Raw genomic sequence first — 72,089 nt, 5'->3', positions numbered from 1 at the left:
GATCGCCGCCATTTTGAGACTCAAAATCGCCGTCCCGCCAATACTCAAAATGGCGCCGATCGCCGTCATAGTGAGGGCAAAGGCGATCGGCGCCATTTTGAGTATTGGCGGGCCGGCGATTTAGAGTCTCAAAATGGCGGCGATCGGCGCCATTTTGAGTATTGGGATCAGACGGACGGCATGAAAGGAGGTCGCTCCCGGACCCCCGCTGGACTTTTGGCAGGTCTTGTGGGGGCAGGAGGCCCCCCAAGCTGGCCAAAAGTTCCGGTTGGGTCCAACGAGGGTCCCGGAGCGACCTCCTGCCACATGACCTGTCACGTGGTAGGAGCACAAGATGGCGCCGGTAACCATGTGACAGGGCTGACCAATGGCACCGGCAGCCCCTGTGACACAGACTATCAGCGCTGTGAGGAAACCGCAAACGAGTGCAGGGTTGTCTTCCTGACTCCCCGCTGGACCACCAGGGAGTTTTGGTAAGTCTTGGGGGGGGGGGGTCAGGAGGGTGGGGGGTTGTAGTTAATTTAGTAGTAACGTATTTACAGATCGACAACTTATTGAATTCGCCATACATTCGCATTGAACGGAATTGACCCCCCACAAATACGTATCGCGTACGCAACGAAAACTTTTTGCCTGCACATCTCTAGGAACTAGTATCTACCCAACATCTTCATTAGTAAACACAGAAGCAAAGAATTCATTTAGTCTTTCTGCAATGGCCTTATCTTCCCTAAGAGCCCCTTTAACCCCTAGGTCATCTAAAGGCCCAACCATTTCTTGCTTCGGATATATTTTAAAAAGTTTTTATTATGAGTTTTTGCCTCTATGGCCAACTTCATTTCAAATTCTCTCTTCACCTGTCTTATCAATGTTTTACACTTAACTTGGCAATGCTTATGTTTTATCTTATTTTCTTCAGATGGATCCTTCTTCCAATTTTTGAAGGATGTTTTTTTGGCTAAAATAGCCTCTTTCACCTCACCTTTTAACCATGACGGTAACCGTTTTGCCTTCCTTCCACCTTTCTTAATGTGTGGAATACATATTGGCTACACCTCTAGGATTGTATTTTTAAACAATGTCCATGCTTGTTGAACACTTTTAACCTTTGTAGCTGCACCTTTAGGTTTTTTTCTAACTATTTTCCTCATTTTATCAAAGTTTCCCTTTTAAAAGTTTAGTGTTAGAGCTGCAGATTTACTTATTGTCCCCCTTCCAGTTATTAGTTTAATTTTGATCATGTTATGATCACTGTTGCCAAGTGGCCCCACCACCGTTACCTTTCTCACCAAATCCTGCGTTCCACTAAGAATTAAATCTAAAATAGCTCCCTCTCTTGTTGGTTCCTGAACCAATTGCTCCATGAAGCAGTCATTTATTACATCCAGGAACTTTATGTCTCTAGCAAGTCCTGATGTTACATGTACCCAGTCAATCATGGGTTAATTGAAATCTCCCATTATTATTGCACTGCCAAATTGGTTCGCTTCCCTGATTTCTCTTAGCATTTCATCATCTGTCTGACCATTTTGTCCAGGTGGACGGTAGTATACTCCTATCATTATACTCTTACCCAACACACATGGGATTTCTACCCATATAGATTCTACTGAGCATTTAGTCTCTTGTATGATCTTTATCTTGTTGGACTCTTTACCCTCCTGGACATAAAGTGCCACACCCCCACCAAGCTGATCCTCCCTATCATTGCAATATAATTTGTACCGTGATATAGCACTTTACCATTGGTTATCCTCCTTCCACCAAGTCTCTGTGATGCCAATTATGTCAATCTCATCATTTGCTGCTATATACTCTAACTCTCCCATCTTACTTCTTAGACTTCTGGCATTGGCATATAGACTTTTCAAAGTGTGTTTTTTGTTTGTATTAACAACCCGCTTTTCAGTTGTTCAGGATAATTCAGAAATCATTAGCTTCTGTGATTTTTTACATATAGGCACAAGGACTATGCTTGCTTTTAATTGGACCTCTCTGTTGGGATGCCCTAACTCTCCTGTTTCATTAGTATATTTCAAGGATACATTTTTCCGAATCATGCACTGCTGAGTGACTGTCGGCTTTCCCCCTTGTTCATGGTAGGGAACCGTCCTCTTTAGTAACAGATTCCTTTTGGCCCATCTGGATCTTTTATAGGCTCTTTTGATAATCCCCATTGGGGATCCTCTTTGGATAAATCACTATTTCATATCCACCAACGTTTTTTGAAACTCCTCTATTGTGGAGCATAACCGTCTCAGATCTAGGAATTGTCCTACGGGGAGGTTATCTCTAATGTGCTTCGGATGGAAGCTAGCATAATGTAATAACGTATTACGGTCTGTTTTCTTCTGATAGATGGTAAATTCACGGCTTCCATTTGTAAGTGAAATTTTGATGTTCAAAATGGACACACTTTCTCTGCTGTAGTTAAAAGAGAATTGCAGATGTGGACTGCAAGTATTCAGGCAGACCATGAAGTATATAAGATCTTCCTCTTTGCCGTGCCATATCATGAAAATGTCATCTATGAATAGGTTGACACAAAAGAGGACAAAACCTTTTATAAATCAAGTGTTTGGACATCGTTTGTGCACTTAGCCAATATGTTTCAGCTCTTTATTAGAGTTCTCATTTCACTTTCCCACCATAACACCCCAAAGTTCTTTCACACTAAAAACCAGAGGTCTGTGTCATCTTACAAAATGAGGTGCTGATCCTCCAAGTCTTGCACTATGCCCAAACTCTGTGCTAAAATTTGTAATTTAACACAAAATGCTTAGAGTCCCATCTTTGAAATACCACTTCTCTATCAAAGGAATGCAACTCTGTAGAGGGACAATTTAAGAAAATGTAACATCTTACCTTACATTGACTACTCTGTACCTTCCATGTACTACTATCCCATCTTCTTCTGCTATGAAGGACCTAAATATGTATAACCTAGAAGAAAGGAAATATTAAATACCTCAAAGGCATACATAAAGCACAGAAGCATTTTTCAGTGGAAAATTCTAGAACAAGCAATCGTGACCTCTGCTTCCTGTTTTTTATCCAGTTACCAAATCACAATAGGACACTGTCTCATATCCCATGACTTTTTAACTTATTTATTTATTTATTTATTTATTTATTTATTTATTTAAAGTCTCTTTTATACCGATGACCGTTCACACATCACATCGGTTTACAATTAAACAGTAACAGATGGGCGGAAACCCTTACATATAACATTGTAAAACAACGTAACTTTTGGGCAGGGCCCTTACATGTAACTGATAAAAAGGAGGCTAAAACTTGGAAGGGTATAGAGCTGACTATACTGGGCAGAGTCCATGTAGTCAAAAAATAGATACAGCATAATCACTATATACATATAAGAACAAAACTATATACAATAGATAATGACATAAATAGCCGATTCAAAGGTACCAAATCGAAGGGCATAAGACAGATTCCACAGGGTCGAATTCCTTAGTCATATAGTAGGATTATTAGTTAAAAAGAGTTTTAGTAGAACAGGGGGGTTTAAGTAATGGCTGGTGAAATCTGGTAAGCTTGCTGGAAGAGCCATGTTTTCAGTTTTTTTTTGAAGGTAGGAGTGTATGTTTCCAGGCGTATATCAGAGGGCAGGGAGTTCCAAATAGATGGGCCGGCGAGAGAGAAAGCTCTGCTTATGGTGGAGGATAATTTAAAAGATTTGATAGGTTGGGCGCGTAGGGTTCCTTGGAGGGCTGTACGTGTTGGTCTATTCGAAGTACGGGGGAGGAGTGGGGGGTTAATCCAGTTAAGGTTAGAGTTCAGCAGACTTTTGTGGATGATAGAAAGGGCTTTATAGCGAATTCGGAAATGTATAGGGAGCCAGTGAAGTTCGATAAGTGTGGGGGTGATGTGATCTCTTTTTTTTTAATTAGTTAGAATCCTAGCGGCAGCATTTTGTAATAGTTGTAAGGGTTTAGTATGAGTAACGGGAATGCCTAGCAAGAGTGCATTACAATAGTCTACCTTAGATAAAATGATAGACTGGAGTACAGTGCGGAAATCAGAAAAGTGTAGCATAGGTCTAAGTTTTTTTATGGTTTGGAGCTTAAAATAGCATTCCTTGATGTCTCTCATGAGAGACTTCCCAAGGAGTCTCTCATGAGAGACTTTGTCAAAAGTCTTCTGAAAACCCAGATATACTATATCAACTAGCTCATCCTTACCCATATAATTACTGACACGTTTAAAATATCTAGTATATTAGTAAGGCAAAATTTCCTTTTGCTAAATCTGTGTTGGCTCTTCCCCTTTAAGCCATGTCTATCCATATGGCCATTAATTTTGTTTTTAAGAATAGATTCTGCAATTTGGCTCAACACCAACATCAGGCTCACCTGGCTACAGTTTTCTGGACCAAACCTGGCCACCTTCCAGGCTTAAGGTACTATGGTTGTTTTTAGTGAAAGGTTACAGATTACTAGTAACAGGTCTATGATTTCATATTTGAGTTCTTTCAGAACTCTGGGATGAATACCATCTGGTCCTAGTGATTTGTTACTCTTTAGTTTGTCAATTTGCTCTCTCATGCCTTCCATGTTCAGAGTGATTTGCTTTAGTTCCTCTGATCATCACAATCAAAGAACTTTATTAGTATGGGTATTTCCCAACATCTTCCTCAGTAAAACTAAACCTGTTCGATGTAAACCAATCCGATATGGTTTTATCTATGAAGGTCGGTATAGAAAAGTGTCAAATAAATAAATAAATAAATAAATAAATAAAGCAAAGAATTAATTTAGTTTTTCTGCTATTGCCTTGTCCTCCTCAAGCACCTCTTTTACCCCTTGATCATCCAGTGGTCCAACTAACTCACTCACAGGCTTCTTGCTTCAGATGTACTTGAAAAAGTTTTTAGATGGGTCCTAGTGAGGTCATCGAGGTAAGAGATCACAGGAAAGAGGAGCACCGACCAGTCCTATAGTAAATTGTGTTTTTAAGTTTCTCAACATGAAAATGTTTTGGTGTTTTTCTGCTATCTACCTGATAATATTGTGGAGGGTGCATTTTTGAGAATTTTTCTCTGATTTGGAGGGAATGACCACAAAAACTCCTCAGATCAGGAGAGATAAAGGCAAGCTAGCTGAACTGAAAATGGCATCTGAAACATAAAAATTGATGATGGATATTGATAGATCAATTTTAAAAGCATTGCTCACACAAAAAAGCCACACATGCATGAATGCAACCCTCATGCAAGCTACATGCATTTTAAGAAGCCGCGAAGTATGTGCGTACATACCCATGCATGTGTCAAGAAGAGATGGGGCATGGGCGTTCTGGGGTGAGGCCAAAACTTATACGCACAAGTACACATTTTAGAAAAGCTGACCATGGCACACGTCAGCTTGTTATCCATGTAACTTTTCTTCTGGTCCTGATGAGTTTTAGGGCATTTAGCATAGCATGAGAGTTCGGGGTTAAGTGGGGGATGGCAGGATGAAGAACCAGAAAGTTTTTGAAGACCTTGATATTAACTGGGCAAACTGGTGGGCTACTTTGAAAAACTGTTTTTTCTCATATGAGCATGTTTTAAAATCCGCCTGCATATGTGCGTAAAAGCCACTAAAGCCCTAGCCAAAATACGCATGGGAGGAGTACTTTAAATGATACGCATATTCTTCTGTGCACAATTTAGAACTGCAGCATCTCTCCGCTTGCACGCCGATATGCGCGCTTATAGGTGCACGCACATTGAGGCGTAACTTGCATGCGCCGCCTCAGCATCCCCCGGCACAGGCCACAGTGCCAGGGGACTCGGGTCCACCCTCCCGGCCCGCCCCCAAACCGTCACCACGCCCCCGGACCCGCCCCGGACCGCCCCCTGACCCCAGACACGCCCATGGACACACCCCCTCCCGCCCCTTTTACGAAGCCCCAAGACACGTGCATCCCGGGGCTTTGCGCGTGCTGGCGGCCTATGCAAAATAGGCGCCCCGGCGCGCGAGTGCCCTGCGCACGTAAATCCAGCAGGATTTACGCGCACAGGGCTTTTAAAATCTAGCCCATTCCTTTTAAAATTACCCTGTTAGGAAATATTAATAAAAGAAATCTTAAAAAATCTCTCAGCAGTTTTGGAAGATAAGCTGAGCAAGTTACAAACAAACACTGAAGAGCTGAAAGAGAGTATAAAAAGACAAACAAATCAAATGGAAATTATTGAGGGCAGTGTAGCAACTCAAAAAATAATGACAGATTGTTTGAAAGTAGAAATAACCATACCTGGGAACTTTACAAATTTGGTTCAGAGACTCAGGAATTCTGCTGAAATTGCTGGGTCTCTGGGCCAACATCCTAAAACTCCAGGCGCTTCTTCCTGTAGAAGCAAGACCTGGAAAATGAGTGCAGGAGCAGCAGGGGTAGGACGTAGGAAACGCGTTAACCCCGTGTGGGTAGGAAGTAGGTGCATCAACCCTGTGCAGGCAGGAAGTAGGAGGCACATCAATCCTGTACTGAGGTTGGTCAGCATCTTTGAGGCCATGGGGTGGGCCATGGTTCACCCAATTAGCCCTCTACAGTGTCCAAAGAAATGGTCCTGTAGCAGGGCTGCCACAAGTCCAGTCCCTTGGCAGCCCAGAATAGGAGGCTTAGCAGCAGGGTTGCCACGGACCTGGTGAGGGGAAAGCTGGGGCCCTATCGGTATCTGTGCAAAAGAAAATGCTTGTGTGTGAGAGCCAGCGAGCATGTGAGGGCGATAACCTGTATGTGCATGAGAAAGAGAAACAGCATGCGACGAGAGCTTGTGTGTAAGTGAGATGCAGACAGAGTAAGAGAGTGAGAGTCTGTCTGTGTTTGAGAGAGAGAAAGATATCATGTGAAAGTGAGAGTGTGTGTGTGTGTGTGTGTGTGTGTGTGTGAGAGAGAGAGAGTGAAAGCCTGTGTGAGTGTTTGAGGGAGAAAGGGAAGACGAAATAAGAAAAATAGACCCTAAAAATAGAATTGGGAAAAGAACAAGAATAGGAAAAATGAGGCCAGGACCAGTCATTAAAAAAAATAAGATCAGACAACAAAGGTAAAAAAAAAAAAACAAAACTAACCCATTTTATTTGGATTTTTTAGTGATTGGCATATGCTGTCTTTGTGAATGTGCATTATATATTTATATTTTGTTCTTTCTTCAGAATTCCATTGTTCAGTCTGGTTTCTCAGCCTTTCCATTTCAGTTTTGTTTGCATGTTTCTGTTTCTAATTTGTAGTCCCTTATTTTGTACTAAGTAAGGGTCAATCTGTATTCTGCATGACTGAGGTGCAGTATTTCTGATAGTGTGTAGCTTCTCTGTGGGGATTTGTAGCAGTATGGCTTGGTGTGTTTCCCTGCAGGTGGTGTATTAGTGTTCTAGAGCCTGTTATAATATTTGCATTGATGCCTTTTCATAGTCAAGGTTGCTACTATTTGAGTCCTGAGATTTAGTGCTGGTATGATAAGGCAAATTTCTAGGTTCCTTTTTTTTTTTTTGTTAATTCACAAAATATTTGGCAGTAGAGGGTGTTTGGTTTGCTGTTATTGAGGTGAGTGTGTATGGAAGAGGGGGAGAATTGAGTAAGTGTGCTTGTGGTGGAAAGTCTGTGGGTGAATAAACAGTACGAGAGTGAGTGTGGATATATGAGAATGAGCTTGTATGTGCTTGTGAAAGACAGTATGAGAGTGAACATGTGAGTGTGTTAATGTGTGAATCTGAGAGAGTTTGTGTGCTTGCAGGTGCCACACCCCTCTCCACTAATCCACCACATTTTCAGGTGACTGGAAATCAAAAGTTCTCAGGTATGGAAATAGCCTTAAAAAATAAAATATTGCTTTGGTGGAGTACATTGGAGGTCAAGAAAACCAGAGATGTAGAAATAATCTTTGTTTGATAGGTGTGCCTGAGAGTGTTAAAGATCAAGAACTTCTTCAATTGTTACAAGTATGGCTGCCTGAGAAACAGAACCAATAGTTGTTGAGCGTGCCCACAGAGTTGGACCACCATCTCAGAATGCACAAAAGCCCAGACCAGTAGTGGTATGTACCTTAAATTTTGCCGATAAAGTAAAAATCCTCGCTGCGTATAAGAAAAAAAATAACACCGGCTCTCTAAAATATAATGATTCCCACATCCTTCTATTCCATGATTTCTCTTTGAAAGTTCCATAGAGAAGAAGGGTTTTCAATCCAATCTGTGCTGAATTATTTTGCAAAATAAAGTTTTCTTTGCAGTTCTCGGTGAAGCTTAAAGAATTCTACAAAGGGAAAGCAATAGTTTTACTTACAAAAGAGCTAGCAACGACATTCTTAGCAAACCTGAATTGATTATTTGAAGGGATCTGAAGACTGAAGCTGTTATAACTGTCTGTAACTAACCCCCTCATTTATCAAAATGCTATTAGGCGTTTTCGCATGCGTTTAAGGCCTTATCGCATGCGAAAAGCGCCGTTAACGCATGCGATAGCACCATATTGTATGGTGCGATGCAAATCCAGAAAAGAGGAGGAGTTAGGCTTACCATTTTGCAAAAAATGGAGAGAGAGAGAGAGAGTAGACATAATGTCCTCACTCTGAGGGTCATCAATCTTCACTAGAGAGAACTGTTCTGTTCATATGTCTCACTATGAATGTCAAAGCCCTTAACCCCTACACTAATACCTAAACCTCACCTCAAGTTACTAGGTGGGCCTCCCATAAGGATATAAATACCTATCTAGTGTGCGGGCATTGCAGTTAGGTGCTCTCTCTCTCAAATCCAGGCCTAAGCTTTCTCTTTGTTTTCTAAGAGAAAGCTTAGGCCTGTATCGATTTGCCATTTTTGTGATGAGCTTGACTTTGTAGAGATAGCAGCCATGTTGGTTCCTGTGATGCAGTAAAGTAACAGAGTCTGCAACTCTTATCAGTTAAAAAGCTTTGCTTGGTCTTTGAAAGAATTAGAAACTAGAAACATCTTAGCAGACTGATGTGGCTAGCATATGGTAAACCTGAAAATAGAGGTAACCTGTATAAAAGCATTATAATTGGTTTTTGTTATCATTATTGGGACTTAGCAAAGATTAATCTACTATACCATATCTAAGATACTGATTTCTCCGACTCTTCTAGTGGGAATGATCTGGCATTGGAACAGAATCGCTAGCATATTTTATTTATATACTTTTATTATTTAAAGTATTTTTTAGGTTTTTTTAGGTATTTTTTCTGCATTTTTGTTTTTTTTCTCATCCCATGTCACTTAATTGGTTCCTTCACAACTTTGGATGAGAACAAGGTTACAGCAATTGCAGCCATATTTGGTTTCCTGTGTCACAGCAAATTAACAATGCCTGCACCTCCATAAGTTCACTTCTTCTGACATTCCCTCTACTGAATCTTTTTCTAAACATTTTACCCTAAAAACTGAAAAACGTCAGCTGAAGTTTTCTAATGTTCCTCCTTGTAACACCTCCATCTTGGTCATCTTTTTACAATACTTCTCAAGTTGAAGTAAAGCGCTTCATTTCTACTGTGAACAATGTCTTTTGCCCTATTATTCAGTGCTCCACTGCTCTATTTAAAGTAGTTAAAGACATAGTTGCTCCATTTCTTACTTCTTTCATCAATCTTTCTTTAGAGCAAGGATATATCCCTGCATCCCTTAAAAAAGCTGTAGTTCACCTGTTATTGAAAAAACCTAAATTTTGACAACTTTGACCTCAATAACTATAGATCAATTTCATCCTTACCCTTTTTATCTAAGATGTTAGAATCGGTAGTTCTACAGCAACTCACCGAGCTCATTGAGGATAAGGATATCCTTGATTCACACCAATTTGGTTTCAGGTGATCCTTGAGCACGGAATTGCTTTTGCTGTCTTTAACCAACACACTTAGGAGAGGTCTTGACTCAGGTTATCGTTACATTCGTTTCTCTCGACATCTCTTCTGCTTTCCACATAGGTGACCATTCTATCCTTTTGCATCACCTACAAGAACATGGGATAGCTGGAGTTGTCCTAGACTGGATTTCTTCTTTTCTAGACAATCTCTCTCAACAGTTTAACATTCAAAATCTATATTCTCATTGATCTATTTTGAAAATGGGTGTTTCATAGGGTTCTGTCCTGTCTGCCACACTATTTAACATTTATCTAGCACCAATTTGTAAATTTTTGTTCAGTCTTGTGGCGGGTACAAAATTTACATGGATGATATTCAATTTTTTATCTGGCTTCATCCCATTTGGCAGGACACTGTCGAACACATTCAAATTTGTAATTCATCCATTGAACAATGGTTACTACAGAATAAATTAGCACTCAATAAGAAAAAGACAGAATTTCTTCTCATACATAGAACATACTCCATGCTACAATATTCATCCATCACGCTTGATGGTTCTATTTTCAATTTACTTCAAAGCATTAAGAGCCTAGGTGTTTGGATCAACCCCCATATTTCTTTTCACGCACACATCAAATCAGTTATCAGATCAAGTATTTTCAGACTCCTCATGCTGGCTGGGCTTAAATGACTACTGCATGATTCTGAATTCCAAACTGTTGTTCAAGCTTCTATCTTTTCTTTAATTGATTACTGCAATAGCCTCTATCTAGGTCTTCCAATGACCATGTTACACTCTCTTCAACTCCTTCTCAATGGCTCAGCCAAATTGGTCTCTGGGGTTAAGCGTTTCTTGCATATTATCTCCACACTCATTGACCTTCACTGGCTACCTATACAACAGTGCATTGAGTATAAAATTGTTCTTACTGTTTTCAAACTTATACATTCAGACTCTTGTTCCTGGTGAAATGCCCTCCTTAAACTATACCAGTCCTCATGACAACTTAGATCATCTCAGCAAGGTCTATTAGATGTTCCATCTATCAAAAATGCTCGCCTCTTCATAACACAACAATCTGCCTTCTCGGTAGCAGCTCCTATTACATGGAATTCCTTCCCTGATGAAATGCGTCTGTGTATGTCTTTTAGAGGTCTTCTCAAAACCTTCCTTTTTAAGAAGACTTATTATTGATTAATTTTGGTCTGTTTTCTCCCCCTGCTGAACAAGGCATGGTTGCAGGTCTGCTCAGTATTTATATTTTTCTTTTGAATTTGCTCTGTTTGTCTATCATGTTTAGCAGATAATGTTTATTGTATTGGTTAAGTTTTTGTAATGTTTTATTTTGTGTGTCACTTAGGCTTTGATTGTGTTAGGTGACTAGTAAATTCTAATAAATATAAATGACTGTTCACTCCTAGACTAACTTATTGTGAACCCAAAATTAAGGGTAACCTGTAGAAAAACATCTATCTGTTTTTGTTATCACTATTGGGATTTAGAAGAGATAACTTTACTATATTATGCTTATGACAATGATCTCTCAGATCTTTCTGGTGATCCTAGTTCAGAGTCTATATGGAATCGCTGGATTTTATACTCATTAGAATGCTTTCTTTTTCGGGTTTCTTTTAGTCTTTCTTTTCCCTTCTCACTCAAGAATTATTTTATGACTTTGGAAGGGGAATCAAGCTACTTTACTGCGATTTTCTGAGACACTGTCATTGTCGACATTGAGTATGGTCTTTTTTGGATTTCCGTCCTACTTAGATATTTCTATCTTGAAGAAAAGAAGTTCATTTCCATGGTTTAACTCTAGATGGACAGTGGATATCTAGGTCACAAGTGTTGAGAAGCATTATTATAGGTTTGGCCTGGAGGGTGCTTTTTCTAAATTCTACGTTTTTTAATTTCTTTCTGTTTACACTTATTTTATTCAGTTATGTAAACCGTCTTGATTAAACATTGTTTGTAAAAACGGTATACAAATACTTTTAAATAAATAAATAAATAAATGAAGAATTGTGGAAGTTGCAGTCCCTTGGAGCAATGGGTTTCTTGTTACTAATTGTTTACTGTTCCTCTAGTTCTATTTTGTTGTTGATGTGTGATGCAAGTGTGAATGAAGCTATGTATTTGAATACCAAATAGTTAGAAATTTTACAATTTGATACTTCCAAGAGGTATTTTTGATATATGGTATGTATGATTGGAAAGTTGATTAGCAATGAGGGACAAGAGTGTATATGGAATGAATGGATACTTGCTGAAGTTTGGAGATGGTCTAAGCTATTTACACATATATGTTGTAGCTGGGATGTTATGTTGGTAAACATCGTATATAGTTTCTAATAATTGTATTAAAATATCTTATTTTTGGTACAAGGCATATGGCTGATTTAAAAATAATCTCACTTAATGTTAATGGGATTCATTCTCCTATTAAAAGAAAGAAAATTCTCACTTCATTTAAAAAAGCTAATGCAAATAAGTCTGTTAACTTTCAAACTGACTCAGATATGCACATTTTATAACATACGCACACATATGTGCGTATGTTATAAAATAGCCTGGCCACGCACATAGGTGCACCAAATTTTAAGTGGGCACATGCCTGTGTGCACAAATCCCACTTCTACCATGTAAATTGGGGAATTGTAAAAGAGGCATCCACAGACACTATTCCCAGCTTTTGTAGTTCATTTCCAGTTCACCCAGTTAAGAGATAGATCCTCCAACTTTATTCATATAGGGTTAGATTTTCAAAACGTACGCACACACGTCCATGTGCGTGCTACCCAGCGCGCATACATGGATGCTCATTTTTATAACATGCGTGCGGTGACGCATTGGGACCTTCCCCAGTTCCCTCCCAGTCCACTCCAATTAAGAAGCGGACTGGAAGGGAACTTCCCAACCCCCTAGCCTAACCTCCCTTCCACTTCCCCTTTCCTACCCTCCCCCTATCCCTATCCTAACTACCCCAATTTTTTTGTTTTACCTTTTGCTCCTAACAAGGAGCAGAAGCAAGTTGTGCGTGCTGGCACCCTGCCAGCGCGTTATCCCCCGGCACAGCGGCAAATGGCTGCTCAGCTGGGCACCTCTAGCCCCGCCCCACCCCAGGACCGCCCCGTTCCCCAGATCACTCCCTTTTAAAGCCCCGGCACTTACACACGTCCTGGGGTTTATGCGCATGGTCGGGCCCATTTGAAAATTGGCCCAGTGCACATAAGGCCTGGCCACGCACGTAAACCCTGGGATTTACATGCACTGGAGTTTTAAAATCTACCCCATAGTGATCTGAACAACTTAATAAAAATAATAGTTTCAACTTACAATATAAGAAAATCAGTTCGACAAAGTTTCATGCTAGTAATGTATGATAATCAAGAAAAGTTACAGAATTTTCAAATCACTAATATGTATATTTTTTTTTATAAGGCATATTCAGCAAACGAGATATCACATCCATTCTTGCATTCATACCAACAAGTACTTATCCTTGCCGAATAAAACAAATTTTGCAAAATCAGAAGCCATGCCCACATCAGATCAAATTAAGCAACATTGGAAAGAGGACTTTCTGCTTCAACGGACAGCAGGATATTTTAAATATTTGGGTACTTGGGTACCCCATGGCCTTTCACAATTGTACAAACTTAATATCACAAGTACAATAAATTTAATGTGAGACCAACTTTTAGCTTAGATAAAACTTCCACTTTCTTTGGGTCAGATTCATTAAGGCTTTTCTCCCATTTTGTATCTATGGTAAAAACCCTTAGTGAATTAAGTCTTTTGTTTGGATAATGTGCACTACTCAAATTATTATATAAATTACAGATGTTGCCGATATGGGTAACTAAATCAGATATTGACCAATTGAGCTCTTTTAAGTGAATTTTAAAGCCCTACACGTGCCAAAGCCAGGAGGTACATGCTTGTCTCAACTAGACACGCGCCGCACCGATTTTAAGAAGCACCAGAATACGCGCATATCTCCTGGTATGTGCACAAATCAAAACATTTAAAAAGGGGTGAGGCGAAGTGTGGGCGTGATCTGGTTAGAGCATTGGCAGGATATGGGAGTTCCAGGAAAGTGACTTGAAATGTGCACATAAGTATGCACACAAGCACGTGTCGGGGTCCCCTACCGCTTAACTTTACTTCTGCTATGGATGGCGTGTAAGTTTTAAAATAAAATCAGAGCTAGTCAGTGGGTTTGAAGGATATGGGCTAATAGAGTAAAAGGAAGGAAGGTTAATTAGTGGGCTTAGGATGTCAGGAGCCTTTACTTGGGCAAACAGGGAACAGACTGGGGAAACTGGTAATTGCATTGGCAGACGTATCGAATAAAATCCCCCACTTATGCAGCAGAGCTGGTATTTGCATGCATATGCATGCGTCCATACAAAGTTTCAAGCACACGTACACGCTTACAGCCAATTTTACATCATGTGCACATATATGCGTGTATGCTATAAATTGGACATGTCCATTCATGCGAGCTGCCATACACGTGTACATGTACGCCCATGTGGCTATTTGAAAGTTATCATCTTTGGTAATACCATTTATATGGAGAAAGAAAGTGTCTAGAGTCAGTTATTATACTCTTATGAGGTCAAAGAAATATGGTGGTTTGAAGCTCAATGCCAGATAACTTTAGACCTGCACCCAGGCAGGTCTAAAATTATCTGGCCAATGTTTAGCTGGATAACTCAACTTCTTCCCAGAATGCCCCTGAAACGCCCTTTTTTTATCCGGATAAATTATAGCCAGTTAAGTAATTATCCAGCTATAATTTAGCCGGATAAGTGGCTGAATATGTCGCTTTTGAATATTGACCTCTTATCTCTCTAGTATATTATTACAGACATCAGGGATTTTTGTAACAGAATCAGTACCAAACATAATTGTTCAGATTAAATGGTTTAAAATTACTTTATCATTATTGTATAATCTTCACTTTAGCCAAGAATCTGCAGACATAGGTTCTTCTACTGCAGAGTTTTGGTCAACATTCCTGGGAAAACCTGTAAAGGTAAATCAAGGAGTTAACTATTTTGATATAGCATTTAAAGTGGATGTTGATTGTTGACACAAAACCACAGGAAATGCAATCCAATCTGATAGACCATTCCGTTCTTGAAACTGTTAAAGCTAGCCAAATAAAAATTGTAAACTCAGACTTATGTATAAAATCTCATATAGAAAAAGGTACCTCCTGAATAATTTTGTATTATGTCCTGCATTCTTCCCCTTTTGGGAAATTCTGTTAAACCCCATTGAGAAGATTGTTTTTCAAAAACCACCTTTCTCTCGGGAATTTTTCCTATTAGTATCTTTACAATGAGCACCAAAATTTTCAAAAAGCCAAACAAGGTTTGTTTGTATTGTTATTTTGTTGGCTAAGCTTTGTATACTATATATTTGGATGAAAATCAGATAATCCTTCTCCTACACAATAGTTTCAGAGATTGGTGGACTGGATGCAAATTCAAATGCTAGATGTTTCTTTTATTGTTTTATTGTTATGTATGTATATATTGTAAGCAACTGTGAACTGGCACTTGGAATACGGGGGTTATAAGAATTTTATAAATAAATAAATATATACAGAGAGAAGTTCCAGATACCTATATAATTGTTGCCAAATATGTATACAATCTTACCTTCCAAGATTCATCAATCACTCACTAGTAGCAGTTATTCCTCTCATTGGCAGTAATTCTGGGAGTTTCTTTTTATCGACTTTTAATTTTTCAGCAAGGATGAGTACTTGGAATGAATACAAGTGTGGACATGATGTCTCGTGTTGCTGAATATGTCTTATTAAAAAAAAACTATACATATCAGTGATTCGAAAATTCTGTAACTTTTCTTGATTATCGTACATTTCTAGCATGACACATTGTCAAACTGATTTTCTCATATTGTAAGTTGAAACTGCTATTTGTATTAAGTTGTTCAGATCACTATATGAATAAACATTTAAAAAAAAGGTTTTTATTATTACTTTTTCTTTCAGTGTCAAGCTTCTTTTCAAATTCTTTCTTGGCCTGCCTTATTCCTCTTTTACATCTAACTTGCCAGAGCTTATGCTCTTTTCTATTTTCCTCATTTGGATCTGCTTGCAAGATATGTGGAGTTTGTCACCAGCTCTTTTGAAACAGCAGGTACAAATGCATGTATTTCTATGAGGCAGTAAATACGTTTTGGCTGTAAATTTTTCCAATCCCATGGAGAGTGTTAATCAAGTCAGAAATACTGCTTGCTTTGATTAAAGGAAGGGTTTTAACTTGTGAATCAGGGAGCAGCTTTCGCCTCCAGATGTTGATTTTTAATTTGAGTAGGAATGGTGTCCATGTTGCAAGACCAGAGGAAAGTTTATGCCCCAGAGGGAAGTCAGGTCAAAAGTTATTTGCATTCTTGCTGCCAGTTTAGGTCTAATGCCCCTAAACATTTAGTCAATGAACCTGACATTTCTGGGCCTTTAGCTAGTAGAGACTTAATCCTTCATTTTGCTCTGTTTGCATATAGGTTTAGTGTAATTCCATGCCTACATCATTTGTCACTGTCCATGCCTGTAAAGTCAGTTTAATCCTGTGTACAGATTCAACTCTGGGGTGTGCAGCACCCTGGGCAGGAATTGCCAATGGCATCATGCCCTATTCCCTAGCCTAACTGGTCCTAGTGATGGATTAATAGGGAGTAGGGTGAATATAGGCTTTCTGTGCCCTACCCACCAAATTGATATGGGGTATGGGGGGACAATTGTCTTTTGCAGGCTCTGATGTGGGTTTTTGCATCCCAACTCCTTCCTTCCTCACTTCTGTCCTCCACAGCTCCTCACCTTTTGCTGTCCTGGTAGGAAAGTTGTCTGGATGGAGAAGGATTGGACCCATACCCAGCTCAGGGGTTCTGCACAGCAGTACCACTGCTGCCAGGCCTATACCAACCATACATCTCCTTCAGCTCTCATGGCAGGGGGGATCTAACTTCCTTTCCAGGCAGAGGGCAGAGTTTTCTCCCCTAGAGTTGGATCCAGGTCCATGGGCTTCTGCTTTGGGGAGGGAGGCAGAAGTGACTTCTTCTGGATCTGTTTGACACTCTCAGCATCTATTTCTGCCTTCTGGCACCAGGCTGGTGCTTGTCTTGCTGGGAAGTGGCTGCAATATCTGTGGGAGCTGGGAGAGGAGGCTCCCTGTCACATGTGTGTGGCTCAGTGGAAATTGTGGCCTCTGGCCAGTGGTGCCCCTCATCATATGGCACTCTGGGCAACCGTCCTGCTTGCCCTTCTTTAAAACCAGCAGTGCTTCCATGGACATGTAAATCCCAGTCTATATGTTATGCATGTGGCCCTCACTTGGTCTCGACTATGAATTATCCCTATGCTTGGGATGGGGAGAACCACATGAAAAATTATATTTACTAATATGATTTATTATCTTCGGGTTCGTAGCCTGAGTGGGGGATGACAGAGGGTCCCAGTCACCTTGATACCACAATTCTGTGCCCTTCCCAAGCAACCTCTCACTTGTGGCACCACAGACAGATAAAATCATCACACTAGAATAAAACAGTAATTAACCCTGTTTTCCAAACAGGCAGTTGACATCTTACCAGAGCACCACCCCTTTGATTGTTCCATCAATCTGATTCCAGGAACCACCCCACCCCATGGAAGGGTCTATTCTCTCTCCCTGCTAGAGACCAAGGCTATAGCTCAATACGTCAAAGAAAACCTTCACAAGAGATTCATCCAGCCTTCTACTTCCCCTGTGGGTGCAGGGTTCTTCTTTGTAACCAAAAAAGACGGAACCAAATTGTATGCTCCCCGCAGGTCCAATTTGGTAAATATCAAGACGGGAGATGAGTGGAAGACTGCATTTAATACGCGAGATGGACATTATGAGTATCTGGTCATGCCCTTCGGCCTGTGTAATGCTCCGGCAGTGTTCCAAGGTATGATGAATGAAATCTTCACAGATCTCTTGTACACCAGTGTGGTGGTTTATCTGGACGACATCCTCGTCTTTTCCAAAGATCTAGTTTCACATCATCGAGACATTACCCAAGTACTTCAAAGGCTTCCAGCCCACAAACTCTATGCTAAATTGGAGAAATGCCTCTTCGAAAGAGAAAATTTACCCTTCCTAGAATTTATAATCTCCAGTCAAGGGTTTTGCATGTACCCTGAAAAGGTGAAATGCATCCTAAATTGGCCTCAACCTTCCGGCCTTCAACCACTTCAAAGATTCCTAGGATTTGCCAATTTTTATCACCATTTTATCCCCAACTACTCACAGAAGGTGGTCCCTCGCACCACGTTCACTTGGAAGAGGGCCAACACCAAGAACTGGCCGCTTTGGGCAGTTGCGGCTTTCTCTAACCTGAAACAAGCCTTCCTTGAAGAATCCTGTCTTCGTCACCCGATCCCACATGCCCCTTCGTTGTCGAGGTTGATGCCTCATTGGAGGGAGTAGGAGCTGTATTGATTCAACTCTTGATAAGGGAAGCCTCCGACCCTGTTCGTTTTTTTCGAAAAGATTCTCTCCGGCAGAACAAACTTACGGGATCAGGGATAAAGAACTGTTAGCCATAAAAATGACCTTCGAAGAATGGCGGCAATGGTTAGAGGGGCAACAACATCGGATTATGGTGCATATGGACCATAAAAACCTAGAACATTTTTGGAATGCACAATGATTAAATGCCCACCAGGCTTGGTGGCCATTATTTTTCCCCCGCTTCGACTTTGAGGTGAAATATAGACCAGCTCACAAGAATGCCCGGGCGGATGCCCTCTCCCAGTCATTTGAAGTGGAGGACACTCTGGAACCCCTCAGCCATATAATTGATCCTGCCCAAATTCTCCTGGCTACTTCCATACCCGTTCCTCCGGGGAAGATGGTAGTTCCCTGCTGACTCTGTCAGAAGGTTCTAGAGTGGGGGCATGATTCCCATATAGCAGGTCATCTGGGTTGAGCACAAACTTTAAACCTAATCCAACACTTTTACTGGTTGCCCCAAGTGAAGGAGGATGTCCAAAATTATATGGATTCTTGTCCTATTTGCGCTCAAAACAAACCTCTGGTAGGTCGACCGTATGGCCTGCTACAACCCTTGCCGGCACCCCAGGAATCATGGACTCATCTCTCTACAGATTTCATGTTCGACCTTCCTCCCTTGGAAGGCTGCCGAGTTATCTGGGTGGTCATCGATTGCTTTTCCAAGATGGCACATTTTGTGGCCCTTCCTGGACTCCCTACCACCCTGGAGTTGGCGAAACTGTTTACCATGCATCTTCTGGTTACATGGACTACCACAACATATTCTCTCGGACAGAGGAACTCAATTTACCGCTAAATATTGGCGATCGCTCTGCAAAAAATACAACATCACCTTGGACTTTACCACAGCCTACTACCCCCAGGCCAATGGCCAGACAGGCATTGAAGATGTTCTTACGTATGATTGTCAATGAACGACAGGACAATTGGGCAGCTTTATTGCCTTGGGCAGAATTCTCCCATAATTTCCACTTCAACACTGCTATCGGGACCTCCCCCTTCCAAGTAGTCTATGAACTGCCGAGTCCCCCACTGCTATCAGTAGCCTCTCCTGTGGCCCAGCTAACAGCTCAGGAGCTGCAGAACCTTTGGGGCCGCATGAAGTTCCTGATACAAAAGGCTGACCTCAGGGCTAAGAAGAGCACGGGTAAGCATCATTGACCAGGCCCACATTTCAAATGCGGAGATAAGGTCTGGCTGAGTACCCGATACATCCGTCTCAGGGTGCCTTCCATGAAGTTGGCTCCGTGTTATATTGGACCATTTCCCATCATCCGACAGATAGGACTGGTCACTTACCAGCTACCCTTGCCTGCTACCTTGCGGATACACAACGTCGCAATTCCCCAGTCCCATCGGCAACGCCACCAGTCCTCCAGGGCTGGCTGCGACCTAGGCACGTGCACGCGCCCCGCGTTGGGTCTTAAAGGAACCGTGACGGGAAATGTTCTTGCAGTTCCTCCCTGACATCATCCAGCAGGGACCATTTAAACCTAGTCCCTGCTCTCCAGCCTTGCCTCTGCAACAGGTCTCCTGAAGCTGCTGGCTGTTTTATTGCTCCTCGTCCTGGTTCCTGTTCCTCTCCATTCCTGCCCTGCTCCCTTCCTTCTGGATTGCCTCCTGGTCTTGACCCCTTGGATTTTTACTGGATTGTGCTGTCTGCTGCCTGTCTTGTACCTTGGATTGTTACTGGATTCTGCTGTTTGCTGCCTGCCTCGAACCTTGGATTGTTACTGGATTCTGCCGTCTGCTGCCTGCCCCAACCCTTGGATTGTTACTGGATTCTGCTGTTTGCTGCCTGCCTCGACTCTTGGACTGTGTACTGGATTCCGCTGCTGACCATTGCCCGGATTGGTACTGAGATCCGCCTCCCCGATGACGAGAGCCTGGGAAGTCTCCTCTCAGGTAGGCCTTGCTCATCTTGGCTCAGGGGTCCACTGTTGCAATAGCCCATCCCCCCGGTCACGGCCCCAACTCCTACCTCTCGGTTTTCTGGATTGCGAGCAGTGTGCAGCCTGCCGAATCTCCATTTCTCTTTGCAGCCACTGCTTGAAGCCCCACATGGGTCGTGCCCCCTATTGATCAATCCCAGGCCTAGCTTGCCTAGTACTTCTGCTGGCCCTGGGCCTAAATGCCACATTTAAAAAACGCTATCTCCTGCTGCAAATAATCAGGATCATTCTTCAACCCGGCCAGCACGGGTCATAGGGGCAACCAGCTGATGCCCTTGTGTTTTAGAAGGGACAGGGGCATAATGTGCTTTCAATGAGGCAATCTCCTCTTGTAATTTGTTAACTGATTCTGTTAGGTAGAATACCTCAGCAAGTTTAACAGAGGTTTTGGTTGCTCCCTGGATAGTTGGTTTTCCAGCAATGCTTGGTTGGCTGGCTCTTGCTCCTCTTCATCTCTAATCTCTTTTAGCAACTGCAGGAAGCATGGGAGCTTTCCCTTCCTTTCCTGTAGCCGCAGATATATCAATAACTTGTCAGATTGGGGCGCCCCCCCACACTAACTGCTCCAACAAGGGCATATCTCAGCAGGTGCTATCCCCCATTTTCTGACCACTCTCCGCAACAGAACCTCCAGATGTCTCAAGTAGTCAAACAGCTTTTCCACATCTCTTTGACTGGTCTGTCTGAATCAGAAACTCAGGCCTGACCCACCTTTAGTAGTGTCAAATGTGCTGTCCAGGGCTTCCATGCACTCCTCAGCTGTGACCACTGGATTCTCAGCTTTCACTGCTCCTTAAATCTCCAGAGCAGTGCCTCGGAGACACTCTCCTAGTCACTGTCTCTTCTCCAAAGCAGCGCATTCCCACTCAAGGACCATCTGGATGGCTTGCTCAATCCAATTTTCATAATTATCTTCCCCTCCAGGCACAGGTATCTTAGCAGAAAAAGTTCTCAATCATTTGTGTGGCAGGATCTCCCCAATCCACTACTAAATGCCCTTAGTGTCCATTCTAGATAGAATAACACTCTTGAGCTTTTCATCCTCCTTGCCCTCCTCTCACCTAGGAGAGCTGGGATTGGTTGTTCCTTGCTTTATAACTCAGCTATTTTGCAGTTTAAGGCATGGATAGAATCAGTTCAGGACAGACACAGAGCTGAAAAGATGGCTGTTTTCCACTCCCTAGTGAGGCCTCCCTGCCTCATCGGGTTTTTGCTTTTTGAGGGGAGTCTTGTCTGTGCACACCCTGCCACAGGGTCTCTAGAAGTTTAGTTACAGTAAGGATCTCTTTTTGCTGGAATCCCTGCAGGACTCCCACTCCAGGACTGAAGACTAGTGAGCCCATTCGCTCCCTGAATGAGGCAGGCACCTATGACAGCAGAACACCAGTCAAGGAAGATTTTTGACAAGGAAAGTATTTTTTATTTTTGTTGTGAAGAGGTTTTAAGGCTGGATCAGTAGGTTCCTGAACCTAAAGATTTCTCAAAGGAACCTAAAGATTTCTCAAAGGAGTCACCTTTTCAGATCAACTAAAGGAAGCAAATAATAACATGGAGACCCCAACTGGATATCCTACCTGGGACCACGACCCAGGGCTGGGTGAATGGATTTGAACTGGAAATAGGATGGGTTTTTCTATATTAGAAGGGATGCCTGTCGTAGGAAATCCTGGTAAGCCACTGGGAGAGTCTTTAGTGCACATTTTACATCACCATTGTGTTGCGTCCATCGGTCTCAGATGGCTGTGACCGCTCTGCCTTACCTCTTTTTCTCCTCTTTCACTCTCCTTGGGCAAGAGGGCTGCCTCCGGTGCCGAGGGTCTCGGCGTTTCCAAACTAGCATGGGCGTCCCAGTCCTCCATGCTCACTCCTGTGGCCTCCTAGGGCGCTGTTATAAATCTGCTGTTAGTTAGACTGCGGAGTAGCAATCTGTTATTATTGGCTCCTAAGGAAGGAGGAGTCAGCAATCTGATAGGATCTCTGTGCAGAGTTAGCAATCTGTTAGGAAAGCTCTGATATAGTTGTGGGTGGATCCCTGGGCCGGTGGCAGATGACCATGCCCCCAGGAGGATACCCTGAAAGGGACCACCGGCTAGGCTTGAGTATGGAGACAGACATACATTAGTTCTTTTATTAAACAGGTTTTTGAAACCACCAGAGGTGGCAGTAGTGAGCTGATATGCCCGGCAGGGCTGTAGTCCCTCACGTACTGGAACAGCAATCCAGGATGGCTGAGCTGTTGAGAAACTGTAGAAAAGTGAGTAGGCAGAGTAGGCAGAGTTCATGAACAGAACTAGATGACAAAACTCATTTAAGGTCTCAAGGAAGCTCAGGTGCTGGAAAGGTTTAGGCCCTCGAGGAGCGAGTACCTGGTTCCAGGGAAAGCTCTGAGAGAGCGATGGTAACTCACAATTGTTTGTAGCAGTGATAGCTTCCAAGCAGTAGACAATCTTCAGAGTGTCCAGGAACATGGGCCTTCGAGGAGCGAGTACCGGTTCCTATCTGTAATCTGAAAATAAAGAGAAAGAGCGAGGCCCCCGAGGAACGGGTACCTCTGGTAAGTCCGAGGAGGCAGAGTAGCTTGGGGGGAGTAGTCCGTAGGTAGCGAGACACATTCCCATACCCAACCCCTTGTAACTCAAATAGATAGTGAAAGAAGAGACCTTTAAATATTGGAAGCGGATGACGTCATCTCAGGGGGACGCCCCTGAGGTTCGTGCCCTTGCTGGTATTTCAATCAGAGCGCGCGCGCACTAAGTCTTCAGGCAACATGGCGCATCTGCAACGTTGAGCCAGTCCAGGGATGCCAGAGGGAGACAGCATGGAGACGCCGCGGCAGCCAGCCGTCCATCAAACCCGGAGAGAGTCGCCACAGAGGTAAAGAGGGCAGAGTGAGGACGTCGAGCAGCGATGGTCACAACAGGCGCGAGCTCAAATACATGACATGATGGGAACCTCGGGGGAGGCCCCACCACATGACGTCAGTACCTCCGGTTATAACAAGTAGAGATGTGAATCGTGTCCTCGATCGTCTTAACGATCGATTTCGGCTGGGAGGGGGAGGGAATCGTATCGTCGCCGTTTGGGTGTTTAGAGTATCGTGAAAATCGTTAAAATCGTGAACCGGCACACTAAAACCCCCTAAAACCCACCCCGACCCTTTAAATTAAATCCCCCACCCTCCCGAACCCCCCCCCCCAAATGCCTTAAATTACCTGGGGGTCCAGCGGCGGTCCGTAGCTAAATCGGGGGAAGGGGGAGGGCAGGAAAACCGGCACACTAAAACACCCTAAAACCCACCCCCAACCCTTTAAATTAAATCCCCCACCCTCCCGAAACCCCCCCCCAAATGCCTTAAATTACCTGGGGGTCCAGCGGCGGTCCATAGCTAAATCGGGGGGCCTTGCTGAACGACCTCCTGCAGTCCCGTTGAACGACCTCCTGCAGTCGATCTCCTGCCGGCGCCATTTTCCGTACGGAAAACGATTCGCGGCAGGAAATCGCTCCCGGACCCCCGCTGGACCCCCAGGGACTTTTGGCCAGCTTGGGGGGGCCTCCTGACCCCCACAAGACTTGCCAAAAGTCCAGCGGGGGTCCAGAAAGACCTCCTGCAGTCGAATCGTGTTGGTCTATGGCCGCCGCCATTTTGCGCCGCTATTTTGCAAAATGGCGGCGCAAATGGCGCCGGCTGAAGACAACACGATTCAATTGCAGGAGGCCGTTCCGGACCGCCGCTGGACCCCCAGGTAATTTAAGGCATTTGGGGGGGGGTTCGGGAGGGTGGGGGATTTAATTTAAAGGGTCGGGGGTGGGTTTTAGGGTGTTTTAGTGTGCCAGTTTTCCTGCCCTCCCCCTTCCCCCGATTTACGATTTTTTGACGATAAATCGGGGGAATTGGTATTGTATCGTGGCCCTAACGATTTTTGACGATTTAAAATATATCGGACGATATTTTAAATCGTCAAAAAACAATTCACATCCCTAATAACAAGCCTCCGCTTTCGCTACCACCTTGAGTTAGCAAGGACTTTAGTTATGCTACTCTGACTGCTCTAAGCTGCTTGCTTAGACGCCGCTATCACTCCAAGGACCTCGCTCCTGTAGAAGCTCTAGACACCTGCTCCTCGGGGATCTCTCGCTTCCAACATATGTGCATATGGCCAGTCTATTTTATAACATGCACCCTTATTTTATAACATGCACCCTTATTTTATAACATGCACCCTTGCCCCCGGCAGCCCCCAGCGCCGACCACGAGGCACAGAGCCGCGATCCGAGGCGCCACCCTCAGCCCTCCTCCGGGCCGCGAAGCAGCCAATCCGCGCCGACACCAGCCGCCAATAGCAGCAGGGCCAGGAGCCCTTTAAATCGACCGCGGCGACGGGGATTTCTCCCTTCTTACCTGCACCAGCGACTCTGAACGTGCGAGGCCTGCGCAGCCGGCGCCGAGACCCACCGGGGTAAGGCCCTGTTCGCACCCTTGCCCCCGGCAGCCCCCAGCGCCGACCACGAGGCACAGAGCCGCGATCCGAGGCGCCACCCTCAGCCCTCCTCCGGGCCGCGAAGCAGCCAATCCGCGCCGACACCAGCCGCCAATAGCAGCAGGGCCAGGAGCCCTTTAAATCAACCACAGCTCCTAGGCGTCGCACGCCGAGCGTCGCACGCCGAAGGAGCACGACAAAGGGGCTAGCCCCTTTGTCTCGCCCCTTCGTTGCAGCCCCGATCACCACCCAGGGAGCTCCTACAAATAAACAAGGACCCCATGCAGACGACAACACCTACCTGGGGATAACTACAGCTACCTGAAAATCAACTAGCCTAATACCGCATCATCGAAGCCCAGGACCTAACAGGATCTACAAAGACCGGTCAATTAATCCCGAGACCAACGCGTCCACCCGCTTCTCCTTTCCCTGCCGAGGCTCGCGCGGTCGGCGCGGCCCATTCGGGACGAGAGCCTGCTCACACTCCAACAACCAGGTGAGCCGCGCAGGGGGAAGGGAGCCAAGTAAAAGAAAACTTAGGCTAACAAAACACCGGGCCCAGGAAGCATCGCGGCGAGAGAGCCGCGCCTCCTAAGCAGCCCCAGGTCCAGGGCCTACTCATTTAGAAGTGAACCTCCTTAGATCCTTTTAAGTCCAACTGACCTCCGGTCTATCACACGGCGATACCACCGAAGGAGGACCAGCTGAAAGGACGAGCCTCGCAACCGACGCTAGGCACACCGGGGTAAGGCACTCTCTAGACTACTTTTTCACTCGCCCTAACCCGCCGAGCCACGTGGTTCGCACCTCCTGGCACCTCAGAAACATACCCACGCTACAAACACAGACAGACAACTCTCCAGGGCTTCAGCATCCACTCAACAACGCCAGACTCAGAATAAGCAAACTTCACAGACTACTCAACAACGACAGACTCAGACTACTCAACAACGACAGACTAAGACTACTCAAACTTCACTCTTGCCCCTACTTTGGCAGCTCACAAAAGCATTCATCCAACTCCCATTCAATCCAAAGCAGCATTCAACCAGCTCTCAGCCAACTTACAGCAACATTCAACCAGCTCTCAGCCAACTTACAGCAGCATTCAACCAGCTCTCAGCCAACTTACAGCAACATTCAACCAGCTCTCAGCCAACTTACAGCAGCATTCAACCAGCACTCAGCCAACTTACAGCAACATTCAACCAGCTCTCAGCCAACTTACAGCAGCATTCAACCAGCACTCAGCCAACTTACAGCAGCATTCAACCAGCACTCAGCCAACTTACAGCAGCATTCAACCAGCACTCAGCCAACCTACAGCAACATTCAACCAGCTCTCAGCCAACTTACAGCAGCATTCAACCAGCACTCAGCCAACTTACAGCAGCATTCAACCAGCACCAAACCAGCTCAATACAGCACTCATCCAACTCTTATCCGACCTACAATAGCATTCATACGGCCATTCCCCTGGTACCTATAACAAGCATTCACTCAACAGACAATGCTCTGCCGCCCACGCACCTACAAATCCCTCATCCCAATCATGATTTCCCCTACCACACAGTTTCTAGGTCTCACCTTATTTACCATCTTCCTATTTAACGCACAATCAATTACCAACAAAACTTTAATACTTAACGACCTACTGCTGGACTCAACACCGGATTTTTGCGCCATAACAGAAACATGGCTCAAACCCACTGACATCGCACTTATTAACCAACTACCAACACAGATCTATGACTTCTTCTCTATCCCAAGACAAAAAAAAAGAGGAGGGGGTATCTTTCTAGCTGCCAAAAAATCCCTGAGGTTCTCTCTCTATCCTATCAACACAAATACCAAATTAGAACTAGGATTGTTCAAATCAGAAGATCTCCAAATCCTTCTAGTCTACGCCCCTCCAGGCCTGCTAGAGTCAGACACCTCTCCTATTCTAGAAACTATAACTTTACACCTAAACCTTGACTCCCCAGCTATAATCTTGGGTGACTTCAACTTACATGTTGACAAAAGTCCCCTTTCAACGAACTGCGAAGCCTTCCTCACCGCAATGTCCGCAATGGGTTTCAAACAACAAATCAACAAACCCACTCACAAAGCAGGACACACACTCGACCTCTTCTTTACAAATGCCGGCATTTCCCAAACAAATCAACCTGACTGTCAACAAGTCCCATGGTCAGACCACTCCTTAATCTCCACCAGCTTTTCCCTACTACAACCAGATTCCAAGCCTGACTCAAGACCTTCTTTCCTCTACAAAAAAACATGTAACTCTGATCTCCTCAGCAAACTTCTAGCCCCAGAATTACCATCCATCGATGTTTCTACACCTAACAGCGCTCTTCAATCATGGTCCAAAATAACAAAATCAGTAGCAAACACACTTTGCCCACTGACCACCAAAAAACACTCTTCAAAGGCATCCAAAAGACAACCCTGGTTTAATGATGAACTGAGAAATCTCAAACAACTACTTCGGCAGAAAGAAAAAAAATGGCGTAAAGCCCCTTCACCAGCCTCACTCTCAGACTACAAACGCACGCTCCACCAATACAAAAGCAGTACACAGAAAACAAAAAGAGACTACTATGCCCGTCAGGTTCATCACCTCATCTTTGACTCAAAAGCCCTATTCGCCTTCGTTTCCAATCTCACTAAACCGATCACTCCTGATATACCACCCGAATTCTCTCAGACCAAAGCAGACGAACTGGCTCTTCATTTCAGCAAAAAAATCTCTGACCTCCTCAATCAACTATCACTAACCACTAGCTCCCAAGACAACACATACCTTCTCCCTAACAAAGATATACAGCTTAAAGCATTCGAACCCATCACTCTCACAGAGATACAATCAGTGCTGAAGAAAATGAAACCTTCATCACACCCTTTTGATCAAATTCCTTCCAAAATGCTACTTCTCATTCCTGATACTATATCAAAATCCCTTGCCGAAATTATAAACTGTTCCCTCTCCCAGGGTATCTACCCAGATGATCTAAAAACAGCTTCAATCAAACCCCTCCTAAAAAAATCGAATCTAAATCCAAGTGATCCCAACAACTTCCGCCCTATTTCCAACCTTCCATTCATAGCCAAAATAATGGAAAAATTGGTGAACACCCAACTTTCCAACTACTTGGAAGACCACGGCATTCTGTCTCCAAACCAATATGGTTTTCGAAAAGCTGCAAGCACAGAAACACTACTTCTTGCACTTTCAGACTTCCTCCTCGCCGGCATCGATAAAGGCAAAGCATTTTTACTAATCCTCCTCGACTTCTCGGCGGCCTTTGACACCGTCAACCATTACCTCCTCTTAAAACAACTAGCAAATATTGGAGTGACAGCTACTTCACTAACATGGTTCAAAACCTTCCTGGAAAACAGAGGATATAGGGTCAAAATTCACAATACAGAATCCCAATATCACCACTCCACCAGAGGGGTGCCACAAGGTTCATCCCTCTCACCCACCCTATTTAATGTATACCTCCTACCACTCTGTCAACTACTCACAAAACTATGCCTTAAACACTTCCTCTTCGCGGACGACGTACAGATTGTGATCCCTATAAAAGATTCAATCTCGTCAACAATGGAATATTGGGATAGTTGTTTACTAGAAATCAAACACCTCCTTACCAGCTTAAACCTAGTCCTTAATGCGTCGAAAACGGAATATCTCCTTATAGCACCTGAAAACAACATCACGCTCTCAAAGCCACCTACCCTCCTACAAACCACCCATGTAAGAGATCTAGGAGCCATCCTAGATAACCGTCTTAACCTCAAACCATTCATAAACCGAACTACAAAAGACTGCTTCCACAAATTACATATTCTGAAAAGAATAAAGCCACTTTTCCACGCGCAAGATTTTAGATCAATCCTGCAAGCAATAATCTTCTCCAAACTAGATTATTGCAATTCTCTACTACTAGGCCTCCCAGCTTCTTACACCAAGCCTTTACAAATGGTACAGAACACAGCAGCTAGAATACTTACAAACTCCAGGAAAATCGACCATATCTCCCCCATCCTCAAAGACCTTCATTGGTTACCGATCCACTTCAGAATTATGTACAAAACCATCATGATTATCTACAAGAACATCCATCAACACACTCAACTTGACTTACAAATCCCTTTTAAAAAATACACAGCCGCCAGACCCATCAGGGAACATTACAAAGAATCACTTCAGGTACCTCATGCCAAAACTTACCAACATAAATCCTACAGTTCAAGAGCTCTTTCATCAGCAGGTCCAATCCTCTGGAACTCCATCCCACCGGACTTAAGAAAAGAACCATGCGCCCCAACTTTTAGGAAGAGACTAAAAACGTGGCTTTTTAAAAAAGCGTTCCCAGAACTGGATTAAATTCCCCACCCATCAGCACAAACACAAAGTTAGTGAACTGTAATAAACCCACTAACTTCATACGCAGTCACAGCATCTTATTATTATAATTCACAACAGCATCATATTTGATCATTTTTGCTACTCATCTATATTTTTATACTATACATATTTATTAATTGATACAGTTGGATAAAATGTTAATATTCTTCCTTCAATTTCCTCCCCTTTCAGATCCTAGTTATTTTTCCCTGTTTTTTGTAACTTTCTCACATCCTAAATATTGTTATTATACCTGTTAAGTTTCATTCTATTTGTGACGTTGAATTGGGAAATGTTTTACTATGTTACTCTCTGCCTTTACTCACATTGTTAATTGTAAACCGGGTTGATGTGATTCCATCATGAAACTCGGTATAATAAAAATAATAAATAAATAAATAAATATTATAAAATGGCTGTGTATCTGGGCGCACACTGGCATACAGGTGCCAAAATGCACCCGGACTCCGGTTTGAAAGTTTCTGTCCCTATGTTCATACATTCAGATGATTTTTATGTGGTGTGCATTCCCCAGCACTTTCATCTTCTGCAGCCCAGTCATGCAGTAGCAACTGATTTTAGTGGCACAGTGATGCAGCATATTTCTCAGTTTGGGTGTCCAAGGCTTGTTTCTCTCAGCACCCTTCTGTCCAGCTATGTCTGAACTCTGTGGAAGGCAAGCTGCTGACTAGAATATTCTGATCTAAGGAAGGGAGTATTAGCTTTTGAAAGATATTCAAGAAATGTGACTAATCCAATAAAAAGGTATCACGGGATATAATTTTTGTTTTTATTTGTTAATCTTTATTTCTGTGCATTGAAGCAGACTAACATGTCAGCCATACTACTTTACACTAAAAAAAAATCATGCATCTGTCTCACACCCCTTTTGCTCTAAGGCCATTTTTTCTGTGGTGCTCCCTTTTTAATTTTATTTTATTTGTGGTCCTTGTCATCTTGCTGGGGCAAAGGGGTAAAGAGATCTAACACTAAGTGCAGGAAAATGCTGTATCTGGAATCTATCTTCCAGATGGGAAATGAATAAAAATTCATAGCAGGAGCGCAGCTGCTGACACACTCCCAAAGACATATTGCAGGTAACATTATTTATTATGGCAAGGAGTTCAGAGGAGTGCTACCTCAAAGCACCCGATGAGATCCTAAAAAGCCTATCTCCTATCAGGTAAGGCAGATTTATGAGGGCAGCTGACAGAGGGGTCAGGCTACACAGTATAGCTAACTCCTTGTGCTAAGCCCAGCTCCTTTCTAGCTTGTTTAATACAGTTTGATTGGTTCAAAGGAGAACTTCAGCTTATAATGCTGTTCATATAACTGCAGCAGTTGAAAGCAGCCTTGGAGACTGCAAGCTACTATGAGACTGGTTGCAAACACTAGGAATTCAAGGGAAAGTAGAGACTACTAGATGAAGGAAAGTAGCCCCATATCACTAGATAAATAAGTTCACACATACACACTCACTGTCACTCACCTCTATATTCCATACACACACAATATCACTCACATATACACACTCACTGATGCACACAACACAGTCATTCTGTTCCTCACCTGCATATTGTGATGGAATGGGTCAAAGGCGAATAGCAGAGACGAAAAGAAAGGAAAACAATGTAACTTTAAACCAAGAACTTTCGGGTAATGTAGTCTCAGAAGCATGTAGCTCTACATTGCACTTGTTACTCCCGAAGCAGAAAGGGGAACTCCACAAGGGGAAAGGACCCAAGTGAGCACGGAAGTAGTATAGCCTTGCAGACATAGTAACATAGTACATGACGGCACAAAAAGACCCAAGTGGTCCTCCAGTCTTCCCAGCAAGTTTTTTATAATAGTAGTAACTGCTGATCCATGCAAGTTTGCTCCATGCCTTCATTGAAACATAGTAATGATAGCAGATAAAGATCAAATTTTCCATTCAGTCTGCCCAGCAATTTGCTTATGGTAGTAACTTCTGAGTTACCTCTTGTTGTTTTAACTATTCCTTCCATGCTGTTCTCAAGTTATCTCCCCTCCTAGTTACGCTCTCTTGTTATTATGTAATTTCAGTTCTGCTGTTTATTGTGAACCGGCATGATGTCCCCACTAATACCGGTATATAAAAGATGTTAAATAAATAAATAAACAAACAAACAAACTGCTGATGCATGCAAGTTACCTAATATACTCTTTAAGGGTACTAACTGCTGTTCCGTGCAGGTTTATTTTATTTATTTGTTTAAAATCTTTTCTATACTGTCACTAAGTTAGCCAACCATCACAACGGTTTACAACAAGGCACAAAATGGTTCACCACCACCTTTCTTCATTTTCAACCTCAAGCCTTTAGGGATGTGCAGTGTTTGTCCCATGTCCTTTTGAATTCATTTACTCTTCTGGGAGAGCATTCCAGGCATCCACCACCCTCTCCGTGAAGAAATATTTCCTAATATTGGTTCTGAGTCAACCCCCTTGGAGTTTCATATCGTGGCTCATAGTTCTACTGTTTTCTTTCCAACAGAAAATGTTGGAAATTTGTGCATCATTAATGCCTGTCGGGTATCTGAAGATCTGTATCATATCTCCCCTGCACCTCTTCTCCTCCAGGGTATACAGATTTAGATTCTTCAGCCTCTCCTCATTAGTCTTCTGAAACAGACCCCACAATATTTTGGTTGCCTTCCTCTCTCTATGCAGCCCAGCATCTTTCTGGCTTTAGCTACCTTGTCACATTGCTTTGTTGCCTTCAGATCACCAGACACGATCACCCCAAGGTCCCTCTCCTGCACTGTGCACATTAGTCTTTTGCCCCCTATCTCATACATCTTTTGGATTACAGTACCCCAGGTGCATGAATCTGCGTTTCTTGGTATTGAATCCCAGCTGCCAAATCTTCATCCATTCCTTGAGCTTTCTTAGATCATTTTTTATTCTCTCTACTCCTTCAGGTGTGTTCACTGTTGCAGATCTTAATGTCATCCGCAAAAAGACAGTTTTTTCTGCTAACCCTTCCAGTATGTCACTCACAAAGATATTGAATAAAACCAGCCCCATAACCAATCCATGAGGCACTCCACTTATCACTCTTCTCTTCTAAGAGTAGGTTCCATTTACCACCACCACTCGCTGTTAGTCAACCAATTTCTAATCCATTCCACTACCCTAGGTCCCAATCCCAGGCTTTTCGTTTTGTTCATGAGCCTCCTATGTGGGACAGTGTCAAAAGCTTTGCTGAAACCATCAAAAGCTCATTCTTTATCTAATTCTCTAGTTACCCAATCAAACATATCAATCAGATTAATTTAACAGGACCTTCAACAACCATTTTGCCTCGGATTCTGCAATGTATTAATTGTAGATTGTTGACTATCCTTTTCTTCAGCAGCGTCTCTTTTAATTTTCCCATCACCAAAGTAAGACTAACTTGCCTGTGGTTCCCAGCATTCTCTTTGCTCTCATTTTTGTCAAGCAGGACCACCACTGCCCTTCTCCAATCTTGTAGCACCATGCCCATTTCCAGGGATCTATTGAATAAGTCTTTCAGTGGACCCACAGAAAGATCTTCTTTAGTATCCTGGGATGTATTTCATTAGGCCCTATGGCATTCTCCACTTTCAGTTTTGCCAAAAACTCTCATCTGTAAATGGAGTTGTAGCTGCGCTATTCCCAACTGTTATGGTCCCCACCGTAGAGGGCCCCAGCCGGGCCCTCTCACCATTATGAGACCCGCATTGACCTCTGCCATCTTTCCCCAGTGAAGGCTGCAACTGCGGCCTCACAGCAATCCCAAGTCGCCGATGCACTGCTCCGAGCCTGACTCTCTAGGCACGCGCACGCGCCACGCCACCGGATTTAAAGGCCCAGCGGCGGGAAAAGTCCCCTTGGCGTGCAGTGATGACATCAGACACCTCGGGTACTTATACCTGGGTCCTGCTCCGTGAGAATGTGTTCCAGTGTGATTCCTGTTCCAGCGTTCCTGCCTGATTCCTGTTCCAGCGTCCCTGCCTGCTCCTTGACTTCCATGCCTGCTTTGCTGCTCTTTGCCCTGCCAGACTGTCTTCCACCTGCCTGACCTCCGCCTGGTAATCCAACTCTTAGTGACCTCCGCCTGCCTGACCTCTGCCTGGTAATCCAACTCTGAATGACCTCCACCTGCCCAGACCTCCAGCATGTTTCTTCGTCTTCATCCTGCCTGCTACCTGTCCTGACCTTCAGCCTGTTCCTGTTCCATCCACCTTGACCCCAGCCAGTCTGATGCCACCTCTGCCTCTTCTTCAGGACTCATTCCATGAGAAGCCCCCACCTAAGTCTTGCCGGCCCCAGTACCCAAGGGGAACAAGGGCTGGTATAGGTGAAGTTCCTGTGGGGCCATCTGTACTTGTTCCGCCTTCCATCGACAAGAACCACAGGGGCCCTCTCCTGGCAGAAGTACCAACCTTGTCACGGCTCAAGGGTCCACTTCCCTTACACCATCCTTATTCTTACCAACCAGCAACGGTCAACTTCCAGAATCTTCTTTTGTAAACATTGAAGTATTTGTTTAATATTTCTGCATTTTTCTCATCTTTATCCACTCAATGATCCTTGACCCCTTTCAGTCTTACAAATTTACCTCTGGCCTTCCTCCTTTCTCTGATATCTGAAAAATCTTTTGTCACCTTGTTTTACCTCTTTGGCGATCATTTCTTCCACGCAAGCTGTTGCTATCCTGATATTTTTTTTCTCGTCTCTTTCAGCTTCATCAGATATTCTTCCCTGTGTTCCTCTTTTTGAGGGTTTTTTTTTGTACTTTTTGAATGCTGACCTTTTTGTCTTTATATTTTCAGCCACCTCTTTGAAGAATCATATTGGTTTCCTTTTCCTCTTGTTTTTCTTTACTTTTCTTACATAAACCATTTAGGTTCATGGGTAGTGTAGTTCCAAAGAACCAAGACCCTGGGTGATGCTGATTTGGGTGAGGCAAGGCAGAGAAACAAAAGCTAAACTGTAGGTGCAGAGCTAGAGAAGAGATGTCAGGGCATGGGAGGGGTAGGTTCCTGCTATGCAAAAAATAGAGCTGAGAGGGGTCAGGAAGGACCATGGACCAATCCAGGTAAGCATTAAAACAGGGGTGGGCAATTCCGGTCCTCGAGGGCTGCAAACCAGTCGGGTTTTCAGGATATCTTTAATGAGTATGCATGAGAGAGACTTGCATACACACTGCCTCAGTTGTATGCAAATCTGTTTCATACATATTCATTAGGGGTATCCTGAAAACCCGACTGGTTTGCAGCCCTCGAGGACCGGACTTGCCCACCCCTGCATTAAAACCTAGGAAACCTGTAGCTTAAGAATGGCTCAGGGGAAGGGCACCCTACAGCTCTAAAGGGGGTTTAAGGTGATTGCTTAATAGTTTGGCCAAGCCTGTGTATAACCCCTGCTGTATGGATATAGGAGTCCTGTTATAAAGAAAGAACTGCATCAGTGAAGTGTTGACCTGAGCAAAGAAATAAAAGGCATGATTTTTGCAAGATTGCCTGGCTGGTTTAGTTTAATTTAGTTGCTTGATTAATCGCCATTTCTTACTATAGTAAATCAAGTCAATTTATAATTAATAACCAATAAAACAAGAAATAGCAACTTAATCATGAACTATAAAAGAAATATACAAACTTGGTTGGTTTTTGGTGTTGGGGATGCCATGGCTTCACTGGACGTGGGCAGCGGCTTACATTAATATTCTGTCACTCTGTTACACACACAAAAAATACACTTGTCACTCTCTGTTACTCAATACATACACACTCTCAGTGTCACTCTGTTACGTATGCATACAGTGCACATACTCAGTGTCAGTCTGTAACACACACATGCACACACACACATATTCATTATCACTCTGTTTTTCATAGTAACATGGTAAAGACTAAATTGGCCCATCCGATCTACCTAATTGAAATTCGACTTTGGGTAGAAACACATATAAATTCCTGTATGCAATCCAACACCAGCTCCCCTATCCCATGTCTTCTACTCAAACTCTCTTCCCACCACTGTCTTCCCTACCGAATGAAGCATGCCCAAAATCTGTTACAAATATGGTCTCAACCATCTCCACTCGTTATCCATTTCAGACACTGTCTGATTCTTACAAGATCAACATCCAGTCTCCCTTCTATGTCTTATCCTTTCCACTAGTTTCTCCTGTTCATTTAATTCCCTCCCTCGCCGTAGTCAAAACCATTATATTCTGTCCAGTTATAGGCGGGAGGGCTGTGATAGATGTGCTGAGACCCCACTCCCCTGTGGTCTCAAAACTCTATTCTTGGCCTTCAAAAACTTCTTCCCCTTCCATCTCTGATTGCTAGCCGCTAGACCATTTACCCCTCCCTAGGCATGACCCCTCCATGTTCCACTTTTAAACAGATTAGATAATGTTCAGCCATTACAGCCCATGTGAAAGAAAAGAGAAAAAAATGTCCATCCCAAATGTGCTCTCTCGTCTGATCAAGTACTCATATGTGGATGCAGCTGCATAAACAGGCCAAAAACACATTGCTATCCCTTATTTGCTAAGCTAATGTCCTATTTCCCACAACGATTTTCTGCCGAGAAGACAAAATGGCTCCTTTTCTATCCTGTCTGTGCAGATCTCTGTAGGGTGTCCACAATGATACCGAAAGTGTTACTTCCAAAGTTAGGACTGCATAGTTTCTTGCCATGCTCCAAAGGTATCTTCCACTATTTAGGTCATCGACTATATTTAGTCACTCTTTATAAGTGCATCATTCCACAGCCTGAAGGATATACAATATTTATTCCACACACCTCGGAACCATTTTGTTACCTCCCATATCTCAGTCTCTGGCAGGTATCTTTAACCCTGCTGTTCTCAAATATACTTTTGCCTTTTCCACCGAATCAAAGACCATAGGTTTGTTCTCATATATTAGGTGCAATTACTCAGGGTATTGCAGGATAAATGGCACTTTTTTCTCTACCAGCCGAGCACATAAGGGGGGAAAATGCTTTACAGTGTGCTGACACCAGGGCCGAGTAATCTTGAAAAATCAGCAGCAGCAAGTCATCATAAGTGATGCCCCTGTTTTTGCTATATGCCTGGAGGATCTCAGTTTTATGTGCAAAGTTTAAAAATTTTGCTCTAATCGGTTGTGATTTAGTGTGCTGTGCAACCTTGATCCCCAAATGATATGCTCGTACAATTTGGAGGACTCCATTCTTCTCGGTCATATTCAAAACATGCGGCAGCCATTCTTCTAATACTTTAGCAATGCTGCTTTCCAGAATGCTTTCCAGCAATCCGATAAACCTGAGATTGCTCTGTCTTTCTCTATTTCAAGCTCCTCCAATTTTTAGGCAGGATGATTGTTTAATTTTTGTAATACAGTAAGCTTCATTTCCAAAGAAGCCTCCATCCCTGACACCCATGTGTCAACCTTGTATTTTCAGTGAGTATGGTGTATATCTCCTCTAGTCTAGTCAGCATTTTATCAAATTTCACTTCAAAAGCCAATAACACTGTTGTAATTGCCTCTGCTGTCTGCACCTCTGGTGTTTTTGGAGAGGGAGGATTGCATATATTACTGTCTGCCATTTTACTTTCTCCAGGCCTCAGTTTCTCTTGATCTCTGGAAGGTGCTTTGGTGGTCATTTTTCCTCCTTGATCTTTGTACTTTTTATTGTCCAAATGAAAATTCACACCAAGCTGTGCTAGGTGCTAAACAAACTCAAAAAAATATAACAAAGGCCCCACAGGAAAGTGAGGGTCCTGGAGAGCACTGGAAACACATCCTGCTCTCACATCACATCATATGACCCCCACCCCCCTTCTAATTAGCAAATTTTCTAAACATTTCCACAGCCATTAAGGTTACTGAGGCTGTTGTAAAACATCTGACCTCCCCCATCTTCACTGAAGTTTGGGTTCTAACTATGGTCCCTCCATTCAGGTCACCCCAGCCTTCTCAGAAGCTTGATGATGTTGTACTACTGCTGCTTAGGGTTGTAACTGCTGCTCCATGCATTCTTGAAGGCCAATGCAATCAATCGTATCACTGCTGTTTAAGGTTGTAAGTGCTGTTTTCTGCATGTTCCTGCCATGCCTTCTTGGAAACATAACGCAGTAATACCAGTAACCAGCCCAAAAGAACTGTTCCTACCACTGAGCCCTGACATATACCACTGGTTAGTACGAAGTACATCACTGAGAAACAGCATTCTAGATGAGGCCTCACCAATGATCTGTATTAAGACATCAACACTTCCTTTTTTCTGCTGGTCATGGACATGATGTTGCCTCTGTACAGTATTGATGAGGCCTCACCTAGCATGTGGTTTCTCAATAACTTAGTAAATGATGGCAGAAAAAGACCTATTGGTCTATCCAGTTTGCCCAGCAAGCTTTTTTTTTTAGGTTAGTAACTGCTGCTCTGTGCAGGTTAACTCTCCCATGCCTTCTGTTAAAGGTAGTAACTGCTAGTCTGTGCAGATTACTCCTATTAAGAGTAGTAACGCTTTATGCAGGTTACTCCAATTAATATAAGTTACCCCTTTTCTTCATTTCCATCCTTTAGTCATTAGGGATCATCTGTGTTTGTCCCATACTGTTTTGAATTCCATGACTGTTCTTGTCTTCACCACTCTTCTGGGAGGGCATTTCATGCATCTGCCACCCTTTCCCTGAAGACATATGTCCTATTGTTGTTCCTAAGGCTACCCCCTTGGATCTTCATATTCTACAGCTTTCTTTCCACTGGAAAAGGCTCGATTCCCATGCATCATTAATATCCTTAAGGTATTTAGAAGTTTGTATCATATCTCCTCTACCTCTCCTCTCCTCCAGAGTACACATATCTAGGTCCTTCAGTCTCATAAGTCTTTTATTGCAGACCCCACATCATTTTGGTTGACTTTCTCTGGACCACTTCCAGCTTGTCTATATGCTTTTTGAGACACAGTCTTCAGAACTAAACATAGTATTCTAGCTGGGGCCTGAAATAAACTTAGTACTAACCAGTGGTATATCTCTTAGTGACATTGCAGATCATGAAAAATGTGTAACAAGGTAGAAACACCTGAAGAGGTGAAAAATATGAATGGGGGCTTGAAAAAACTGGAAAATGGCCAATGATTTGAATGCTGTACTTCAGAGGGGAAAAAAAATGTTAAATCATGCATCTGGGGCAATGCTTCTCAACCCAGTCCTCAGGACACACTTAACCTGTCAGATTTTCGGAATATCCACAATAAATATGCATGAGATAAATTTGCATACCATGAAAGCAGTGCATGCAAATCTATCTCATGCATATTCATTGCAGATATCCTGAAAAACTGACTGGCTAGATGTGTCCCGAGGACTGGGTTAAGAAGCACTGATCTGGGGCACAAAACCCATTAGCCACTTATCAGTCAGGAGAACAAGAACTGGAAGAATAGCTATGCACAACACCACAACATTTAGCACATATACTGTGCAATTGCTAATCTTCAAAGGGAATCAACACGCATGGTTTAAAATTGGTTATAATTTACATGGGCTAAAAGTATCCACATAATTGCAAACAATGTGAGCTATTCAAAATTACAGTCAAAGAAAATAAAGTTTATTGAATCCTTCCAGCAGCAGTGAAAGACAAACAGCCTCTCTTTGTTCATTAGCTAAAGCAATAATTTCATCTATGTCAAAATTCTCTCTATCCACAGGAGCCCAAGAAGTCTCTCTTTCTCATCTCCAGAGTCCTAAGCAGTCTCTCTCTCATTTCTCCATGAGTCCTTGTGATCATCCTCTGCAGACCCAAGCAGACTCGCAGCTCTGTTTCTAGAAAGAAGTCATTTACCAATAAAGTCCGAATGGTATCTCTGTCCTGAGGTCCAAGCAGAATCTCTGTCTCCTGAAGTCCAAATGATCCTTTCGTTCAGGAATCAAAGAAATCCCTATTTCTGGTAATACAAGTGGTCTCTCTCCAGAAGCCCGAGCTCTCATCTCTCAGAAAGTGTAATGTGTGCCTTATTGTTACAAAAGGGGGGAAGCTAAGTGGATGTTTTCCCAGTCCTCTTCTCTGGGCAAACTACAGGTTACCAAGGCCAAAGGTTGCCGGCCCTCATAAGCCTGTTATGGTATTCCTAGTCATGATTCTGTTATTCAGCTCTCTGTGTTTTTCTTTGGGATGGCTAATCCCTCAGTGTGGCTGGTTGAAGCCGCAGTATTGATTTCTGTGTCTCTCTAAACCTCAGTTGTGTTTGACGCTTGTTAGACATCTGAAGGAATATACAGTGCACTCTGGGGGCAGTTTGAGAGTGGAGCTGAATTGCCCATACTCAAGAAGCTCTGTAGGGTTACGGGGCAAAGGGATTATAGAAAAAAAGTAAATGAAAGAGCCTTCTGGTGGAACTGTCGGATGATTTTGCCTTCTCAAGACACTTTTGCCTCAGTTTCTTGTCATTAACAAAAGAGCACTTTTTTTTTTTTTTAATCTGTATTAGGGAACTTAAAAATGTTCTAGTACCTACAGGGTCAAAAATGTGCGTGTGAACTGTCCGTTTTCAAATGCATGTTTGAAAATTGTACAAGACAGTATGTATCTGACTCAGACTGCAGGAGACTGCATATCGTACGGCTTTTATCTTGTCAAGTATTATCATAATAATAAGATTTCTAAATGCTCTGAGATGTGTAATCACATGAACAGTCTAGAAACAACAAAACTCTAGAGTTTAATGAAAGAAAATATTCTGTAAGTGATTCATCGGGAGAAAGAGAAGTAAGGAGAGGGCAAAATGAACGACAAACAAGCAGCAAAGCTAAAGAAGAATGAGGAATGTGACTTCAACAGAACAAGGGGCACCATCAGCCACTGAACAGGAAGGCGTCCAGCAAAGGAAAGCCTTGGCTGTTTTTACTTAAGCGAGGTTGACAATGAACACAATGAAGATGAGTGCCTGAAGGGCTCCGTATCCATCGGTCAGGGGTTTGGTCGCTCGGTAGGGCAGAGCAGGCCCGACCTCTGACAGTAAGCAATAGCTGGGACTGACTCTGTACAGATCTGGGAAGGGATGGCATTCCACAGCCACATGATTTATTTCACTGAAGATTTATACTCCTGAGAAGAAAAGTCATGGCTCATTCACCTAGCCCCCTACCTCCTCGCTCTCTTCCACCATTAAGCAGCTGAGAGCAAAGTCTATGAGTGTAATAAGGTCAGCGAGTATCGCCTCCCAGCATCAAAGGCATGAGCACCTACTAACACACTACATGTAATCTTTCCACTTGGCCCATTTAATTAGCGCCACTCGCTGAAACTCTGTTCCTTTCACAGCGTTTCTAAAGAGAGATAAAATGGTCAAGTGGAAATATATGTTATGAATTCCTCATTAGGATGTGTAACAAGAAATTTTAACAAAGTCCTGTTCTTCCTTGCTTTAAGGAATCTGGCTGATCCAGTATCTTAGGGTTTTTATAATTGCAAGCATCTGGAGTTGTTTTTTCTTTCTTTTTTTTTTAAGTGACAATAACAATCCATTACCTTAGATCATAAAAAGGAACAAGAGAGAACTGAATAGGGAAGACAACAGCAGTCAGACTGAGGATAAAGATCACCGTGCTGTTCAACATGTCAACATTTCTACAATTTCATCAGAAATTCTGAACAATGCATATGAAAACTGTTTACAGAAGGTCAGGATTCTGCATGTCTGCAATGCGTCTTTTAATACTAGAGATCACATAATACTAGAGTAAAATCAAGGGAGCACAGGATTGTACAGAGCAAGCCTGAGCAGGAAGGGTCAGTGGGAACTGCATCCATATCTGTCTCACATCTACTCCATCTGTGCCACAGCTTCTTTGCCTAGCTTTGTCATGCAAAGAGCCTGGAAATATTGCCAACTAATACAGCACACATATTGGAAAAGTAATTTATTCGCTAAACACCCCATCTCTCCTACCACTATAGCTCTGTGCAAGGATTCAACATGTAGGCAAGTGTGGCATTTATTTATTTGGAGTTAGCTCATGCTTTTTCATTGGCAGCTCAAGGTGAGTTGCCTTCAGCTACTATAGGAACATCTCTGTCCCCAGAGAGCTTACAATCTAAGGGCCTGATTTACTAAGCCTTTTCTCCCATTCTGTATCTTTGGGGAAAATGCTTAGTAAAATGGGGCCCAATGTTTGCACCTGAGGATGAAGTGATTGGCCTAAGATCACAAGGAGTGTTAGCAGAATTTGTTCTCAGACTGTACTGGTTCTCAGCAGGGCTGGTGCAAGGGTATTGGGTGCCCTAGGCAACCCTTGCACGCCCCCCCCCTCCCCCGGTGGCACCCCCTCTCCCGGTCGCCCCCCTACCTGTTTCGGTGCCGACTGTGTGCTTCTCAGGGCCGCGAAGCACACAATCTCTATTTCTCTTTGCTGCAAGCGGGATATGCCCCACTTGTGGCACCACGTGACTGCTCTTCGGCACCCCCTATGGCTTGGCGCCCTAGGCTACCACCGAAGTTTGATAATGGATGCACCAGCCCTGGTTCTCAGCCTGCAACTCTATCTACTCTTCCCCACCATGCACAAATGATTCAGTACATTTAGAGATAGAAGAGGTACTGTACCCCCGTCACATTTTTTGCTCCTTTTATTGAAGACAGTTCTATACTGAGAAAATAAATGGGAGGATTTGTTTGCACTGTGTTAACTTTGCTATAAAAGATGTGGCCCCTTTAAGTGGTTTTGCAGTGTTGCCCTCATGGACGCAGTGCACAATATTAAAATACAGGAGCTATGTGTTACTGCTCATTGCCTGACCAATGAAGAAGCTATCAATGGCATGAGCCATTGGCATCACACCAAGGCTGCCCAGTTTTCAGTTCATCCTCCCCTATCTCTACTGGGATGCAAGAGACATGCATTGGAGGCTTCTCTTTCCTAATGTGATAAGAATAATTGTACTTTTAATAACAATTTGTTTGGGAAGTTTAGGGTTTTCGTATATTATTCATGTGTCCACTGTGCTAGGAGGATGAGAGTGAGCAGTCATATTGGATTTCGGCTTTATTTCAACTTTTGTACCATGTGCTACTACTATTAAACATTTCTGTAGCACTACAAGGAAATAAAGCTCAAAAAAATAAAAAATGATATAAAGTTAACCCTCTTTTTTTTTGTGATTCATTTTTTATTAAAGTATTGCAGCTTAACATGTAGTGCAAAAATAAGCCACCCACAGTTTACAAACATTAAAACATGCAGCATATGCTCACATTTAAGTGACAGAGGTTTATTACTTTAATCCCCCTCCCAACATCCCTCCCCCCCCCTTTGTAAGAAACCAGCACTCAACTTCTATCTACGGGCTTCCTGCCAAGTGATAAAGGATTCCCAAATCGACATCTACTGCAAATATATGTCTTTATACATGGCTGTCAGTTTATTCATATAACAAACTAACCATAGTCATTTAACCAGAGAAGTCAAAGGCGACACCTCCTCCTTTTACCAATAGAATGCAATCTCACATCTCACCACAATTAGGATTTGAGCTATAAGTTTTAGATTTTTGGGAGGCCAACTATCTGGAAATAAACAAAGCAAATACACTTTAGGATCCCACAGCAGATTTATATTAGTGATTCGTAAAATCAAGTTCTCAATTATTTCCAAAGCCCTTGAATCTTTGTGCAACTCCTCCAATATGAGGAAAAGTTCCCAGTGCCTCACATTGTTCTGGGGCTCGACCGTGGAGGACCACGGCCAATCCCCCCTACCTCCACTTCCAGGAACCACCGCTCCGTCTGGTTGACACGGTGTCCTCCGTGTCGGGCCGGCCATCCGCGGCCTACCACGTGGCTCAGAACGCCGCCGACCTGTCCTCAGCAGGGCTCTCCCTAGACGCGCACACGCAGGAGGCTCTGCCTTTTAAAGAGACCAGAGCGGGAATCTCCGGGCCAGCCTCCTTCGATGACGTCAGGAGGCAGCCCTATAAATACCAAGCCTCAGTCTCCTGCTGGCTGCCTTTGCAACAGGTCATCTCCTCGGAGTGCTCATTGCTACGTTGTTCCAGTTCCTGATCCAGCTCTTGTTCCTGATCCTGTTCCAGCTCTTGTTCCTGATCCAGATCCTGATCCTGCTCCAGCTCCAGCTCCTAATCCAGTTCCTGTTCCTGTTCCAGTTCTGCCCTTCATCCTCCTGCCCTGCATACCTCCATTGGCTTGATCTCCTGGTACCGACCCTCGGCTTGCTTCACGTCTTCTGCCCCTCTGTTGCCCGCCTCGGACTTCTGGACCTGACTTCGTATTGCTCCTCTGCTGCCAGCCCTGACCCGGACTTCTGATTACGTCTCCACCTCGCCTGTCCAGCTTCATCTAGGCAACCCGCACCTAAGTCCTGCCGGCCCCGGTACCTGCAGGGAATGAGGGCTGGTATAAGTGAAGCTCCAGTTGGGGTGACCTTGCCTGCTGCACCTACCGGTGACGGGTACCACTTAGGGCCGCCTCTTCGTGGTATATCAACTCCCATCTCAGCTCAAGGGTCCACAAACATAACAGATTGCAAAGGCCATGGACCCGGTGGACCTGTCCGGACTGCAGGCCATCCCAGGCCGGGCTCAACACCTGCAGCACCAGCAACAGTGTCTAGATGGCCTGGCAGCGACCATTGAGCATCTGACTAATCGGCTGGAGACCCCCACGGCTCCTGAAGTTCCTGCCCCTCTGCCAGTGGCCACCTCAATCTCCGCTCCTCACTTGCACATGCCGGCTCCGCCAAGGTACGCCAGAGACTCGAAGCAATACCGGGGGTTATTAAATCATTGCTTCATGTGGTTCTCTCTGCAACCAGCTCAGTTCCCCAATGATCAAGTAAAAACCACATTCATCCTTTCACTGTTGGATGGGAGGGCTCTGGCCTAGGCCTCTTCATTGTGGGAATGCTGGGACTCCGTCTTGGGAGATCTGTCTCGCTTTGTCCAGATGTTCCGGCAAGTCTTCGATGAACCTGGACGTCATTCTACGGCTGTTTTGGAATTTCTCCACCTCCGTCAGGGTGCTCGTACTTTGCCTGAGTATGCTGTGGCGTTTCATACCCTAGCATCCGAATTAGACTGGTGGGAGGACAGTCTGAGAAGCATATTTTTAGAGTGCCTGGCTTCTCACATAAAAGATGAGCTAGCAGCTCGGGAATTGCTCGAGGAACTGGAGGCGCTCATTGATTTGGCAGGCCGAGTTGATCGACATCTTCAGCAGCTCCTGAAGGAGCTGAAACCGGGATGTCGTGCAGTACCTCTGGCTCCCTCGTGCAGTCCTCTGACTTCTCCTGTCACATCTGAGACCCCACCAACTCGCGTTGAAGAACCTATGCAGATAGGTCATACTCATTTAACTCCGGAAGAGAGGCAATGGCACAGGACTCTTGGACTCTGTCTATATTGTGGCAATAAGGGCCATCTATTAGCTCAGTGCCCAGAGCGTCCAGGAATCTCTCAGGCCTAGGTGTCTCAGGGGAGATGACCCTGGGCTGCATCAACCCTGCTCCTCAATGTACAGTTCCAGTGACTCTCCAGTTCTCGGGAGGTTCCATCACAACTCTGGCCTTTATTGACTCCGGAGCCGGAGGTAACTTTATCTTGGCCGAACTAGCCAAGCAACTGCAACTTCCAGTAATACCTCATGCACCACCACTTCTAATCTCCTCTATTCAGGGGGAGCCTCTGCCTGGATGAGTGTCCATGCGTACCGCTCCAGTGACAGTCTGTACTCCACAAAGAAGAGATTTCCTTCCTGGTTCTCGACAAATTCATCCATCCAGTGGTGTTGGGTCTTCTCTGGCTGCGTAAACACTCTCCTACCATCAATTGGAAGATGCTTGACATTACCACCTGGGGGCCCGATTGTTTTACCGCTTGCCTTCAAGATTTGCCTCAACCCCCAAGCCTACTGCCCTTTACCACATTACCATTACCTTCACAATACTTTGAATATGCGGATGACTTCTCTAAAGAGAAAGCAGAGACTCTTCCAGAGCACCACCCATTTGATTGTGTGATTAATCTGCTTCCAGACACAGTGACTCCTAGAGGTCAAGTATAGCCATTGTCCTTACCTGAAACCCAAGCAATGTCCCAATATATTAAGGAGAATCTAGACAGAGGCTTCATCCGGCCTTCTACATCTCCAGCGGGGGCTGGATTCTTCTTTGTAGCAAAGAAAGATGGCTCTTTGAGGCCCTGTATTGATTATCGGGGTCTCAATTCCATCATCATTCATGATCGCTACCCACTTCCGCTCATTCCCGAGCTTCTGGACCGACTTCAAGGAGCCAAGGTCTTTACAAAGTTGGATCTTCGGGGGGCCTACAATTTGGTCTGAATCAAGGCTGGAAATGAATGGAAGACCGCCTTTAATACTCGCGATGGCCACTACGAGTATCTAGTGATGCCTTTCGGCTTATGCAACGTGCCGGCAGTCTTCCAAAATCTTATGAAAGAGGTATTTAGGGACATGCTTAACAAGTCTGTGATTGTCTACCTGGATGACGTCTTAATCTATTCTACGAACCTGACCACCCATCGCACTGACGTTCGTCGAGTCCTTCAGTGTTTAAGAGACCACCGCTTGTATGCTAAAGTGGAAAAGTGTCTCTTTGAACAAGAGTAATTACCCTTCCTGGGGTTCATAGTCCCCACCACTGGCTTCAGAATGGATCCGGACAAGCTAGCCAACATCCGGGACTGGCCCTAACTGGTAGGGCTCCGTTCACTAGGGATGTGCAGAAGGAAAAAATGTGTTTCATTTCATATTTTTGTTTCACGGGGGACCCAATTCATTTCATTAGTTTCATAGGAAAAAAACCAATTCGTTTATTAGTTTCATTCATTTCTGCTTGCCATTAAAGTCAATGGGGGAAGTATTTGCAGCCTATTTTTGGCTGACTGTGGCAAAGTGGCACCAAAGTGGCATGAATAGCCTAAGGCACTGTAAAAGGGCAAAGGGGTACCTGGAGTGGCAACAGTGATTTAACAGAGGTGCAAAGCAGCAGCGAGAGTGTCAAAAACACACCCAGCTTCAAAAGAGAGCACCGATAAAAGTTGCATCAACCCTCAAAGGCAGCACGACAGGCAAAGTGGCAAGACAAGTGGCATCAACATCCTACAGCACAATAAAGGGGGAACATAGAAAGCAGAAAGGGTGTCAGAAAAAAGCACAAGGTGCCAATAAAGGGACAAGCAGCAAAGAAAGACTAGCATCAACACACTGAGGAACCATGATAGTGGCAAGAACAACACAAGGAGTAGAGTTGTCTAGTGTATGGCAGCAAGACAGAGTGGAAGAAAGTTGATAGGGGCAAGACAAGCTGGCAGAGCAGAGGTAGTCTAGTCCCTGTGGTTTTGATAGGGGCAATCACAAAAAACGCCCAATATACACAATGTATTCCAGAAACCCTTTAAAGTGCAAACACACTCACAAAACAAGGTAGGTTTCACTGGTCAAATTTTCTCATTTATGATATAACCACATGTGCAATACACCCACATACATTGTTTGTAGGACCCACACTCAATGAGTTTGTCTGTCAATCAAACTCATGATTTGGTCATAGGTCCCTTTGCTTTATTTTTATTAGTAACTTTACATTTTTATGTTTTTTTTTTAATTTTGTTGATTTCTATTTTGAAATCTTCATAAAAAGCTGACGAACTCCGATATTCATCCCAAAACGAGTATATCATTGCAGATCATATTAAAAATTATCACAAACGATTCACTGGAGCGATAATCATCTGTACTACTTCAGAGACAGTCCCATGTTAGTCACAAAATGAATATACCATTGCAGATCATATTGAAAATTATCACAAAAGAATCGGTAGAACAATACTCATCTGAACTTCTTAAAAAAAACAGTTCCCACACGATCGTGTTTCGGACCACCTGGTCCTGCTTCAGGGAAAACCAATCTTATTTATTTATTTATTTAACATTTTTATATACCGAAATTCATGTAGCAAAGTTACATATCAATTCGGTTTACATTATAACATTAAACAGGCATGACAGAATGCAATTACATCGAACAGGTGGATAAACTTGGATCAAGTAACTGGGGATTAAAGAACAAAGAATACAATAAAGAATGAGGTTCTAGAAAGGACCTGGCTAAATATACAGGAGTCATGGTACAAGGTGCACATATTTGGAAAGACTGAGTGGAAAATTATTGGTATGGATAACTCTTCAAAAACTATACTCCATTTCCTGAAGTGACTCCAATATTTCACCATTCTATCAGCATAATTTCATTCCGTGGCTAAATCGGCATCTTCTTCTCGCGGTCTGAATTCAGTTCCGCGATTTCACAAAAACATGGCCATCCTTCAGGGCCTTTTACCTGGAACCGGAAGTGCATACGTCACCTCCAGTCCTCAACCAGGTCATGAATACAACATCACAAAAACTAATTCTTAGCTGTTCAATTAACAAATGATACATTGCAAAATGCATACCTTCTACATGCGATGTAAAAAGAAGAAAAAATCTTCTACAAATCATTCATAATCTCAAAAAACTTTTCAGATACAAAAGGCAGGTTTCAACTAGGTCCGTATTGCTACACCATAGCGAGAGATGCTACTTCCTTATTTAGTGGAGTAGTTCTCAACTACGTCCTCTTTTCCACAAACGGGGGGAGGAGGAACTGCAGTTTGATTCCAAGAACGTATAAGTTCTAAATCAACGAATACCAGTTTATTTTTTCGTTCAAACCTTGGGGACACACAGAACGGAGTTTAAAGATCCAAAAGTGCTCACGTCTGTTAAGACGAACTTGGGTGTATTGCACATGTGGTTATATCATAAATGAGAAAATTTGACCAGTGAAACGTACCTTGTTTTGTGAGTGTGTTTGATAGGGGCAAGACAGGCTGGCAGAGCTGAGGTAGTCAGGACGCTGTCGTGTTGATAGGGGCAAGACAGGCTGGCAGAGCAGAGGTAGTCAGGTCACTATGTGATTGATAGGTGCAAGACAGGCTGGCAGAGCGGAGGTAGACAGGTTGCTATGGTGTTGATAGGGGCAAGACAGGCTGGCAGAGCTAAGGTAGTCAAGTCACTGTGGGGTTGATGGGGCAAGGCAGGTTGGCAGAGCAGAGGTAGTCTAGTCCCTGTGGTTTTGATAGTGGCAAGACAGGCTGGCAGAGCGGAGGTAGTCTAGTCCCTGTGGTTTTTATAGGTGCAAGACAGGCTGGCAGAGCTGAGGTAGTCAGGTCGCTGTGGGGTTGATAGGTGCAAGACAGGCTGGCAGAGCGGAGGTAGTCTAGTCCCTGTGGTTTTGATAGGGGCAAGACAGGCTGGCAGAGCTAAGGTAGTCGGGTCGCTGTGGGGTTGATAGGAGAAAGACAGGTTGGCAGAACTGAGGTAGTCAGGTCGCTGTGGTGTTGATAGGGGCAAGAGAGGTTGGCAGATTGGAGATAGTCTAGTCCCTGTGGTTTTGATAGGGGCAACACTGGCTGGCAGAGCTGAGGGGAGCGGGGTGAAGGCCGTTAGAGCCCCCTGCATGTGGCGCGATTGTCAACTGGGGCATACTGTCCACCCGACCCTTCTTGAAACACGGACCGAGGAGTCTAACACACGTGCTAGGACCTGAAAGATGATGAACTATGCCTGAGTGGGGTGGAGCCGCTGCGGGTGCAGATCTTGGTGGTAGTAGCAAATATTCAGACAAGAGCCCCGGGGAGAGTTCTCTTTTCTTTGTGAAGGACAGGGCTCTCTGGAATGGGTTGGCCCCGAGAGTGGGGCCCGAGCCTGGGCAAGTGTGGTGAAGTGGAGGAGGTTTCCATGTGAACAGCGGTTCAACATGGGTCAGCAGGTACTAAGAGATAGGCAACACCCGGGGAGAGTTCCCTTTCCTTTGTGCAGGAAAGGGCTCCCTGGAATGGGTTTGCACCAGAGTGGGGCATGAGCCTCGGAAAGTGTTGCGATATGGAGGAGGTTTCCATATGAACAGCGTTTCAACATGTGTCAGCGGGTGTTAAGAGATAGGCGACACCCGGGGAGAGTTCCCTTTCCTTTGTGCAGGAAAGGGCTCCCTGGAATGGGTTCGCCCCGAAAGTGTGGTGGTTCTGTTGGCGTCTAGTGAGCTCTCGCTGGTCTTTTAAAATCTGGTGAATGTAGCAGATATACAAATGAGGATTTTGAAGGCCAAGGCGGAGGAGGTTTCCATGTGAACAGCGGTTCAATATGTGTCAGCAGGTGCTAAGAGATAGGTGACACCCGGGGAGAGTTCCCTTTCCTTTGTGCAGGAAAGGGCTCCCTGGAATGGGTTCGCCCCAGAGTGGGGCACAAGCCTCGGAAAATGTTGCGACATGGAGGAGGTTTCCATGTGAACAGCGGTTCAACATGGGTCAGTGGGTACTAAGAGATAGGCAAGCCCCGGACAGAATGCAGAAAGGGAGCTTGCGCCACCTCCTTTTCCTCTCCCACTACGACCTCAGATCAGACGTGGTGACCCGCTGAATTTTAGCATATTACTAAGCGGAATAAAAGAAACTAACCAGGGTTCCCTCAATAACAGCGAGTGAAGACGGAAGAGCCCAGCGATGAATCCCGCCCATCCAGTGGGCGCGGGAAATTTGGCGTACTGAAGACTGCCTCCCTGGCGCCGCTCAGGGGCCCAAGTCCTTTGGATTGAGGCTGGGGATGACCTTTCTGCTAAATGTGGTTCTTGAGGGGACTTTGTAATTTAGAGCTAAGACCTGTAGCAAATGCTTGAAACCCACATGCTCCACTACCTGCAGGGGCTGGTCATCAAGGGCAATCATTTCACCGATGCACAGCGGTTGAGGTCAGGCCCTTGTAATGACTTAAGGGCTGGACAGTGGACAGACAGACACAGTGTTTGGGGTCAGGCCCTTGTAGTGACTTAAGGGCTGGACAGACAGGCACATCAGTTAAGGTCAGGCCCTTGTAGTGACATAAGGGCTGGACAGACAGGCAGGCACAGCGTTTGGGGTCAGGCCCTTGTAGTGATATAAGGGCTGGACAGTGGACAGACAGGCACAGTGTTTGAGGTCAGGCCCTTGTAGTGACGTAAGGGCTGGACAGAGGACAGACAGACACAGCGTTTGGGGTCAAGCCCTTGTAGTGACTTAAGGGCTGGATGGACAGGCACAGCGGTTGAGGTCAGGCCCTTTTAGTGGCTTAAGGGCTGGACAGTCAGGCACAGCAGTTGAGGTCAGGCCGTTGTAGTGGCTCAAGGGCTGGACAGTCAGGCACAACGGTTGAGGTCAACCCCTTGTAGTGACTTAAGGGCTGGACAGTATACAGACAGGCACAGCGGTTGAGGTCAGGTACATGTGCTGATATTACCTGGAGCATATGAGGGAGTTGGAGCTGCTGCAAGGCTTTAAATTGCTTTTATTTATCTTGCCATTCACAGGGAAAATCTGGAAACCCAAGCAAAAGCATGTTTATTTTCAAGAACACTAGCATTTCCATCAACTCTGGTGCCAGCCTTGAGTGATGAGGGCTCATGATATCCCCTGTCATTGAAAATACCCGTTCACTGGGCACACTGGTTGGTGGACATGACAGATATCGCTGAGCCACTTTGGCCAGGTGTGGCCAGACAGTGGACTTGTGTGCCCAATATGCCAGCGGATCTTTCTGCATGTCCTCTATGGGCTCTGTGAGATACCGTGTCACTGATATTTCTGCTGGTGTCTCCTTTGCTTGGGTGGGCTGAGAGTCCTTCTTGCCAACTGCTTTTGCTCTAGCCCATGCCAGAACAGATGATTTCTTTTTAATTCTTTATTTATTAGATTTTTCATTTACAAATCAAGAAAAACTCATACTATTAACATATGGTGCAATTACATAAATATACCATGATAAATTTAGCTATATATATCCAACCTAGTCATCACCATCATGTTATATTATAAATAAATTAATTACTCTTTAACAAAGCATTTTATATAGAAACTTAGGGTGGGAGGTCAATGAAAAAACTAAGAAGAGAATACCTAAAGAAATAACTTTGCATTCAAATAGGGCATTAACATAGATTAAACTCCAGCATTTCTAAATTAAATCCTCTACTCATTAGGAGTTATTGGGGAAGAAGTGGTAGGTTGTCTGGCTTCCACGAATTTTTTTAACTGATCAAACTGAAAGAATATAAATACTTCAGTACCTCTTTTTAAAATGCATTTACACGGATAACGTAAAACAAAAGAAAAACCTAAATCAATAACTTTCTGTCAAAAAGTTAGAAATTATTTTCTCCTGATTTGAGTGGCCTGAGCCAAATCAGGAAATAACTTCACCGGCTGGCCATAGAAGATCACAGGAAATTTCCTAAAGTAAGATTTCATAATGGAATTCACATCCTGTTTGTAAATAAATGATGCCAAGAGAGTACTTCTCTCTATAACATCCATATTGGAATTTTCCAAAAAACTGGTCAAATTTGCTGGAACATTTACATAATTTGTTTCTCTTACCGGAGCTCTCTTATTCACAAAGTAACAACTATTAATAGAAGGCATATTCTCAGGCAAAAAAGAGAGAGCTTCCGTAAGAAATCTTTTTAATGTAGTAAAAGGAATTTCACCAGCAATTTTAGGGAAATTTAAAATCCTTATATTAAGGTATTTTGAGCTATTTTCAATAGCTTCCAGACGTCTTAAACAGGATATTTGATCTCTAAGAATTGTCCCATTTAAGTCCTGTATTGCTTTAATCTTGTTCTCTGCCACACCAACCTTATTCGAAATTTGTGTTACTTGTTCCTGAATTTCATCTGTTCTCTGTTGAGAATTCTGGGCAACTGAATCCATTTTCCTTTCCAGTGAAGCCCCGAATCCCACCATTAGCTCCCAAATAGTCTCCAAAGTTATAGTCTCCAGTCTGGGTGGTATGACCGTAAACTCACCCCCAGCATTCGATGTCATCTGGGCACGATTTTCTTCTGCAGACACCCCCTCTCTCACATTTCCTCCAGGGCTCCGCAGCAGCCCAGTTTACTCTCCTCTACCGCCGGGACCAACTTCTTCCACGGCATTTAGGGAGATCTCAGCGTTCAACTCCTCCATAGCGACTCCCCCCTCCTGCTCTGTCGGCTCCACCGCCATCGATGGGCGTCTGAGTTGGTTCACCTCCGGGTTCATGCTGAGCTGGGGATTGACGTTGGTCGGGGCTCAGGGAAGCTTCCTCCAAGGGAACTCCCCGCTCTCTTTCACAGGGATTCCCACCGGGCTCATCAGTTCCCCGAACTTCTGGAGCAGACAGAAAACGCTCAATATCGAGCTGAGTCAATGGTGGTAAGGACTCGGAGGGGTAAATCCTTATTTTACCTTTCCGCTTAGCAGGCATATCGCCGTATTTCCAGGTAATAATTACTAAAGGTTCAGCTCGAGCATTCCATGCCACATACTATGCCGCCATCTTGCCTCCCAAACAGATGATTTTTTAGAGGCAACATGGCTTTGGCATACTGAAGTCGAGGAAGAAGTACTAGCTGTCACTGACAAAGTGCTTCTCCTGCTTCAGCTTGCAGTACTCTCTGAAGTGCCCGCTGTTTCCTCCTCTGCTTCATGCCTAATCTGTCTCTGCCTATGGTGCTCCTGTTCACAGACATTTACTAGTAGCAGATTCTTCACAAATGTGAGACAATCAGACTGTAGGGCAAGTTTCCCTTTCACACAGGGATTACAGACTGTGGCGAGCATGTATCTGTTGTCTTTTGTTGAAGGTCCTAATCTCTCTTGCACCTGCTTCTGGAAAAAGTCCAGACAATGCAGCACCTCTGCTGTCATTCACTCTTCCTGTTTAAAGCCCTCCAAATTTTCCTCCAGAAAATTAACTTATAGGGATGTCAGCTAAGGTGGCATTTCTGGAACTCAGCTCCTCTGTGGCATCTTTGAAGGGCTGCAGGATTTTTACCAGCTGACTCATGACTAACCAATCATGATGCCCTAGGGGACTCTGCACACCTATGTCCATTTCCACAGAAAAGTCATGAAGGAGTGTCTGCTGCTCAACTAACTTTTGCAGCATCATATAGGTGGAATTCCACCAGGTGCCAATGTCTTGAATGAGATGCTTGTGAGGCATCCTCAAACCAGTCTGCTTTTCACGGAGAACCTGCCCCGCCTTCACACTTCTGTGGAAGTGCGCTGCTTTGTTCCTGCACGTGTATATGTATGGAGGTATTCATTCTCTTGGTGCTTGGACTCCAACCCTGGAGCTGACTTCACTACCAGGTGCAGAGTGTGTGCAAAACATCGGATGTTCTGAAAGCCCCCGTCAGATATTGCCTTTAATATGTTTGCAACATTGTCTGTGACAAAGAACCCTGCATGAAGATTGAGATTCCTGTCTCTCTGTTATAGCTGCCAGCCCGACAGCATCTGTTTGATGCATGCTAGAATATTGGCTGAGGTATGAGCCTCGTCCATCAGGTGGGTGTGCAGTAAAGCCCACTAATAGAGCTGCTGCCTGCCTCTGCCTCAGCCAGGTTCCACCAGTGTGCTTTCAGGGAGAGGTGTGAAGCATTCATGGTGGTCCAGATATCACAGGTGAAATGCACACTCCCCTCTGCCTTAGCTAGCAGCGCTTGGATGCGACTGCGACGCTGGTTGTTCAGGCTGGGGATGACCTTTCTGCTAAATGTGGTTCTGGTGGGGACTTTGTAATTTGGAACTAAGACCTTCAGCAAATGCTTGAAACCCACATTCTCCACTACCTGCAAGGGCTGGTCATCAAGGGCAATCATTTCCCCGATGCTCCTGGTTACAACTTTTGAGGCTGCCTGGCTCCTTCCCTGGGAGAGCATTACCAAACACCACCCCATTTCCTCCATGGTGGGTTGTCGCTTCTCACACATGGCAGGGGGCTGCTGGCCTGACATCTGACTGCTAGAAAGGGATTGAGGGTGTGGGATGACTCTGCTCCTTTTCAACTTTATGCTGCCTGAAAAATGGGGTCCCCTGACTAGTACTGACCCAAGAAACAAAGCGGTAGCCGATCCAGTGGGCTGTGTAACAGTGAAGACAATAGGAATCGGATGAAAGAACAAGCCCTTTATTAGAACGCCCGACTCTGGCCGAGTTTCGCTCTTTTGCACAGAGCTGCCTCAGGGGCAATTAATTGAACCAGGACTTGGATTTTAGCTGGAACACTGTTCGGTTAATCTGGATTCTCGATTAATTGTATTCTACTACACTGCTGGCATCACACGGTAATGCTGTGTGCATAAAGAAATGTTCTTCCAAATTTTTACGCTCAACAACACTGTATATCAATGTGATATCATCAATTTTTGACATTTCCAAGTCCTGGTTCAATTAATTGCCAGAGTCGGGCGTTCTAATAAAGGGCTTGTTCTTTCATCCGATTCCTATTGTCTTCCCTGACTAGTACTGCCACCATCCCAGATGTCAGTACTTTTGGGTGTTGCTTCTTCATATGATATATCATGCCAAAATTAGTTAGATGTCCCACTTGCTTGCCTCTGCTAATATCCCTGGCACAGTAATTACACTGAGCAAAACGCTGGTCCTCCATTATTTTAAAGTGGCTTCAGATCACAGATTTCTTTCGTGATCCCTTCTCTATAGCCTTTGGGGTAGATGCTGGTAACTGCTCTTCCTCCTCATCATTATCAGTTTCATGTCTCCCCTCCAGCACTGAAGTGGAGGCTAAGATGGAACTAACTAATCCTCCTAAACCTTCTTCAGCTATTAAGTCTTCCATTTCTGATGAAGAGAATCCCATACAAGATGATTCTTCATCAGAATCAGATCCAAACACTGCCTGTACTACATCAACAGCGCTAACAGTCTGCTGTGGCACTGCTGCTTTTGGGTCTCGCTCTTTTGTCTTGGATGGCTCAGCCTCCCCTTCTCTCACCTCCAAAACAACAGGGTCAGAAACAGGTGGTGGTGGTGGTGCATCATGTTTAAATTTAAGTTTTTTCTGGATGGAACTGCCTGCCCCTCCAGAGATTTTAGATTGGAACAGCTCCCTTTTTAACTTTCATGGGGGACTGGCACTGCCTTTTGAAGTGCCTCCTCTGCCACTGCCTCCTCTGCCAGTGCCAATCACTCGACCATGTCTACCTTTCCCTGACATCATGGATTTCATGTCACTGCCTACTAGGGATTTCAATTAAAAGGATTATTTCTTTATTGGTGACTGAACACCTCTGTACCAATATATGTGAGTGTGGAAAACTACACACACACACAGACACACAGTGCAGTGTCTTGCTGTACACTACAACTGACACTGCTCTGTGTGCACAAAAAATGAAACTACAGATAAAACACTGGAAGCCTGAGCAAGCCCAATTCCTACAGTGATGCTGCTTGTTGTTTGAAAATACCAACTCCCAGACAGCTGCTGCAACTCTCGCACTATCTCCCACCCACACCACCCAAACCCTGCTTGCAACCTACCCCAGGGGGGTAAGATCAGCAGCAAAATGCCACTGCTGGCAGCTTGTCTCACTGGGAGAGACAGAGAGACAGTCTGAGTTCAATAAAAAAAAAGTGCAGTAAAAAAAAGCCTGGCTGCCCGGCAGGCACAGCAGCAAAAAAGAACAACTATCTTTTTCAGCAATGGAAAATTAATTGTAGCAAACTAGCAAAGTAGCAATAGCAATTGAATAAAGATTTGAGACACTCGGAGAGAGCTCAAAGAGCAACAACCTTCTAAACCAGAAGCCAAGAAGAAAGTACACAGCGTGCTATGCTTGCTTAAGGTAGAAATACAGCAGGAACAGCATCACTGAGCACTGAGAGCAGTGATTGGCTGAATTAGAAAAATGCTTTGCTCTGATATGTTGGCATTCTGGTCTCCTTGCCAACCTGTCTGACCCACTCTAACAGGGCTGTGAGGTCACTTATGACTCACAGGAAAGGGCTGGTTGTTGCTATGGATACTCCCACATGGCCTTCTCCTATTTCAAAAGGCTGCTAAGAAGGCACTGCAAACCAAACAAATGAAACTAATATGATATTAATTTATTTATTTGTTTGTTTGTTTTCTTATTTATTTATTTTAAAATATTTCTATACCATCTTTCACAAATAATAATTTGACCAAAATGATTTACAGATATTAGAATAATGTCAGATAAAATAAAATAAAATAAAAATAAAAACATCTAATTAAATAAAATAAAATAAAAATACAAAAAGTAAATGAAAGAAAGTAAAGTTAAGGAAAAAAATACAATGTATACTTTAAACCCCTAATTTTAACTAATATGTTCTTAAATTAAATAATTAACTATATTACGTTTTACAAAAACAGAGTAAAGTCAGAATTTTTAAATAAAATAAAGCTAGGTTTCCCAAAAATTTTATCGTATGGTTTATAGCAATATGAATCACTGCGTACTAGTTTATAGCAATATGAATCGCTGGATAGTCACAGAAACAATATATGAGATCTCAAACTGATTTCATTTCTTCATGTTTTGCAAAAGCTACTTTGAATAGGTATGTTTTTACCGATTTTTTGAATTCTTTATGGTTAGTAATTTGTCTTAGAGCATTGGGGAGCGAATTCCAAAGTAAGGGGCCCGCCACAGAAAACGCTCTCTCTCTGGTTATATTTAATCTTGCGAGCCTGATTGTGGGTACATCAAGTAAATTCTTACTAGCAGATCTTAAATTTCTGATTAGTTTGTAGAGTCATAATGTGGTACATAACCAAGTTGAATCGGGATCATGAATTAATGAATGAATTAATGATAATACTTTATATTTCACACGGAATTTAATTGGGAGCCAGTGTAAATTGAAAAGAATAGAAGAAATATGATGTCTCATTGGAGATCCTGTCTCACCCTTTCATTCGTGGGGGATCGCCATGCATTTTGTGGACTCCCCTAATCGCCATGCATTTCGTGGACTCCTCGAATCAAACGAATAGGGAGCTATTTGTTGCGAATGCACATCCCTACTGTTCACTTCAACGATTCCTTGGCTTCACCAACATCTATAGGAACTTTATTCCTCAGTTTTCTCGCATCGTGGCTCCCCTCACAGTCCTAACCAGAAAGGGTGCAGATGCCAAACATTGGCCTCCAGCAACCATCTCAGCTTTTGAAGAACTAAAACAGTCTTTTCTGCAAGAACCGTATCTCTGCCACCCAGACCTGTCTCGCCCTTTCATTGTGGAGGTGGATGCCTCCGATATTGCGGTGGGGGCCGTGCTCAGTCAATATTCCATCCAGGGAGTCCTACTACCGTGCTCTTTCTTCTCCTTAAAATTCTCCCTGACTGAAAGAAATTATGGAATCGGAGACAAGGAGCTCCTGGTCATTTGAAGAATGGAGAGAGTGGCTAGAGGGGGCGCAACATTGCATTACAGTGTACACCTACCATAGAAATATGGAGTACCTCAGTAAATCCCCGTCAGGACCACTGGTCCCTCATTTTCACGCTACCGTCCTGTAGAAAGCTAGGGCAGACACCCTTTCCAGACTCCATGAGCCTGAGGATAAAATGGACCAGCCTTGGTTCATTCTGGACCCTGCTCAAGTTCTTTTGGCAGCCACTTACAGGGGAAGACAGTAGTTTTGCTCCGTCTGCAACCCAAGGTCCTCACCTGGGCATACAACTCCCTCACGGCTGGACACCCACCATGAAGCTAGTTTCCTGCTTCTACTGGTGGCCTTGCATGGCTCAAGAGGTGCAGGCTTATGTCAAGTCTTGTCCCACTTGCATGCAACAGGAGAGAGAGAGAGAGAGAGAGAGAGAGAGAGAGAGAGAGAGAGAGAGAGAGAGAGAGAGAGAGAGAGAGAGAGAGAGAGAGAGAGAGAGAGAGAGAGAGAGAGAGACTATAATGCCTATGCCCTAGACAAGTATTTGTATCCCTATGGGAGGGCCACCTAGTAACTCGAGGTGGGGATTAGGTATGAGCGTAGGGGGTTGGGGGCCACTTTCGCATTCAACATGAGACCTACGGAAAGAACAGTGGTCTCTAGTGAAGATTTGCTGGCCGTCGGAGTGAGGACACTCACTCGAAGAAGAGATTTGGGCAACGTTCTCTCAACCTAGCTTGTTGTTGCCCAGGTAGAGTGTCCATCAAGCTAGGTTGAGAGAACGTTGCCCAGCACCCGAGGAACCGTGGACTCACTTATCTACGGATTTCATCGTGGATCTGCCCCCTTCTAAGGGTAATACCATGATATGGGTCACCATAGACCATTTTTCAAAAATGGCCCATTTTGTACCTCTTCCGGAACTACCATCTGCACCAGAGCTAGCACGTCTCTTTTTTTATCATATTTTCAGACTGCATGGCCTACCAGTGGATATTGTTTCCGATCAAGGCCCTGAGTTCATCGCCAGATATTGGCCTCCCTTTGCCAAAAGTTCAGTATTAACATCAGCCTCACAAACACCTATCACCCCCAAGCCAACAGGCAAGATGAACGGATGAAACACTCCCTGAAGGCATTCCTGCGGGCCTATATCAATGACCAACAAGACAACTGGTTGGACTGGTCGGACTTCTTATCCTGGGCAGAGTTTTCCCACAGCTCTCACATCACCACAGCTACTGGAACATCATTATTCTCTATAGGCCCTGAGTTCATCGCCAGATATTGGCCTCCCTTTGCCAAAAGTTCAGTATTAACATCAGCCTCACAAACACCTATCACCCCCAAGCCAACGGGCAAGATGAACGGATGAACCACTCCCTGAAGGCATTCCTGCAGGCCTATATCAATGACCAACAAGACAACTGGTCGGACTTCTTATCCTGGGCAGAGTTTTCCCACAGCTCTCACATCACCACAGCTACTGAAACAACCTCGACCACCATTACCCATACCTCTCTCTGTGCCATCTCCTGAGGCACAGGCTACTGCGGATACCCTCAAAACATTGTGGGAACAGACAAATCTTCGCCTGCGCCAGACCGCTTCCCGGGCCAAGAAAACTGCTGACAGTCATCGCCGCTCAGCTCCTGAATTCCTTCCTGTCCAGAAAGTCTGGTTGAGTACCAAGTATATTAGACTCCGAATTCCTTTGCAGAGATTTGCTTCAAGATTCATTGGACCATTCCCGATTACCTGACACATCAGACCTGTGGCTTACCAGCTCCGGTTGCCTTCTTCCTTGGGTATACATAATACCTTCCATGTGTCATTGCTTAAACTGGTAGTGTTGTCCTGGCCTACCTGGAAGGTCCCTGAGCCACCTGCATTGATGGCAGAGAGTGATGCCATGTATAAGGTTCATAAAATGCTGGACGTCCGCCGTAGAGGCGGACCCTCCTTTCTTGGGAGGAAAATTTGTGGAAGCCTGCTTGCAACATCTTGGACAAGACCCTCCTCTCAAGTTTCCATCGTGCCCATCTGGGCAAACCCCGACATCCAGGAGGGGGACGTAAAGGGGGGGGGGGGTACTGTTATGCTTTCCATTCGCGGCAGCCCAGCGGTGCGGCTCTCTCACCTCTCTACACAAGGTTTAGGCTCCAGCTCCTCATTGCTGGCTGTGCTGGGCCACCAGTCTCGACCTCGGACTTCCACGAGCTCCTCCAGTCTGCTCCGCTTCCCGGGACCTCCAGCCAGGATGCCTGCATCTGTCGGGCCTCTCCACGACGTTCGTAGAGAGATGCCGCCGGCAGTGCTGCACCCCTCCCTAGGCGTGCATGCGTGCGTGCAGCAGTGAAATCTTTAAAGGGCCTGTGGCGGGAACCTGGCCGCGGACCCGGATGTTGACATCAGTTACCTCAACATATAAAAGCTCAGGCAGCGATCCTCAGCGTTGCTTTTGCAACAGGTCGCCTTGGTCTCCTGCTCCGGTTTCCGAGTTCTAGTTGCCTTGAGCTTGTCTTGTTCCTGTGATTCCTGGTTCCTGTTCCTCATGTTTGTCTCATCTGTCTACTGGATCATCTACCTGGTTCTGACCTCCGCTATGCTTGACCACGCCTGCCTTCTCCATGCCTTGACCATTGCTACGCCTGACCTCACCCGCCTTCTCTGTGCCTTGACCATTGCTACATCTGACCACGCCCGTCTTCTCCATGCCTTGACCACTGCTACGTCTGACCACACCTGCCTTCTCTGTGCCTCAAACATTGCTACATCTGACCACACCTGCCTTCTCCGTGCCTTGACCATTGCTACGAACGACTTCACCTCAGACTATCTTGAGTCCAGAGTTCCACGTTGCTTGCTACACTTTCCAAGTGCTGCCAGCTTCCATTCAACCTTGACAGCTGTCTGCTCCACACCCAGCTTGAGTCTGGGTGTGGAGCAGACAGAAATAAGAGCTTGGCTAGTCTGTAGAGTATGATCAGTGGGGTCCCCTGGTGGAGGGGAGGCTGCACAGCACCTGGAACCATAAAGCTGTCTTCAGATTTCCAGACATATCACCCTAAAGTTCCTCTCCCAGACCATGTACATTAGTCTTTCACCCCCCATCATATACAGCTTTTTTGAATTATTGTACCCCAGACTCACTTCTTGGCATTCAATCCCAACTGCCAAGTCATTGACCACTCTGCAAGCTTTCTTAAATCAAGGTGATGTAGTATCCTCTTGCACCAAGGATATGTTTCCAGGGGCACGTGCCCAGGAGGCAAGGGTTAGGATGGCGGTTGTAGTTGGTGACTCGATTATAAGGAAGGTAGTTGGGTGGCTGGTGGATGTGAAGATCGCTTGGTAACTTGCCTGCCTGGTGTGAAGGTGGTGGACCTCATGCGTCACATGGATATATAGTAAAATTTTGTATCATCAGCAAATCTTATCACCTCAATCATCAATCCTTCTCTAGTTCCCAATTCTTGTAATCTCATCAGTTGCTAATGTTGCTTACAGTCGTACCTTCAACAATTGGAGCTGCATGCTCTCCAGAGATGAGGTGAAAGAGTCTTTGATGGTGAAAGAGGCTGTGGGAGCAAGAATAAAGAAAATCTCTCAGCCAGGAGGGAAAGCAACGCTGGAGGCTGTAATATTCCCAGGGAAGAAGTGTGTAAGGGCAGAGGAGACACTGCATACATCTTTGAAGAAGGATGTTCAGGCTTGGACAGATGGCGTTTGCTGAGAAATTGTGATCTTGAATCGGCCCTGAGGCAGCACTTATGTGGCAGTGAAACAAGGCCTTGTAGGTGTCTTTTTGCAAGATAAGTACTGGTTTGGCTATTTGGAATTGAATAATATTTTTTGGAACTGTAAACATATTTGAATAAAAGCATATCAGCATCTTCCTATAAAATAGCCCTGTTTTTGCTGTTTGGAATATAAACACCTGCCTAATTACTGCCAGTGAATATAACATTTTGAAAAGTATTTTTTGAAGAAAAGTACATTTTGTCATACTGTTAAGGTGTTCTCTAAAAGGGCTTTTTCTTCCCCTGATGGCAGCTTGAAAAAAGCTTGTTAAATATTGCAGAAGTCTTTGTATGCTGTAGTTGCTATCTGAGGTTTTTCTTTTCAATTTATAACAAGTTTTTTTGGTAACAATAGCAGTATGACTAATTTATTTTTTGTGCTCCTTTGCATAGGAAATTGTGACTAGTGTGCTTTTGTTTTGTTTTTTTGTTGTTGTTGTGTTGATGTTTAACACTGAGGAGCTTTTTTTGATGGTGATTTATCAGTAATAAAACCCTTATAGGATTTGAGTCAGCTGGTTGCTTTAACCTTTCAAATGTTGTTAAAAATAATACACTTCTCTCAACAGTTGTGGAAGATAATTAGTTTTTGCTAAAGAGAGTGAAACAGATTTTGGATACACAAAAAATATCACAGACTGTGAAACTGATTCCAGCAGAGAGGAGATGAGTAGCAGAAAGAACTGTAGCAAATACTTGGCTAGCTTCTATTAAATTAATACGATCTATTATTCTAATATAGGATTTCAGAAAAGTGATTAAACATGTACTTAATTGTTGAGCATAAGAACATCTCACCTGTTCAGCAACAAAATGACAGTAACAAACCAAGCATTGTACTACTGAGGGCCCCAGGCCTCAAGCAGTATCAACATAAGAAAACTCTTAAAAAGTGGAAGGAGAAATCATGAAAGGATGATGTTTCTGGTAGATTCAAATATAGGGGACTGGTCAGTGAGTTCCTGTCAGGTTGCAAGGTGATCCACCGGAGGGAAAATGCATTGAGAAAACACTAACTGGAGAGCAAGAACATACACATGAGAATGACTTGAAATCCTTCAATACCAGCAGGATTGTCTCTGCCTCATGCTTTCTTCAGCCTGACCACCTCTCTCTTTTTTCACCCTGACCTGGCCTCCCTTTCCCTCAACAGGATGGAGCTAATAGGAGTAGTCTGAGAGGTGGTTTGGGTTTTTCTTTAGGGGTTATTGTTGGTGTGAATTTGTCAAGTTTATTGTGATTATGTTATTTATATTGTATTTTTATTGACCGTTTTGTACCCCGTTCTGGGTGTTTTGTAAAAGAACAGGTAAAATAACTAATAAATGAAATACAATGAAATCTCCCTCTCTCTCTTCACTGTAATGTGGTCCTTGCTCCTACTTGCTGAGAACATAGTAGATGATGGCAGATAAAGACCAAACTGGCTCATCCAGTCTGCCCAGTTGAAATTCTTCCACTTTGGGTAGATGTGCATATAAATTCCCAAATACAGCCCAACACTAGCTCCTGCACCCTTTTCTGCACTCCATATTGTCTTTTATCTGACTCTCAACCCTTTTCTCACCTCTGTCCTCCATATCTGTGCCAAGCACACCCAAAAGCCATTACAATTGCTGACATCAACCACTTGCACTGGCAGGTCATTTCAGATCTTGTTATCTTCGACTTTGATTCTTACAAGACCAATATTTAATCCAACACTTGGGTCCCCTTCCATATCTTATTACCAAGTTTTAAGATAAACCCCCACAGCCACCAAGATTAGTGAGGATATTGTCCAAATAATCCAGCTTCATTGAAGGTTTGGGCTTCAACTCTGGACCCTCCAAGCAGGTTATCCCAGCCATTGTTGAAGCCTGCTGGTTAGGGATGTAACTGCCACTCCATGCAGGCTACCCCAATGCTTCTTGGAAGCCCAATGCAGTCATTTTGTAACTAAGAACATAATAAATGCCATGCTAGACAGACCAATGAGCCATTTGGACCAGCATCCTGTCCGGGTCATCTGTAAATATATGGCAAATTACAATATGAAAGTCTATTCGATGTTGCTCTCCAAAAGAATTAAGAGGTGGAGAAACCAAAGTTCATCTGGCTAGTAATTATTTATGGACCTGTCCTCCAGAAATTGTCCAAACCCATTTTAAACTCAGTTATACTACTCGCCTTTCCACATCTTAATTATGCAGTGAATGAAAAAATACTTTTTACATTTGTTTTAAGCTGCTACCTGTTTGCTTCAGGGATCGTCTCTGCGTCCTAGCACTATTTGATATTGACATAATCCATTCCATACCACACAATTTCATAAACCTCTGTCATATCCCTAAATTCTCTCTTCTCCAAGCCGAAGAGGCCTAACTTCACTTGTTTAGCCCTTCTTCATAAGGGAGTCAATGCGTCTCCTTAATCAGTTTGGTTGCCCTTTTTTTTTAAGTATGCATGAACAGAATTGCATACAGTGCTTAAGATGTGGCTGCACAGAGACATTACTATATTCTATGATTTCCTACCTATTTCTTTCTGAATAGCTCCTAACTCTCTACTATGTTTTCAGCTACGGCCACACACTGAGCTGAAGATTTTAATGTATTGTCTGCAATGACCCCAAGGTCCTTTTCCTAAGTGGTAACTCCTAATATGTAACCCAGCATTTTGTATATATAGTTAGGATTGTTTTTCCCTATGTACATCATTTTGCATTTGTCCACATTCAATTTAATCTGCCATTTAGTTGCCCAGTTAACCAGTCTCATAATGTCCTCCTGCAATTCCTTACAGTCAGCTCATGTTTTAACTACTTTGAATAATTTTGTGTCATCTGCAAATTTGATGAATTAACACTGTTCTCAGTACAGATCTCTGGGGCACTCCACTGTTCACCTTACCCCACTGGGAAAACTACCATTTAATCCTACCTTTACTCCTTTTTTCTTTTTTAACCTAGCAGAGTGAAGGAGTAGTGAAGCAGGCTACAAACAAAGGTAAACCAGGGTTCAAATCCCAATGCTGCTCCTTGTGACCTTAGAGAAATCACTTCACCCTCCATTGCCTCAGGTACAAAGTTAGATTGTGAGCCTTCTGGGGACAGGGAAATATCTATAGTACCTGAATGTAATCTGCTTTGAAGTATAGAAAAGCAGAATGCAAATTAAAAAAATAGTTACCAGTCCATAATAAGACAGATGCCTCTTACCCCATGATTTTGTAATTTCCTGAGGAGTCTCTCCTGAGGGACTTTATTAAAAGTCTTCTGAAAATCCAGGTACACTATATTGACCACCTCATCTTTATCTACATGCTTATTTACACCTTCAAAGAATTATAATAGATTGCTAAGGCAAGATTTCCATTTGCTAAAACCATGTTGGCTTTCTCCCATTCAGGCATGCCTAGCCATATGCCCAGTAATTCTGCTCATGATTATAGTTTGCCAGACATCAACATCAGGCTTTAGTATGTAGTTTCCTGGATCAACCTTTTTTAAAAAAATCAGCATATGTTAATGATATGTTACACATTAACAGGAACAAATTTACAATTCATATTTGACGTCTTGCAAAATGCTGTGATAAATATCAATACAATTTTTTTATATTCCACCTTTCAAACACTTTGAAGTAGATTGCCATATGTATTTCCCTGGCCCTAGAAGCCATAAACTAAGTTTGTCCCTGAGAGAATGGAGGGGGAAGTGACTTGGTCAAGGTTACAAGGAGCAACAGTGGGATTTGAAACTGGTTTATAGGCCACTGCTCTAACCAGTAGGCTATTCCTCACTCCATCAGGGCTTGCTGATTGTTGCTATTTAGCCTGTCAATTTGCTCAAATACATCTTCAGTTTGACAGTGAGTTGCTTCAGTTCCTCTGACTCATCTTCAAAGAACAGATCCGGTATGGGTATCTCTCCTCAGTAAAGACCATGGCAAAGAATTCATTTAGTTTGTCTGTAATGGGTTTTGCCTTCTCTGAGCGCCCCCTTTACCCCAGTCATTTAATGGTCAAATTGACTTCTTCGCAGGCTTCTTGTTTTTGATGTATCTGAAAAACAAAGTTATTATTTTATTATTAGACACATTATTAGACATATTCAGCTTTGTAAATCTATATATTTTGCCTCTTATTTGAATCTGAAAGTAAAACTTTATTTTTTCAGTATGTGGGTCCGTTGATTTGACTTTCTACACCATCCAATTTGTTCACTTTTTAGAGATTAAACATTGCACATTATTTCTACCACTCAGTAAAGGGAAAATACCTGCTCGGATCCATTTCTAGCACTAGAATAAGGTATGATGAATTTAGCATAATGTTAATTACGTATGTGTGCACACAGAAAAACTAAACCTATGCCAGCTTTTTCAGAGCGAAACACCGGTCACTAAAGACACTGCTGACAGTTCCAGCGAGCTATTACATGGACATAGAAGGGTAGCTTTAACCGCTTTGGTGGAACTGAACAAACATTTGTTGTTGAGCCGCCTTTTATTTTTTCCTTATTTGGATTTTAGATTTAAATTACTTGCCTTTCCAAATCCAAGCGCAAGGCAAGTTACAATCAGGTACAGTGGGTAGCTCCGTGCCCCAGAGGTCTGCACAATCTAAGGACCCGAGTTACTAAGGCTTTTCTCCCAGTCTGCATCTATGTGAAAAATGCTTAGTAAATGGGGCCTTAAGCTTGTACTTGAGGCAATGAGTACCTAGTACGAGCTAAAAAGTAAGATGCAAAGATTTGAATGAATTTGGAGAAAAAAGCGCCAACCCCTTCCTCTGTTGATCATAGTTCAACCAATAACCCACCTCCCCTGCAGTGGAAAAGACTGTTACTTTATAATAGCAGCTTTCCCTCCAGGGCTGCTGTCCTCTAAAACACATGCTGACTGAAGTTTTAGGCTGCAGATCAAAGTTGTGTGAGGTTACCTACAGGTCAGTGGAGCACCATAGGGCTCCAATGGTCACCCTCGGTTGATCTAGCAACATGTGTTTCACAGAGTGCAGGGAATAGCCTGCCTGTGAATAGAAACTTTGCTTCTGCTGTGATCCAGAAAAACAACCGATTAGAGCATTAGGGATGTGCAGAAGCAAAATGTTCGTTTGATTTCATGTATTCATTTTGTAGGTTGCCTCTATTCATTTGGTTCATTTGAAACAAAAACTCATTTTTATTCATTCCATTCATTTTTTTTTATTTTCCATTAAAGTCAATGGGGGGAGCAATGCAACCAATCTTGAACTCCAGAACTGAGGTTCTCTAATCAATTCTAATGGAACTTGTGGTAGAAATCCTCAGAAGCAGGATGAGAATTTCAAGGCACCAAGACTATGGCAAAGTGGCACCAAAACCGGTATGAACAGCCTAAGGTACTGAAAAGGGACAAAAGAGTACCAGCAGTGGCAGGAGTTCTCCAAGGCACCATGAGAGGAGAAAAACAGTAGCAAGTAATGGAAGAACACCCCAAGGTTTCAAAAGAGAGCACCAACAATAGTGGCATGAACCCCCAAAGACAGCACAAGAGGGGAAAAGTGGCATCAAGAGTATCATGGACATCCTAAAGCGGTTTGAAGGGAGAATGAAGCAGCGAAGGTGGCAGGAAAAACCCCAAGGTACTGATAGAGTGACAAAGCAGCACAAAGAATGGCATGAAGACGCCAAGATACTATGGGAGGTGCAAAACTGCCATCCGCAGTGGCAAGGACACACCAGGATGTAGAGTCTGGGGGACGGCAGAAAGGCTGAGTGGCAGAAAGACCCCCATAGTGTAGCACAAGGGATATGGCAGCAAGGCAAAGTGACGGCAAGGCCTGTAAAGTGTGCAGTTTGGAGTATGGCAGCAAGGCTGAGTAGCAGAAAGACCCCAAGGTGTAGCATGAGGGGATAGCAGCATGGCAGAGTGGCAGCAAAACCATAATATGTGGAGTCTGGGATGCTGTAGGTAAGGTGTAGGTAAGGCTAAGTGGCATCAAGACTCCTAAGTTAAGAACATAAGAACATGCCAAACTGGGTCCATCAAGCCCAGCATCCTGTTTCCAACAGTGGCCAATCCAGGCCTCAAGAACCTGGCAAGTACCTAAGTCTATTCCATGTTACTGTTGCTAGTAATAGCAGTGGCTATTTTCTAAGTCAACTTAATTAATAGCAGGTAATGGACTTCTCCAAGTTTAGCATCAGAAGAAGGGCAGCTAGGCAGAGTGGCAGCAGCAGGGAAGCTAAGCAGTGACAGAAAAACACCCTATCTTCTGCCCCTGGTATTACCCTTTTCTCACATTGGGGTAGATTTTAAAAATTTGCGCGATCACGTACTTTTGTTAGCGCACCAGGCGCGAACAAAAGTACGCTGGATTTTATAAGATACGCGCATAGCCGCGCGTATCTTATAAAATCCGGGGTCGGCGCGCGCAAGGGGGTGCACATTTGTGCAACCTGCACGCGCCGAGCCTAGCGCACGCTGCCTGTTCCCTCCGAGGCCGCTCCGATTTCGGAGCGGCCTCGGAGGGAACTTTCCTTCGCCCTCCCTTCCCCTACCTAACCCACCCCCCTGGCCCTATCTAAAACCCCCCCCTAACTTTGCGCGCGCCGGCTGGCAGCCCTGCTTCGTGTTCCGGTCCCAGGGGCTGGTCCGGAGGCCGCGGCCACGCCCTCGGAACACCCCCGGGCCGAAACTACGCCTGCGTCGCCGCCCCCGAAACGCCGTGTCACACGCGACACGCCCCCAAAACGCCGCGTTACTCCTGGCACGCCCCCGACATGCCCCTTTTACAAAGCCCTGGGACTTACGCGCGTCCCGGGGCTCTGCGCGTGCCGGCGGCCTATGCAAAATAGGCGCGCCGGCGCGCGAGGGCCCTGGGCGCGTAAATCCGGCTGGATTTACGCGCACAGGGCATTTAAAATCCGCCCCATTAGTTTGATGGAATTAAAAGTGGCTACTGGGATTTTTGATGTCACAATATACTTTTTTGATACTGTACCATTCACTAGTACCACCATAATACTGACTGAGTTTCTGTCTGTCACACACAGTCAATATTTTGAATTCTTTAATGCTGAGCAAGTACAGTAATAACTTGCCAAGCAGAGTTAGCAACTTACTAGTGGCACCAACTCAGTCTCTTTCTGGCTTGTAGATAGGTTATCCCTCACAGTATGTCCAAAAAAGTCTCTCTCTCACACACACACACACACAAGGCAGGGTGCAGGAACCCAACAAGGCAAGCACTGGGAAAGGCAAGACAAGGACAGGCAAGGCAAGGGCTGGAACAAGGCACGGCAATGAGCAGAACTAGCACAAGGCAAGGCATAGCAACACACACTGTAGACAAGGCAGGAGGACCTGCTACTGAGGCACTAGCTGGTTGTAAAGGACTTCCTTGAATACTCATGGAGGATGTGATGTCTTCAGTCAGTGCCACAGAAAGTTCTGGCTGGAGGACCTATAAAGGAAGTTTATTCTGGATCCTTGGAGCAGCATGTTGCCGGAAGCTACTGGAGTCGCTTCAGATCAGAGGTGAGGGGCGTTACAGTACACTGCAGATTAACTTCTTTTGCACACACAAAAAACTGTGACAGAAAAAATACTGGCAACGTAGCACTTCTGTTCTTTCTCTGCCAGTCAAGCAGTGCACTCTGTGCAGTCAGAGACAAAAAAATCACTATCACTTCTCCAGTGAACCGAGAAAATGCAGCAGCACTTCTGTCTCTCACTCACAGTGAAAGCAGTGCACTGTAACTGCAGCAATGAAGATAACAAAAGGCCTTTTGCCAATGCCGAAATTCTTCTCCCTCTCCTTCTTGTTATGAACCTTTTCTTTGACTCTAAGACAGCTTCTGAAAAGACAAGCTTGTGCTTGGACCTTTCACTGGGAGAACATCAGTGTCACTTGGCTAAAAAAATGTTTCTACTTGCCTACTTCTCCTATCTTGGCTTCAGTCTGGCTACTATTTCACACAGGCGTCGATCGGTTACTATATTTATCATAGCAATGGGACTTTAATGGGAAACAAACAAATGAGACACAACTTTGAGTTTAAATTCCATTTGTTTTGGGGTGGGGAGGGCACAAATGAAACCAAAATGGTCTAATATCTTGCACCTTATCCATTTGTTTCAAACAAATGCACATCCTTATAGAGCAGTAAGCCCCCCCCCCCCCCCCCCCCCATCCATGAGCTGTGGCCTGGGATGGAAGAGGGAGCAGGGAACACATAGCTTACTTGTAGGGGGCGAAGACGCTGAGGGGCCTGGAGATTTTTGAGAGCTCCCATATCTGACTGGGCACCATCCACACCCAGCTCCAAATGCCTGTGGGATCACCTGGATCAACAGCCTGGTCAAGTACTTGAGGAAAACATCTTTGTTTTCTTTTTCACATATATTCCTTCCTAGGCAACAGGACAGTTCTATGCCCCAAGGATCACTTCAGATATGTACTGCAAATGTTTAATTAAAGGCTGGCATAAGCTCTATGTAACAGCCAAGTACCCTTCTCTGTTGTCATACAGCTATCTCTACGCAGCAGGCTTTCCAGTATCCCCCACCTGGAGTGGCAACTCTTGACCTACCACAGTATCTTCTGACCCATGTCTGGAGCCCTCTGCCTCCTTGACAGTCTTATAACCCAATTCGCCTTAAGTAAATCCTTATTAAACTTCATCCGCACTCCTCAATTATTATCACGTTCTTCTCGGATCAATTTATTCCTCCTGACTGGCTTTAGGTTAAGACTCCCTGGGACAGCAACCTCCAGCAGCCTCTAGTTCTTCATTCCTTTCTCTCTTAAAGCAGCATTGCCTCTGAGGTTCTCTGCAGTGGCTCCTAAGTCTGTGCCTGGATATTTCCTTCCCATCTTTACACTGTTCCTGAATGAGGATGCCAGTCCATCATGTGTCATACTATCATCACAGAGGCCCATATTCAGAGACATTTAGCCGGATAACTCATTAGTTGTCCAGATAAATTAATATTTGGACACTTATGCAGCTAAGGTTTTGCCAGATATCCTATCTGGCTAAAATACAGCCGGATTAAGTAAGGGCATTCTGAAAGGCGATTTGGAAAGGAGTTACTTTAGTCAGATAAGTTATCTTCAGTGATATTCAGAGTTAGCTGGATAAACGTATCCAGCTAATTCTGGTCATACCATAGAGCTGTCCTAGAGTTAGCCGGATAACTTTACTCAGGTAACTATAAGACAGCCGGCTATATTGATTAGTGCGGCTGCAAGACTGAATATATCTCCAAAGTTAGATGGAAAAGTTTATCTGACTAACTTTGCTATCCATACTGTGACTGAACATGGACCTCATACTGACCATAGGGATGTGCAGTAATCAAAAAGGACAGCTTACTCCCAGCAGGACCTGATATAATTAAATCTTCATTATTCATTTCAACATATTTGATTTGAAACTATGATATATGATGTTGTTTGATATCGCATAGACCCCATAACCATTTTCTGGTTTTATCTCTGTTAAACCCCAGGGTAGTCAGCTGATATCCAAATCATTAAATCTCTGGCTTGGAGAAAGCTGCATTTTTTTTTTTTATCTCTGACCTTGTTAATTGAGAGAGGCTCTTGGAACTTGTGGAATGAAGTCACAAATTTGGCCAAGTTGAAGTGATACTCCTCTCTGGAAGAGTCACTGAATGCATAGGTCATATAAAATGGTCAAGTTTTAGGCTACTCAAGCAGTTTCATTCTTCACCCTTAAAGGAGACAAACAGAGAATGAAAGAGGAAACAGAGGAAAGAAAGTGACATTTGGAGAGGCCACAGAGAAGGTCTGATGAGAGGAGACGAGAATATAATATTGGCCTGGGAAACCTAAAGAAGTAAATACTTACTAATGCAGAAAAGGAGCCATGGACAGTGATAGAACAGAAGAACACCACCGTTATTATTATTATTATTATTGGGGTCAATATTCAATGTTATTTAGCTGGATAACTCACAGCTAAATGCTGGCTTTTCCGTATTTCCCCCACTTATCCAGCTAGAGTTTAGTCAGATAACTTATTATCCATCTAAAATTTACTGGATTACATAGGGGCATTTTGGGGTGGTGGAGTTAAGTTAACCAGCTAACTCTGGTTGTGGCATAGAATAGTCCTAAAGGTATCCAGATAAACTTATCCAGCTATCTTTAAGGCAGCCAGAAATATTCAATATAGCTGGCTGAAAAACATCAATGATGAAGTTCAACTTTAGTTGAATTACTTACATTAGGCAATTTTTTGTATTAATCCAGATAAAAATGGAATAAAAACACACGATCAGCTTATCATTAAGTGATTTATACTTCAAAATTGGGCTTATTATCTCTGCCCTGGTGCTGATTAAGAAGGCAAAGCAAAAAGGAGCCATGACAAAAGCTGTGCACAAAGGAAGACTTAGTAAAATCTTTCCCTTTTAATGCAAAATTTGAAAAATAAGCAACACTAACCAATACATAAATTACAAAGGCAGCAGTAACTGACAGCGCCCCGAAGGAGTTAGAACTTTTTCTCTGGTCACATACGAACAAATAAAAATCACATCCAGGCCAGTTTGCCAAAGCAGTAAAATACTGGTTCTTGTGCCCAAACTGTAGTGTTTATTGGATCTCTGGATGAGCATTAATTGAGTTCTCACTAAAACTGCATATCCATCACTGGAAGACCCTTTGTGCCTGATCTGTCAAGAGTTTTCCCTACAGACAGTGAATGGGAGATGTCGCTTGATAAATAA

The sequence above is a fragment of the Rhinatrema bivittatum genome, chromosome 7 (assembly GCF_901001135.1).
Source record: "Rhinatrema bivittatum chromosome 7, aRhiBiv1.1, whole genome shotgun sequence".
Taxonomy (NCBI): domain Eukaryota; kingdom Metazoa; phylum Chordata; class Amphibia; order Gymnophiona; family Rhinatrematidae; genus Rhinatrema; species Rhinatrema bivittatum.
This window is presented reverse-complemented; position numbering follows the sequence as displayed.